Below are 72,089 nucleotides of genomic sequence, written 5' to 3' on the forward strand. Positions count from 1 at the left end.
GAGGTCAGTTAACTCCTATGTTCCGTAAGGGGGTCGACCCCCTGCCGGAACAAAAGGGGAGTCGACCCCTTGCCGGAACAACTTTTTTTTTTTTGTGGTGACTTCATTTTAAAACAACATTTTTTTGTGTAGATTTTTCAACGGAACCAGCTCGTGCTCAGCCACCTGTGGTAAGTAAGTGACAAAAATATTGCAAATCAGGTAAATACCTCTGGTGAGTAAGTGATGCAAGCGTATCACATGTTATTTAATTTATTAGATATAACACTTTATTGTTCACGCACTCACTTAGTTGTTGATATTTAGGGTTGCTTTGTTGGAGTTCGGAGATCATGTTGAGCATGATTTTAATGTATGAATATGGAAGTGTTCTTATTTTTGGAGTACGGAGTCCATGCTAGGCATGGTAGTAGTTAGTGAGATATTAAAGTGTGTTTACTGCAGGTACATGTTTGTCATTTATTTGATATGAATGATTATGATGTATTGCAATGTTTGATGTAATTGTATCCATGCTTGCATGTAGTTACTTTCAATTTGATTATGACTTCCATGTGAAATTGTATAATGAAAGCACGCTTTAAATGATTGTATCGTGTCATTAACAGTTTGCACATGAAAATATTAAGTTATCAATGCATGCATGAAAATTCTTGTTATTGTATGACATCATATATTGCATGATAAATTTGATATTTTATTCATTATAGCATTCTGATTGTTCTCTTCTAATTTGTTAGGCTATTATTCGTAACATCATAAGAAAATAACTGCAAACCGTGAATGGATGTACCGTAGGATAGTGGACAATGAGTTATCGCATGAATATATGGATGGTGTTGATAGTTTTATTGAATTTGCAATGGCAAGTGTCAGTACAGTGGATCCCACAGGTCAGATTAGGTGTCTCTGTAAGATCTATAAGAATAATCGATTTGTAGAACCTCATAGCATTAGACATCACCTATACAGGAAGGGTTTTGTGAGTGATTATCAGAACTAGATGTTTCATGGAGAAGAATTTAGAAACGATTTTGATGCACGGGTGAATGTGGTGCACGATAATCCATATACGGATTTGATATTTGATGTCGCAGGAACAAAACTTGGTTCTGCTATGAGTTCTAGTGATTTAAGAACTGCCGTAGATGAAGAATCACCAAACGATGCAGCTAGTAGATTTTATGATTTGCTTAGAGATGCTGATGAGCCACTTTGGAACGGTTGCGAGAGTCACACTATCTTGTCTGCAGTTCTTCAACTAATGAATTTGAGGTCCGAGTATAATTTAAGTCAATCATGTTTTGACCATTTTTGCATAATTGTGAAGAGTATGTTGCCCAAAGATGAGAAATTGCCACAAAATTTCTATCGTGCGAAAGTTATGGTCAACGCTCTAGGTATGGGTTACAAAAAGATTGATGCTTGTCCAAATCACTGCATGTTGTATTTCAAGGAGCAGGAAAACAACATATCATGCCCGTCATGTAGGCATCTTCGGTTCAAACCAAAGACAAGAGGCAATAGTAGTATGAGATCAAAGGAAGTTTCATACAAGTCGCTCTGCTACTTTCCTATCACTCCTAGATTGCAGCGATTGTATATGTCTTCAAGGACAGCTAAACACATGAGATGTCATGCAAATAAAGCTCGACACGATGAAAACAAGATCACGCATCCTGTTGACGCTGAAGCTTGGAAGCACTTTAATCGTACTCATCAGAACTTCGCAATGGAAGTGCGAAATGTTAGAGTCGGTCTATATACAGATGGATTTAATCCATTTGGGGGTAGATTAACTCCATACTCATGTTGGCCAGTATTTGCAACTCCATGCAACCTTCCACCAAGCTTGTGTATGAAACGTCCAAATCTTTTCTTGTCTCTGTTGATCCCTGGTCCGACCTCACCTGGCCAAAATCTTGATGTATATTTAAGGCCATTGATTGATGAACTAAAAGTACTGTGGGATGACGGCGTTACCACGTATGATGCCCACAAAAAACAAAATTTCAACATGAAGGCCGCTGTTCTATGGACAATCAGTGACTTCTCTGCATATGGTATGCTATCTTGTTGGAGCACACATGGGAGGTTGGCATGTCCGTACTGCATGGAGGATTCCAAAGCTTTTAGATTGAGGCATGGAAGGAAGCTTTGCTGGTTTGAGTGCCATCGTCGATTTCTACCCAGTGACCATCCGTTCCGATGACAAAAGAATGTGTTTAAAGCAGACACAACTGAAACGGAAGGTCCATCCTCAAGATTGTCTAGCATAGAGATTCTAAGAAGATTGCGATACTTTCCAGATGTATTAACAGATGCCCACAGTCCTACACCCTTTCATGGATTTGGGAAGGATCACAATTGGACGAAGAAATCTATTTTTTGGGAACTATTGTATTGGCCGACCCTATTGATACGACATAATTTGGATGTGATGCATGTGGAGAAAAATGTTTTTGATAATGTGTTCAATACAGTAATGAATGTTAAAGGAAAAATGAAGGATAATCCGAAGGCCCGTATGGATTTAAAATTAATATGTAAAAGATCAGAATTGGAACTCAAAGAGTATAATGGCAAAGTATTGAAACCAAAGGCAAAGTACGTGCTCGGACCTGATAAAATAAAACATGTATGTCAATGGTTGAGACAATTGAGATTTCCAGATGGATATGTCTCTAACATTGCTCGGGCTATGAAGATTGACGATGGACAGTTATATGGGTTGAAGATCCATAATTGTCATATCTTTATGCAACGATTGATACCCCTAGCGTTCCATGATATGTTAGACAAACCTATATGGGGGGTATTGTCTGAGTTGAGTAGATTTTTCAGAACATTATGCGCATCAGAGGTCGTAGTATCAGATGTAAAGAATCTCGAGGACTCTGTCATCACCACTGTTTGTCTGCTAGAAAAGATATTTCCGCCAGCATTTTTCGATGTTATGGAACATTTGATCATACATTTGCCATATGAACTAAGGGTTGGTGGCCCTGTGCAATATCGATGGATGTACCCATTTGAAAGGTATATGTTTTTTTATATTTGTCTCTTTAATGACAGATATTTAAAATTTGAAATGTATATTTTTGCCAAATGCATGTTCGACCTCAAAAAAAATGTTCGTAATAAAGCAAGAGTAGAAGGCTCTATTTGTGAGGCGTACACTTTAGAAGAGATTTCAAATTTCTCATCTATATACTTCGAACCTCATATTCCAACACGTTACACATGCCCGCCCCCGTAACGATGATGAAGAACAAGTAACTGTAGCTGACAAGCTGTCAATATTTCAACCACTTGGGCATGCATTTGGTAGTTGCCGATCAAGGCTCTTGACAGATCGAGAGCAAGACGCAACACACATCTATATTCTTTTTAATTGCTTAGCGATCAACCCATACATCGAGTAAGTATATGTAGACGCAACACAATTATAAATCCTTTTAATATGTGGATACATGGCTCGGTAATATAAGTATTTGTGGTTTGCAAACGATTTGATCTGGAGTTGCAAAGAGAAGTTTCACATCTCATTGATGCAAAAGTACAAAAAGAACGTGAAACTAAGTTTGTGGAGTGGTTGAAACAGTTGGTAAAGAAGCTAACATAAATTTTGTACTTATAAACAACACTAAGTTACTTAATTGATCGTGATCACAATCATTGTTTATGTCTGTTCGTAGGTCCGCCATAGTGATGTTAAAGATCAAGGAATATGTGATTTAGAAAATAGTCCGACCAAAGTTGTGCAATGCTACAACGGGTACATCATAAATGGTTATCGATTCCATACAAAAGATTATGGTATAAACAAATCAATGATAAATAGTGGCGTGTGTGTCAAGGGTAGCAGCTACGGTGAAAATGAACATGATTACTACGGTGTTATAGAGGAAATAATGGAGTTGACTTACTTAGGCATAAATAACAGGGTAACTTTATTCAAGTGTCATTGGTTTGATCCAACTGCAACAAGACTCGACAAAGCTTCAGGCATTGTGGAGGTGAATCATAAATCCAGGTTTGGAACATATGAACTATTCATATTAGCCTCGCAAGCTCAACAAGTTTATTATACTTCATATCCGAGTATAAAAAAGTCAGCTAGAAATGAATGATGGGCAGTTTGCAAGGTGAAGTCCAAACTATACCCTGAATATGATCAGTTACAGGAAGATGAGTTAGCTGAAGACAGCGATTACTATCAATCAGATGATGTCTATGACCGCTTATGGTCACGATGTTGCGCATGATATGCATGTCAAATCTCCATTGGCCGATGAAACATTCATAGAGGAATGTGATCCAAATGATGTACCAAGTGGATGGGTAAACAATGAAGAAGAAGAAGAAGAAGAAGAAGAAGAAGAAGAAGAAAGTCAAACAAGTGACGAGGAAGAATTCTCAAGCTAGTGAGCAAAATCTTGTAATACAAACCTCTATTTAAATGCATTGCAATACTTGATGTGAATGATTTAAATTATTTGAATGTATTGTAATACTTGATGCGAATGAATGAGTTGTATTGCAATACTTGATGTGAATGATTAAAAATTTTATTTGAATGTATTGTAATACTTGATACGAATGATTCGAATGCATTGCAATACTTGATGTGAATGATTTGAATTATTTGAATGTATTATAATTTATGCAACGAATGATTTGAATTATTGCAATACTTGATGTGAATGATTTGAATTATTTGAATGCATTGTAATACTTGATGCGAATGATTTGAATGCATTGCAATGCTTGATGTGAATGACTTGAATGCATTGCAATACCTGATATGAATGATTTGAATGTATTATAATACTTGTTGCGAATCATTTGAATGTATTGCAATACTTGATGCGAATGATTTGAATTATTGTAATACTTGATGCGAATGACTTGAATGTATTGTAATACTTGATATGAATTATTTGAATATATTGTATGACATATGTTATTTGTTAGAATATGGTTCGTGGAGGTTACAGTGGTCGCTCACCAGTAGTAGCCAGGCCCAACCTTCATCTTCATGGGCTTCTGTGATAGGTATATTATTTAACTAATTGGATGCTTGATTAGTTCAAATGCGCATTCTGAGAATTTCTAACGTATTTTTTTACAGATGATGTTTCGCCTGTACACGACCCACCTACACCAGTTGATCACACAAGTGATGAGCCAACACACGAAACAAGATCTTCTCAGTCTGGCACAAGAAGACTCATTCGAATAGTGTATATCGATAATCGACCGTAAGTATTTCGTTTTCAATTATTGCATATCTTATAAATATTTTATATTGATATTTACTGTGTACAAATTCATGTGCATCACGAGGTTTGAGCCACAAAAAGTAGTACGGGAGACTAGGAATTTACTTCTTTAACATCTACCAGGACCGGTTGCTCAATGAAAAGAGTACCCAAAGGAGGTGTTAGACAGATTATGGTCTTCATTCACGGTATACAGTTGTTCCTCATAGTTAATGTGTTTCATATTTAATTTTTTTAAGTAATGTCTACTAACTTTCTGAAAATATTTGTAGGCTTCGAATCGCTTCGCAACTACGGTGGAAGAAAATGATGCAAGGAAGGTGTGGCAGAAGGTGACTGCCAATCGATTTGCAGACATGCTGCACAATATGAAGACTGCAGCAAAAAAAGCATTTGGCGTAATAGATGATCCACTACAGTGGAAGAGCCATGGCCCTATTACTATCAGGAGAGATTATTGGGATGAAATATGCGATAAGTGAGCGGGAGATGCATTTCGAAATCGCTCTGCAAAGGCTGCACAAAATCGAGCAAAAATGCCTGAAGCCCATCTACACACAGGTGGATCTAAGACATTTGGGAGCCACCTGAAGAAAATGGTAACTCATCAATATATAATATTAATTTTATAAGTATTGTTGCAAACCTGTGAACTAAATCTTTTGTCCTTTAACTTTGCAGGAAGCAGAAAAAAGGGGGCATTGTACTATATAAGGATGTGTTTGTTGAAACACATAAACGGAAGACCACGGGAGTCTTCGTATCAGAGAAGGTGAGAACGACAACGGTATGTATTTATTCTATTAATAATCATTGCAATATACAAGTTATCATAATGTTATTATTAATTATTAATGCATACTTTAAACATTATTTTATAGGAGGCATATGAGCAACAGATGGTAGAGCAATATGGCGATGACGCTACTTAGAATCCATCATTTGATCCTGCAGCATGTGTGACTGCAGCAGGTGAACCCAAAAAAGGTCGCGTGTTCGGGTTTGGGAGTAATATGAACACTTCACCAGTTATTGCTTCTTCCAGTTACGACTCACAGACTTCTTGCACCGACATAAGCTCCAAGCAGCAACCTATTCTTTCCGATGATGATGTACGTCAGATCATTAAGGACACACTGGATGACTACTTCCCTAACACCGTCGCCCCCTTTCTCCGAGATGAGATCAACAATCTTGTACTGAACAGGGGATCTTCGATTGCAGGTCCTTCTCAGGTATAATCACATATTCAGTTTTTTGTCTGCCTTAGAACACATATGAGCATAATCGAATCACATATGTAACTTTTTGCCTACCTTAGATCACATATGAGCATGATAGAATCACATATAGAGTTTTTTGCCTGCCTTAGAGCATATATGAGCATGCTATAATCACATATAAAGTTTTTTGCCTGCCTTAGAGCACATATGAGCATGATAGAATCACATATAAAGTTTTTTTGACTGCCTTAGAACACATATGAGCATGCTATAATCACATATTCAGTTTTTTGACTGCCTGAGAACACATATGAGCATGTTATAATCACATATTCAGTTTTTTGACTACCTTAAAACACATATGAGCATGCCAAAAATCACATATAGAGTTTTTTTACTGCCTTAGAACATATATCATTCATGATAGAATCACATATAAAGTTTTTTGCTTTGCCTGCCTTAGAGCACATATGAGCATGATAGAATCACATATAAAGTTTTTTTATTGCCTTAGAACACATATGAGCACATGATAGAATCACATATAGTGTGTAATTTATTTCATTATATTTTGTTTATCAATATTAACTATTCTTTTCTTGTGTAGGCTGCTAGCGATAATCAGCGTAGCGGAGCTGAAGGGACACATAAAGGCAATGAACAAGAAGATGCACAAAATCTTGGCGATGATTAGAGAACTGTGTTGAAGAAGTTCTATTTTTTTTGTTTCCTAATTATAATTATTGAATTGTAAATAATTAAATTTGTTAATTTTAAGGTGGAACGATTAATTGTTGTAGATTCATTTTATATGAAATTTTTTGTGTAGTTTGCTTTTTATTTACAGGAAATATAAATTATACCGTTCTCGGTATTTAATTTTCAAATAAATTTTTTTATTTTTTTTTAATGTTTGCGACGGATTAGCGATGGAAACATCCGTCGCTATGCATATAAATCTAGTGACAACTTAGCGACGGACGTAAATCCGTCGCCAAGCCGAGGTCGCCGTTTAGTACCGGTGGATTGGCGACGAAATACATCGCTCGTTATTCCATCGCAATTAGCGACAGACCTAGCGACGAATTTATTCTGTCGCCAGTTAGTGTCGAAAAATTCGCGACGTAAGCATACCATCGCCTCGTCGTCGCTAAGCCGGTTAGCGACAGAATGTGGTCGTCGCTAATCCACTGCTTTGTTGTGGTGGATGGTCTATTTCAATCCACAAGTTGAACCCTCCATTCTTAAATTGTGATCTTTTCAAGAGTTCATAGGTTGAACCCCTGTCAAACCAATATGGCTCACAAGTTAAATCTCTTTGTGAACCAGAAATCCTTCTCAACCCAGTGGCTCTTTAGGTTGAACTCCTACGGATCCGCAGTCCTTAGGTTGAACCCCTTTAGGACCCTTTCCTTCAGTCGATCTTTAGGAAGAACCCCTACTGATCCGTGATCTTTAGGTTGAACTCCTACGGATCTACAATCCTTAGGTTGAACCCCTTTAGGACCATTCCTTCAGTCGATCTTTAGGTTGAACCCCTACCAATCCGCGATCTTTAGGTTGAACTCCTACTGATCCGCAGTCCTTAGGTTGAACCCCTTTAGGACCATTCCTTCAGTCGATCTTTAGGTTGAACCCCTACTGATCCGCGATCTTTAGGTTGAACTCCTACCGATCCGCAGTCCTTAGGTTGAACCCCTTTAGGACCATTCCTTCAGTTGATCTTTAGGTTGAACCCCTACTGATCCGCGATCTTTAGGTTGAACTCCTACTGATCCGCAGTCCTTAGGATGAGCCCCTTTAGGACCATTCCTTCCATCAATCTTTAGGTTGAACTCCTACTGATCAACGATCTTTAGGTTGAACTCCTACTGATTCGCAATCCTCATTTTGAACCCCTTTAGGACCATTCCTTCAGTCGATCTTTAGGTTGAACCCCTACTGATCTGCGATCTTTTAGGTTGAACTCCTACTGATCCACAGTCCTTAGGATGAGCTCCTTTAGGACCATTCCTTCCATCGATTTTTAGGTTGAACTCCTACTAATTCACAATCCTCAATTTGAACCCCTTTAGGACCAATTTTCCTTCAACAAGTCGATCTTTAGGTTGAATTCCTACTGATCATAGCCCTTAGGTTGAACTCCTTTTGGACCGATTTTCCTTCAAAAAGCCGATCTTTAGGTCAAACTCCTTCTGAACCCATCTCATTTTCAAAAATCCATCTGTAGGTTGAATTCCTACTGATCTATATTCTTTTGAGGTTCTTAGGTTGAATTCCTATTGAACCAAATTCATTCTTTAAAAATCCAATCTGTAGGTTGAATTCCTACTGATTCACATTCTTTTACAGTTCTTAGGTTGAATTCCTATTGAACCAAAATTCATTTTTTAAAATTTCAGTTTGTAGGTTGAATTCCTACCAATCAAATATTCTTTTACGGTTCTCAGGTTGAATTCTTATTGAACCAAATTCATTTAAAAAAAATCAATCTGTAGGTTGAATTCCTACTGATCCATATTTTTTTGCGGTTCTCAGTTCGAATTCTTATTTGAACCAAAATTTATTTTTCAAAATTTCAGTCTGCAGGTTGAATTCCTACCGATCAAATATTCTTTTGCGGTTCTCAGGTTGAATTCCTATTTGAACCAAATTCATTTTTTTCAAAAATTCCATCTGTAGGTTGAATTCCTACTGATCTATATTCTTTTGCGGTTCTTAGGTTAAATTCCTATTGAACCAAATTCATTCTTCAAAAATTCAGTCTGTAGGATAAATTCTTACTGGTCAAAAAATTCTTTTGCAATTCTTAGGTTGAATTCCTATTAAATTAACTTCATTTTTCAAAAATTTAGTCCGTAGGATGAATCTCTACGGATCCAATATTCTTTGTGGCTCTTAGGTTGAGTCCCTGTTGAGCCTATGTTATTTTTAATAAAACCAATGTTTTCTTCCAAAATTCAGCTCAAGGTCCTATCAAAATCTATATTAAGTGATCATTTCACAAAAGATTCTCGAAAACTTTGCCAAATTGCTAAAATATGTGTTGATTCTAATATTTTATTGCATAAAAGAATCACCTCAGATTACCTCTAGTGTTTCTTTCCAAAAAGGTGAAGCTTTTCGCGAAAAGGGGTAAATTCAAATCTTCTTCTCTGTTGATCAACCAAGAGGATGTAAGAAATATTCTTGGTATGATTAGCGAAAGAAATATTTAATGATATTGAAAAGCCAGAAGCGAATCATTATTGATCATAGCTATGGCGCATGTTTAAAGATGACTGTCTGGCAATTAGGTAGTGGAAATATCCTGAGCAATAAAAAGAATCCACTCAATCCATATCTCCTTATTCATTTAAGCTGTAATCAAATATCTGCAAAAGGGATCTCTCAATTGTCGTCAAGATGAAGATGAAGATGAATATGCGAGCTAGACCCCCAGGGCCAAAGAAGATTCAGATCACCTCCGAGATGAAGGAGTTTGTGACGGATCCTTCTAGGGAAAGTTCAAATCACCGTTAAGATGAAGGCGAATGCGATGAGCCTCCCGACAAACCCTAAAAGATATTTGATTTCTGCTATCATCTAAAGATTTTGACCAATGAGCCAATATCACCAGTATAATTCATGAGAAAAAGAAGGATCGGAGCATCTCCAAGATGAAGGAGTTTGCGACGTACCCTTCCCTGAAGAAAAAAGAAAAGTCAGGACATCTTCAAAATGAAGAATGATGTAATAAACTTCCTTCGGAACCCAAAAAAAGCTCAATGTTTTAAAAGAATGCCAGAAAGATCATTTATGGGAAAAGCCCCAGGATATCAAACTGCCAAAATTGTCAGAAATCATCTTTTCTTGTGCGAAATCCTTTCATCAATATCTTTTCACTACTTGCTTTTATGAAATTAAGAGTATTTCTTTTCTATTCATGTCAAGGAAATGAATAACTTCCTCGAAGAAACTCAACAGCATAAAAATTTGAATCTGGTGCTGGAATCCGGTTAGTTAACCTCATTTTGGAGGAAATACTCTAGATAAAAAGAGGGAATATCTTTCGCACATATGTACACGCTTTCAAGCATTTGAATCAATTACAATTCCATCTTATTGGCAAAATTTTCTAGTTATCCAAAAATGAAACAAATGCTTAATATCCATTTTTATGCAACCTAGCGTTGTGTATATTTTTTAAAGAGAATTAATTCATTCTGGTGAGATATTTCTCCCAGTCCCATCATGGTCTTCCCCATCAAGGAGTCCATGCTTTGTATATCCATTCAAATAAAGATTATACCTAAACCTCGTCTCACGAGGTATTTTTTAAAAAATGTCCCATCCAGGTTAAGGGCTAAACCTGAGTCTTTTCAAAAAAACTTATCTTTGTCTCAACCTTGAGACTCCTTTGAAAATCTCTCCTTTTTCACTTCAAGATATTCATCTCAAAAAGTCACATCACGAGGTCCTCATTTTTCTTCTGTCCAAATTACTTTCTTCTCGAGGATTTCGATTCTTCCCAAAACCTTTCGAGGTAAGGTACAAAAACCTGAAAAATAAAGCTTTTCAAAGCCAATTCTTTCACACCCAGTTCAGACGTTCTGACTGGGGCATTTTTAAAAGAAAATTTGGCGTGTCTTCTTTGTCGCTAAGCTCGACTTACAACCGGCTTAGCAGCAAAGAGGGGCATCTGTGAACACCCAAATTTTCTAAAAATCCAAAAAATTCTCTTTTTGCCCCTGACTTCCGTCTTCTGAGTAATCGGGTCAATTTTTAACCAAAAATTTCATTCATTCCTTGGATTCGCTAGAATTCGGACTCAAAGTCTTATCTCTGACCCAGTTTTGATCCGAATCATATCCAAAAACCCCTTTTCCGAGAAAAGTTTCAAAAATAAAAGCCTGAATTCTCAGAAAACCCCTCTTTTATAAATATTTCTCAAAGAAAATCCAAAAATAGTTTTTTCTCTCATTTTCCCTAGTTCTAGAGTTTTTATTTTTAAAAATACAAAAAAAAAATGTAGAAAATTTAAAGAAAAGAACAAAACAAAATAAGAAAATACAAAAAAAAAATAGGCTCTTAAAAGCCACCTTTTGAAAAAACGTCCTTTTGATAAAATCTATCTTTTTGAAAAAGCCTCGTTTTAGAAATTTCGATAAAATTGAAGGGTGTGCTTGAAAAAAGAAAAAAGAGAAAAACCCTAAATAGTTTTTCTCAGGAGATGGGGGTGTCTCTCTCGTTCGCTCGAAACCCTCTCTCTCTCTCTCTCCCTCCATCGCACCCTCTTCCTCCTCCGCCCATCTCCAACAACCTCAATCCTCCAGATCCTTCTTCTCCATCCTTAAAAGGGGCACGCAGGGTCTCTTCGACGATCCACCTTCACACCTCCATACACATTGCTCTCTCTCCTCTTCAACGATCCGTTATCACCCCTCCATCCACGCCTCTTCTTCCTTCCCTCATTACCCCTTTTTCTTCTTCTTCTTCTTCTTCCCTTTCTCTCACGATCCATCTTCACCTCAAACCCTTTGTCGTCCCTCTACTCTCTTTCCCTTTGCATGATCCTTCCTTTCCCTGTTGGCAAAGAAGTTCAATCGAATCAGTAGTAGTGGAAAACCATCTGTAGCCACAGCAGAAGACTTCCACCGTAGGAGAGGAGAGCTCTACTCCTTCATTCAGAACCTCTGCAGCACTTCGGTAAGTCCTCCCCCCCCCCCCCCCCCCTCTTCTCTCTGCTATTTCTGATTTCTTTGGTTTTCCCTTGTTCATCGCCCCATTAAAGCACTTATGTAGCGTCGACTTGCTTATAGCAAGATCGACTTACACCCGTGCAAAATCAATGGAATATTTGTATTACAACATCGTTGCTTTATTTTCATTTACCTATGATTCTTGTAATTTCCTTATTGAATTGTCATTCATTTCTTTACTTTGTTTTTCTGTTATATTGTATGGTTGTCTCATTCACGATGTATTGTCATTACGTTTTCAATTATGTATACATCTGCATTTCGTTATTTATGCAACATTCATTGATTCCTCCACATTCTCTTTATTTCTGCATTTCCCCTTTTCCCTTGCATCATCGATTATTTTGTGTTGGCATCTGCATTTCATCAACATACTCTGCATTTGTGTGCTTTCATTTAACATAGCATCATCTCATCTGCCTTATTTCATTTGCCATTCACCACAATCTTGGCTCACTGCATCCACCTCTTCGTACTTCACTTCATCCCATTTCACTAGTATAACAACTGATGAACCCTGATTCCTGAAGAGATTTGGGTTCTACTTGATGAACATAAACATTGGATTTATATTACACCCTCTGCATTTCGCCCCATCTGCACCACCGCATTGCTGGCATTCTCATTCCTGCATCCCATCTTGTTTCCTACATCCGCACATCGCAGCACAGAGGTTTCATATGTCAGTATTTGCATCTAACATTTGACAAACATCCCTGCGCCATTTTGCATATTGATCATTATGTACTATTCAACATCCACCGTCATCACATCTGACATAGAATTCATATTTCATTTGCATCCAGCATCTTCCCGATTGTTTTCTGTTTTCATTCCCTAATCATCTCCAGACATTCATATTTCACTTTTGGTATCTTGTTTTATTCATTACACCTTCGCCGGTATCTGATAAGTTCAATTGCATTCTTGCGTTCACATGGCATTGTTTTTGTAGGATGATCTAAGTTCTGGACTTGCTACACATTATAGCACCAGTACACTTTAATGTTATCCATCTACATAATATACCTTGATTTTATCTTGTTTTGACCTGATCTTCAATTTTTGTGTCTTTATCATATACGTTAGCATGCACTTACATAATGTTAATTTTATATCATCTATAGTTTAAGTTCAGTTGCATATCACATATGGCATGTGGCTCATTGCATAGATTTGTCAATATCTTCACATAGTTCTCTGATAATGGAATGAACAAGCTGGTGATTAATTGAAACCTATTCACCCCATGATATTTTCGGAAGACAAGGAAGTAGGTCATCAAGAGAATTTGGATGGAAATAAACTTGTGAAAGTCCTTTCAAAAAAAAAATTAATAACCTGTGACCTTGGCTGTGGGATACCTCTTGTCTACCATTCATGATATAAAGCTTTAGAAGGTCAGTGGTTGGAAGCCTGCGAATATAAAGGACTGAAAGACTGTGCACGAGTCTGTTCCATTTTTAGTCACACAAATCTCGTTTGCAAGCGTTTCAATGAAGTATTGATAAGACTTGATTTTGATGGTTGTGCCTTGGGGTGACTCCGTGAGATTATAAGAGATATAAGCTCCTCGAAATATTCTGCTCATTCTTCAGTGATCCAGTTATCTGGTTTTCTAAGTGAGTGTGAAATCAGATTTTAAAAAGGATGAATTAATCAGACATATAAAGCAATTTCCCCATCATGAATTGAACTTTAGAGGCATTTAAAAGTTCTGATTTGATTCTCCATCTCCTTTTACTTTTCTTTTATCCTTCATTTTTGTCCTTTAGTATACATAAATTGCCTCATATTCAATAAGATCAGCACCATTTTGAATGTTCTTCAGAAACAGTGTAGTTTTAAGCCTCGGTCTAGTTATAAGGCTAAATCCTTACAGAGGAAATACCTTCCTATCAGAGTTGACCAAGGAAGGATTCAGGGATGCCTCGATGCAGAAATTTTCTTTTAACTGGTTGTTGTGTGCAAAACCTTGAATCTGGTTATCCAGACCTCCAGCCAGTTTGATGTACCCAGTGGAGTTCAGGTCAGCTAATCTTCACAGTCCCAAGATGATTGCCTCAACAACCACCTTTACCAGTTTGTCAGCGGCTGATTCATGACCAACCATTGATTAATCTCATATTCGGATTTGAGACTGACACGTCTTTGGTTTTGCAGGAATAGTCTCACTGTCATACCCAGCATCCTCTTATCTGTATACTGCCCAGCAGTTTGAGTAAATAGGATAATCAGTGTTATCATCCTCCAGTAAGGTATGTTTTACAGCTATATCTCCACATCTGTGCTAAGGATTGTGGTAGTTGTTCATTATATTTTACATTTAAGCTTTGTATTTGAGTCATACTATGCTCTTTTAACCAAATTTCATGTTGCTCTTTCATTAAAATTTCATTATTATAGTTTTTTTTTTATTAAATGTTGTTGAGGATCTTAGAAAATAACAACTGAATGTCATTGACCAAACTGGAATCCTCATCACTGATTTCCAGCAAAAGGTTAGTCTTCAACTGAATAATATTGATCAACTGGAATTCTCGTATATTGATATTCATTCGATATTAGTTTTTAGCACTCATAATGTGTTGTTATATTGTTTGGTGATTCAGACCATTTTATTCTAGGTTGTTGTCATAAGTGCTCGTTATGTAACTTTTCCGTTAGAACCTTTCCCCACCTGAGCTTCAGGATCATGAATGTTGTTAAATCTCTTTTTCCTGCATATAGCATATAGTGGCATATCAAATCATTTGCACAGGATACTGCTAAAGGCTTTCGCAAGTATTTCCCCTGATATTGTTCCTGCATCTTTCCCTGCACTCCATTCTCAAGCATCCCACCTTCCTGCATATACATATGTACTAGTGGTTAGTTGGTTCAAGTAGGTCAGATAAAAGTAATGATTAGCAGCAAAGGTTGGGTGAGTGGTATTTTATGATTAAATAGTAGCAGTATATATGCATTAACAGTTCGTGTGGGTTTAGTCTGAAGGTTATCACATATCCTTCATTTGGATCAGAATACTACATGGTTAGACTATGTTAGCAATATATTAGATGGAGTGGGTCCATACAATCAACATTGTATTAGTATGTCAGGTAAAGTGTTATTGTAATACCCAAAATTTTTAATGATTTATAAATTCTGAAGAAAATTCAAGTTTCAATTTTGACTTATTCTGAATGTGTATTATAGTGTTAAAACCTTGATTTTTATGGTTAGTACTGTTCAAAGTAAAGATCTGAATCTATATTTAAAATCCTGACAAAATTTTGTTGAGGCTTGTTCGAAAATCAGAATTCATGGACATTCTAGTCATTAGTCAAATTGTCAAAGGGTAGCTTAGTAATTTGCCAATTCAATGGCATTTTTCGGTAAAATACCCAACTATATAAGGTCAAAATAATAATTTTTCTTTTAGGGATATTTTCAGGGAATTAATAAAATTGGCAGGGATGAAAACGGTAATTTACCATTTTCAATGGCAGGCTATGTAATTTATTGAACTACAGAAGGACAATCAAGTAATTCTAAATCCCCTTATGGCAGTTCTGAAAGATGGGATTTGAATTAGGGTATAAAAGGTATAAAAAGATTAGCAATCAAATAAAATATAATATTTTATATTAAAATATTCAAGAGACCATGGTTTTGGAAAACCACTGGCCCAAAACCAAGGAGGTGACACTCATCCCTCTTCTCTCTCTGACACATGTCAAAAATAATAATAAAATAATTTAAAATTGACAAGTGTCAAAAGTAAAATAATATTTTAATTAAAAAAAGGTGACAAATGTCACCAAAATGGACCCATAGGGGGGGGCGACACCTCCTTTCTCTCCTATAAATACCCCCTCACCCCCTCTCTCTCTACCCAAGTTCCAAGACCCCTTCTCTCTCTAAGCTCTCTCTCTCCCCTACTTTCTCTCTCTACCTTGGATTTTCTCTCTCTAACTTTTAAACCTAAACCTCCGTAGAATCTCAGATTTTTTCTGAGAAACCTCTTCTAGCCCTTTTCTTCTTTCTTTAAGCGAAGTCCGTTCTTCTGCAAGAAGCTCCGTCAGATCAGAAACAGCCTCGGAAGCACTGCCTGCAGGAGTTCTGCTAAACTTAGCAGAAAAGTCAGATTTGGATAGCAGAAGCGCTGCTCAAATCAACTAAACAAGATTAGTATTCAAAAACCCTCTTCTAAATTCGAATCCATACTTTCTGAGCTTCCCTATTCTCTTTCTGAACCCCAACTCTATTTCTTTTGGATTTAAATTTTGACAATTTTGCCAAAATTTTATCCAAGCCTGCCTCTACGCAGGGGAAGCTCTGTTTAAATCTTTTTAAATGTTTTTAAGTATTCAAAACTATTTTAGCAGTAGTTCTGGCAAAATTTTCTAAAAGATTTTTAAAAAATTGAGTTTTTATAGCAAGAGTTCTGCCAAAATAATTTAAAGATTTTTGAAAAAAATAGAATTAGTATAGCAATAATTCTGACCAAATTTTTAAATGATTTCTTAAAAAAAATCAGTTATTTTAATTAGAATTCTTTCAGATATTTTAGAAATTTCGAGTTTATTTAGTAGGAGTTATATCAAAATTTTTATAACTATTTAAAAAAAAAAATCGATTTTTATAAAGGAAATTCTGTTAAAATTTTCAAAAATCAGTTTTAATATTTGAATCAATTTTTTTGAAAAACCTTTATAAAAATATTTGTGACGTAAAGTCATGTTTGAATTTTTACAACTCGAATTCAAGTTCAAACTTTTTTTCAAACATTTGAGTTATTACAGAGGAAACTCTGTGAAAATTCTTATAAAAGTTTTAAAGTCAATTATAAATAAATTTTTAGATTTTTAATAATTTCTTCAAAAGATACTTCTTTAAATTATAGGGTAAATACTACCCGAAATTTGATATAAAAATATTAACTTATATAATGAATTTTATCAGATTAAATCAAAGCACGTGCGCTTTATCCTGTTCTCCTTAAGTTCTATCGAAATCCAAGTAAGTTATTCTATCAAAATCTTATAATTTTATATTAGACATGCTTTTGATTCATGTTTTTGATTCGTGCATGATTATCTAAATTTGATTTATGATCAAATGCATATTTCAATATCTGCATATTTCGATTTCAAATCTTATGATTTTAAATCAAATAATATGGTTAAGACATTGATGATATTGATAAAAAGAAGAATTTTGTATAGCATATTGATTTTTGAAAAATTTTATTGCTGCATGAGTCATGTCTACACAAACTTAATTCTCGCCTTCATAGGCGAATGCTCGTTGTGATAGAGCAAAATTCTGGATGGGTTGGATACATATGGCCCGTGTTTATTTAAAAGAAATAATTTAGCTATTGAGCCTAGTTTTGAAAAGATGAAAAGTCCTATAAAAGAATCCTTCAAGCCCATCTAGGTTTAGCCTACCCTGGAAGGGGTAGTGGTACAACCGGGAGTGACATTGTGAAGATGATGATTGTTGGGAGCAATAGATTCCCTGGACCTCCTGTCACTCGGGTTGAGGAGGTCGAGACAACGGGTCTCAAGGCTGCCGCATGCCAGTGGATGTATCCAACTCTCCTTGTTTACTCGCCAATGCTGAAAATCTTCCCGATCGTTGACCGCTCGCTTGGGAGCTCGTTTCACTCAGGTATCCGGGTAATCCACAATAGAATAATATACCCCCGGAATACTTAGTTTGAGATCAGAGTACCCTCTACCGTACCAGGAGGGCGTTAATATCGAAACAATGACCTTTTTCTTTCACAGATTTTGATTTAAAATTTTGCATTGTTTTAAATTGTTTTTAATTGTCATATTTTTAATTGCATAATTGTTCTTGAATGTATGCATTTTGATTTGTAAATTATTGAAATCATGCTTAATATTTGAATTGTATGGTTTTGATTAATGACTTACTTGGCTATCATAAGTCTAACCCCGTTTTATGGGGATTTCAGGTTCAGATATGAAATAGGAGATATTACAGTGGATGTTGGACAAGTACGGCATCGAAGAATCCGGATTCCCAAGATCCTGAGATTAATTTAGGATTTATTTTAAATTTAATCCTAAATGTTTTCATTTTTTAACCTTGTAAAAAGACTATATATATATATAATGTTGATATAAATTATTATTGTTTTTGTTGTTAATTGGAATGTGACGTGCCTGAGGTTTAGGAAACCGAAAATCAAAAATCATTTCCGCTGTTTAAAAAAAAAATCTGCATTTTTAAAGGTTTTAAAACCCCGGGGTGTTACAGTTGGTATCAGAGCAGAGTTTTGGGAAATCTGGTTCGAGATCCACCTTGCCCATACATTACACTGTAAGTATTTACTTTAGTTTTTATTTTATTATTATTGTTAAATCATTATTTTTCTTATAGATGACTCCTCAAGATTTGGTCAATATCATTAAAGAACTTGTCAAGGATGTTCAAAAGCTAGAAGAATCGCATACAGTACAAAAAATTGTAGTGGATAATTTAGAAAATCAAGTTCGATGTCTCATAAAAGAAAAAGAAAACTTAGAAAAATGTCATAGGTGTTTACAGACACATTTATCACAACCTTGCCCACTGGAATTGGAAGAATGTTTATTCTGTGGAGAAGTTGGGCATATAGAAAAAGAATATCAAGTGAAGATGGGTTGTATTAAAAGACAGCGAGCCGCTGAAAACCTACCAGATCAACAATCCCGTGTGGTTATTCTTGCTCCTCCTCCTCCAATGAAACCTATTGTCATTTCATCCGACTCACCCATAGTACCTGCTCCTGCACCCACTTTAACTGCTTTGAACTTTGTATTTTCAGTCCAACCCCCTAATCCTATATATACCCCAAGGAAACCTACGGATGACCTTAGCCTATATTTAGGAAACCCAGATAAACAAGTTTATAATATAAATCCAAATGTTGCAGGACCTTCTCATCCACCAGGGCGGATTAGGAACAAGAGAAATTATATGGGAAAATTTCTCAAACTTCCACAGGGTATCTTTTGTTAAATATGTAAATTCTTGTAAATATGGGTACCAAATAACCCTGAATTGAGAAATGAAATCGTTAAAGAAGCTCATAAAAGCAAGTATACTATCCACCCAGGAAGTACAAAGATGTTCAAAGATTTGCAAAGAAAGTACTGGTGGACTGGTACGAAGAGAGATGTGGCAAATTATGTTTCAAAGTGTTTGATTTGCCAACAAGTAAAGGCAGAACATTAGAAGCCAGGTGGAATGATGCAACAAATTGAAATTCCATAATGGAAATGGGAAGAAATTACTATGGATTTCATAGTGGGTTTACATAAGACTCGAAAACAGCATGATGCAATTTGGGTTATTATTGATCGATTAACTAAATCAGCTCACTTTCTACCTATTCGTATAAGTCAATCTTTGGAAAGTCTGGCAGATTTATACATTCGAGAGATTGTAAGACTACATGGAATACCATTTTCGATTATCTCTGATCGTGATCCCAGGTTTACTTCTCGATTCTGGAACCAACTTCAGCAGGCTTTGGGAACAAAATTAAAGTTCAGTTCTGCATTTCATCCCCAAACTGATGGACAATCAGAGCGTACTACTCAAACTCTAGAAGATATGTTACGCGCCTGTATGCTAGAATGGAAAGGAGATTGGGATATGCATATTATGCTAGCTGAATTCGCTTATAATAATAGTTATCATGCCATTATTGGAATGGCGCCATACGAAGCTTTATATGGAAGACCTTGTCGATCGCCACTCTATTGGAATGAAATTGGTGAACGAAAGTTAGAGTCACCAATGATACTACAACATTACACTCGGCAAGTAAATTTGATCCGAGACAGACTACGCGCTGCCCAGAGCCGACAAAAAGGATATGCTGATCAAAGACGAAAGGAACTCGCTTTTGAAGTTGATGATATGGTCTTTGTCAAAGTATCTCCAACTAAAAGTGTGTTCAGATTTGAAAAGAAAGGAAAGTTAAGTCCTAGATTTATAGGAGCTTTTAAGATTATAGAACGAATCGGTGAAACTGCTTATAGAATCGAATTGCCTCCTCAGTATGCACAGGTTCATAATGTATTTCATGTTTCAATGCTGCGAAAATACGTTTATGATCCATCTCATATTATCCAGCATCAAGATATAGCAATTCGAGAAGACATGACTGTTGAGGAAAAGCCTATAGAAATTATGGATAGAAGGGATCAAATTTTGAGAACAAAGACTATTCATCTGGTTAAAGTCAGATGGCAGCATCACAGAATTGAAGAATGTACTTGGGAACCTGAAAACAGCATCAGAGAGAAGTATCCAGAACTGTTTGATTAAGTTGTACAAAGAATTTCGAGGACGAAATTTTTCTTTTAGGGGGGTAGAATGTAATACCCAAAAATTTTAATGATTTATAAATTCTGAAGAAAATTCAAGTTTCAATTTTGACTTATTCTGAATGTGTATTATAGTGTTAAAACCTTGATTTTTATGGTTAGTACTGTTCAAAGTAAAGATCTGAATCTATATTTAAAATCCTGACAAAATTTTGTTGAGGCTTGTTCGAAAATCAGAATTCAGGGACATTCTAGTCATTAGTCAAATTGTCAAAGGGTAGCTTAGTAATTTGCCAATTCAATGGCATTTTTCGATAAAATACCCAACTATATAAGGTCAAAATAGTAATTTTTCTTTTAGGGATATTTTCAGGGAATTAATAAAATTGGTAGGGATGAAAACGGTAATTTACCATTTTCAATGGCAGGCTATGTAATTTATTGAACTACAGAAGGACAATCAAGTAATTCTAAATCTCCTTATGGCAGTTCTGAAAGATGGGATTTGAATTAGGGTATAAAAGGTATAAAAAGATTAGCAATCAAATAAAATATAATATTTTATATTAAAATATTCAAGAGACCATGGTTTTGGAAAACCACTGGCAGGAGTTCTGCCAAAATAATTTAAAGATTTATTGCTATACTAATTCTTTTTTTTTCAAAAATCTTTAAATTATTTTGGCAGAACTCCTGCCAGTGGTTTTCCAAAACCATGGTCTCTTGAATATTTTAATATAAAATATTATATTTTATTTGATTGCTAATCTTTTTATACCTTTTATACCCTAATTCAAATCCCATCTTTCAGAACTGCCATAAGGGGATTTAGAATTACTTGATTGTCATTCTGTAGTTCAATAAATTACATAGCCTGCCATTGAAAATGGTAAATTACCATTTTTGTCCCTACCAATTTTATTAATTCCCTGAAAATATCCCTAAAAGAAAAATTACTATTTTGACCTTATATGGTTGGGTATTTTACCGAAAAATGCCATTGAATTGGCAAATTACTAAGCTACCCTTTGACAATTTGACTAATGACTAGAATGTCCCTGAATTCTGATTTTCGAACAAGCCTCAACAAAATTTTGTCAGGATATTAAAAATAGATTCAGATCTTTACTTTGAACAGTACTAACCATAAAAATCAAGGTTTTAACACTATAATACACATTCAGAATAAGTCAAAATTGAAACTTGAATTTTCTTCAGAATTTATAAATCATTAAAATTTTTGGGTATTACAGTTATAGTTGTTGTTTCACCTTGGGTTTTTATACCTGAGTCTTGTAGCTGAGTTGGCTGCTTGGTACATCTGAATATTGTTGTGTGTTGCTTACGGTGGAATAGTAGTTTTCAATTCCCTTTTGATTGCTGACCATCATAATAGATATTTTATCAGTCCTTAACATTTTCTTAATGTTTTCCCATCAAGCATACACATTAGCAGTTTCAGCATGTTGTAACATATGTTAGCATCAGCCTTAGCATACATTTAGTCCTTTGCATTTGCCTAATATGCTTTAGCATTACCATGCATATCATAATATACACCAGTTTAACATATCACATGCATATTTTAATATCCATCCCTTCATTAAACATTCAGATATCATCACTTATATTCTAGTTCTAACATGACCTCTGAATTTTTCTTTATGCCTTGCATTTTACTGACTCTGTTTCACAGGAATATATAAAGAATTTAGAGTTTTCTTTCTCAAGTTAGATTTTCTTTTATCTTTTCAAAATCCATTCAAATTTGTAATAACTAGACATCAACAAGAATTTTATATTTCCAGCATAGAATAGAATGTATGAGCATGCATTTTTTTTCTAGAATTACCTGTTTCATCTTATTTTCTTTATTTCAAAAATTCACGAATGGAGACATGAATGGCACGTGCACCATTCTAATGAGAGGTAATTAATCCTAAGCAAATGACTCACATTGATGACCATAGTCAAAATGTGGGCAATGCTTAGGATTCTTATCTTTTATGGAATAACACCGGATCTACACTGGATCCCCTTCTAAAAATCATTATATTTTCTGAATTTTTCCTACTTTATTAGAGTTTAACTTGAAATTAACTCAAAATATATCAATGGTCATAGTCAGGATATATTGAGAGTTAACTATAAAGGCACCAAAATATGTTTTATTCTTCACTTGAATTTAAATATAGATTATTATATAATACATTTTATGACCATAGTCAGAAATGAATTATATCTTCAATCTTATTTCAATTCACTTAAAGAATGAAATATGCTTTTCAAATCCAATTTCAAAAATTCTTTAAATTCATTCATCATTTAGGATAGAATTGCATCATATTTTCAAAATCCTTCTTAAAAATCCAAGTGATCTTGAATATCTTTCTTCAAATTCTATTTCAATTCATCAATTCTATCTCATCTCAAGATTCAAAATTCAATTTCAAAAGTCCAAGTTGACTTTGAAATTTCAAAATTCATTCTTATATGCAAAGTTCCATTTCCAATTCAAATCAAATTTCAGAGTTCAATTCAAACTTTGAAATTCCAAATTCATTTTGTTTAGGATTCAATTTCAAAATCCACCTCAAAATTCAATTTCAAAATTCAAAATTAACTTTGAAATTTCTGATTCATCTTCTGATTCCAAATTCAAACTTCAAATACAAAATCCAAATTGACTTTGAAATTCATTTGTATATTCAAAAACTCAATTTCTAATCAAAGTTCAATTCAACTTTGAAATGCCAAATTCATTTTTAGGATTCAAATTCAAGTTCAATTCAAATATCTCAAATTCAATTTCAAAAGTGCAATTTAAAGTTTCTGATTCATCTTTTGATTCCAAATCCAATCTTCATTTTGGATCCCAGACTTCGGATCCAATTCCATTTAGGATCCTAGGATTCAACTTCATTTTGGATTCCAGACTTCGGATCCAAATTCTTTTAGGATTCCAGATTTCGGATCCAATTCCATTTTGGATTTCAGACTTCTAAAACCAATTCCATTTTTCAAATCATATCTGGATCTCTTAAATCCAATTCTATTTTCAAACTCCATTTAGATTTCTCAAATCCAAATTCCATCCTGATTTCAAACTTCGAATTTGGAATTCAATCTCATTTCAAATTTCATCTCCTCTCCTAAATCTAGGTTCAAAATTCAAATTCAAAGTCCATTTCTGACTCTGAAACTTCATTTCTTTTTCTCTCAGCTTCAAATCATTCTTTTCAATTCAGAGTTTTATTTTTCCAACTCTGATTATTTCAAAGACTTAGAACTTCAAAACATCTTTTTTTAGATCTATCTCAAGTTCTAAGTTAAATTCAACTATTCAAAAAAATTATTTCTTCATTCCCTTATCACATTTTCTTCAGAATCACTTGGAAAATTTCAGATTTCCAAAAGTGTTTTCTCAGAAGCATACATTTCTGCATTTACATTGCACAAGCATGATTCTCTGTGCATTTTAGACTTAAAATAAATTCTTAGATAATATTTTAGCAAAGCAAAAAGGCATAAATCCGATCCTTGGTTCGATTACCCCTGGTAAAGGCGCCAGGAACGGTTGAATCTCGTACCGATGAGCGAATCCCGTCTCTCCATTTTTCCCGCAAATATTTTCAAAACGGAAGCGAGTAATTTCCTAAAATATTTTCAAAATTAAGGTCAAGTGAGACCTTCGCAAAAGAATTTCTCTCTCTTCTTTCTTTTCTTTTCTCTTCTCTCTTCTTTTCTATCTTTTCATTTCTCCCTTCAAAAAGGAGAAATAGAGGTTGGAAAGGAAAAGAGAGAAGGAATACAGAGAGGAAAAATTTTGCGATGATCACATCAGGCAGAGGCCACCAACAAGATTCTGATCCGCATTCTGCAGAGAACTGTGGAAACAGACCGTGATTGGCACGAGAAGATGCACGATGCACTTTGGGTGTACCGAACTACCGTTCGGACTTCGACCAATGCTACTCTTTCAGAACTTGTTTATGGGACCAAGGTAGTATTACCTCCTCACGTTCAAAAGCCTGCATTTAAGTTTGCATTGCTTATAGAACTCTCGCTTGATCAGTACTAGCAACATAGGTTGGTACAACTTGACCTGTTGGATGAGAAAAGACTCAAGGCAGCAGAGCATGCTCAAGCTTATCGTGAAAGGATAGCTTGACACTATGCCAAGTCCGTCATTGAGAGAAGATTTTGGGTTAATGATCTAGTACTCAGATCGATAGCTCATCTCAAGCATCGACCACGGGGCAAGTAGTCACCCAATTGAGAAGGCCCTTATGTGGTTAAGGAAGTGTTGCCTCGCAATTCGTATCGCCTGATCAATGCGGATGGGGTGAAACTGCCGAATCCTATCAATGCTCTACACTTGAAGAAATTTTATACTTAAATTAATCATTCTAGCCTTTGTACTCTTCAAAGAACCTTTTTTAATGAACAATGATCTTCTGTCATTTCAATATTATTCTCCGTAAATACTGGGGCAGTTTATTTTGTACATACATTTATCTTCTCCTCAATACATTTAGGCAGGATCAGACAAACTCTTTTCCTCAATTTTATCGATTTTCATTAATCTTTTTGTCAATCTTTATCAGTTTTGGCAATTTTATACATCTTTATCAATTTTTCATCAATTTTTTATTTATCTTATCAGTTTTTATCAAATTTTTTTGATTTTTCATCAATTTTATCAATTTTTGTCAATGTTTATTCCCCCCCTTCAGGTTAAGGGATAAACCTGAACCTTGTTGTCTGAGGTATTCTTTTTCCCTTTCAGGTTAAGGGATAAACCTGAACCTCGACCTTCGAAGTATTCTTTCCCCTTTTAGGTTAAGGGATAAACCTGAACCTCATCCTGCGAGGTCCTTTTTCCTTCAGGATAAAGGATAATCCAGAAGTCTCTCATCATCTTTCAAGTATCATCAAATTTCCACCAATTTTACTAATTTTCACCAGACTTTCGTCAATCTTTATCAATTTTTATTCAATTTCTATCAATTTTATTGATTCTTTATCAACTTTTCTTAATTTTTTTATTCTTTGTCAAATTTCATTAATCCTTTATCAATTTTTATCAATTTGTCAATTCTTATCAATTTTATTCTTTGTCAATTTTTATCAATTTTATTAATTCTTCATCAACTTTTTATCAGTTTTTGACATTTTTTATCTTCTCTCTTCAAGTTAACGGTTAAACCTGAATCTCGTTCTCAGAGGTATGTCCCTTTCAGGTTAAGGGATAAACTTGAATTATTTCCCATAAATTCCTTAATTTTTATCAATCTCTATTCTATTCTCCTTCAGAATAAGGGATAATCCTGAAGCCATCATAAATAATTCAAATCTTAGACCATCTTGGGTCAAGAATCTTGAATAAATCCCCCATCTTTGTCGTGATCGTCAGAGTCAATTCATAACCTTTTGTCGATCCCTCCAAGATCCGACTTCCGGGTTAGAATTATTTCTTTCCCATTTGAGTTCCGACTCAGACTTTTGTTTTCCCCTTTTTTTCTTTTTCTTTTTAAAAGATCCGGGTTCCGACTCGGGTTTTCCCCTTTTATATTTTGTTTGAAGTTTCGGGTTTCGACTCGGACTCCCTTTTGGATCTTACACTCGTGTTGGAACCAATCGTTGCTTTGAAGATTCGAGTTTTCAAACTCGAGTTTTCCATTTTATCTTTTATTTTTAAGATTCGGGTTCCGACTCGGGTTCTTCCCTTTTATCTTTCATTTGAAGTTTCGGGTTCCGACTCGAACTTCCTTTTGGATCCAACACTCATGTTGGAACCAATCATTGCTTTGAAGATTCAAGTTTTCAAACTCGGATTTTCCATTTTATCTTTTTTTTTAAGATCCCGATTTCGACGTGGGTTTTTCTCTTTTATTTTTCGTTTGAAGTTCCGAGTTCCAACTCGGACTTCCTTTTGGATCCAACGCTCATGTTTGAACCAATCATTGCTTTGAAGATTCGAGTTTTCAAACTCAGGTTTACCATTTTATCTTTAATTTTTAAGATCCGGGTTCCGACTTGGGTTTTTCCCTTTTATCTTTCGTTTGAAGTTTCGGGTTCTGACTCAAACTTCCTTTTGGATACAACGCTCGTGTTGGAACCAATCGTTGCTTTGAAGATTCGAGTTCTCAAAATCAAGTTTTCCATTTTATCTTTTATTTTTAAGATACGGGTTCCGACTCATATTTTTCCCTTTTATCTTTCGTTTAAAGTTTCAAGTTCCGACTCGAACTTCCTTTTGGATCCAACGCTCGTGTTGGAACCAATCGTTGCTTCAAAGATTCGAGTTTTCAAACTCGAGTTTTTCATTTTATCTTTTGTTTTTAAGATCCAGGTTCTGACTCAGGTTTTTCCCTTTTATCTTTTGTTTGAAATTTCGGGTTCTGACTCGAACTTCATTTTGGATCCAACGCCCATGTTGGAACCAATCATTGCTTTGAAGATTTGAGTTTTCAAACACGGGTTTTCCATTTTATCTTTTATTTTTAAGATTCGGGTTCCGACTCGGGTTTTCCCCTTTTATCTTTCGTTTAAAGTCTCGGGTTCCGACTCAGACTTCCTTTTGGATCCAACGCTCATGTTGGAACCAATCGTTGCTTTGAAGATTCGAGTTTTCAAACTCATGTTTTCCATTTTATCTTTTATTTTTAAAGATCTGGGTTTCGACTCGGGTTTTTCCCTTTTATATTTCATTTGAAGTTCCGAGTTCTGACTTGGACTTCCTTTTGGATCCAATCGTTTCGTTGGAACCAATTGTTTAGTTGAAAATTCAAGTTCCAAACTTGGGTTTTCCTTTTAAATCCCTTTTGTTGGAGTTTCGGGTTCCGACTCAGACTGCCCTCTCAGATCAAATGCTCGAGTTGGACTATCCTTCTGTTGAAAATCCGGGTTTCGACTAGAATCTTTGTTCCCTCTCAGGTTAAGGGACAAACCTAAACCTCGTTCATCGAGGTATTTTCTTTTCCCCTTCAAGATAAGGGATAATCCTGAAACATTGGCAATCATTCCCGCTTCGATTTCCAAATATCTTGAGAGTGTTGGCCTCTTTTTCAAAATCTAGTGCTCATACTGGTTCATTTTTCAAAAATCCAACGCTCGTTGAATTTGAAATTGAATTCAAATTTTGAAATGAATTTCAATATGAATTTGAAAATATAATTGGATTCAAGAAATCTAGAATTCAACATGGAATTAGAAGATGGATCTGGATTTTGGAAATTTGGATAGAGCTTAGAATTGGATTTGAGGGATCTAGATGGGATTTGAAAAGTAGAATTGGATCTAAAAATCTAGAGTCCTAGATGGAGTTGGATCCGAAGTCTGGAATCTAGTATGAGATTAGAAGATGGATCTGGATTTTGGAAATCCAGATGAGATTTGAAGATGGATCTAGATTTTGGGAATCCAGATGAGATCCGAAGATGGGTCTGGGCCTTGGAAATATAGATGGGATTTGAGAAATCCTAGAATAATTTTCAAAATTTGGGAAGAAGGATAGAGAATGAAACTTGATTTTCAAACTTGAATTTTGAAATCAGGAGATGAATCTAGAAATTTCAAAGTTGAATTTAAACTTTGAAATTTTGATTTTGAACTGGAAATTGAATCCAGAATATGGAAATGAATTTGAATTTTCAAAGTCAAATGGGACATTGAAATTGAATTTTTGAATATAAAATGAATCTGAAATTTCAAAGTCAAATTGGACTTTGAAATTGAAGTTTTGAATTTTCGAAGTAAGATAGAATTTTGAGAATAGAAAGAATATTTTGAATTTACAAATGAGAATTGATCTGAGAGGTGAAGAAGATATTTGAAGAATATATCTCAAAATCACTTGATCTTTGGAAAAGAATTTTGAAAATACGATATAGTTCTATTCTAAATGATGAAATGAATAAAAGAATTTGAAATTTGGTTTTGAAAATCATATTTCATTCTTTAAATGAATTAAAATAAGATTGAAAATGTAATACATCTCTGACTATGGTCATAAGATGTATTATATAATAATCGTATTTAAATTCAAGTGAAGAATAAAACACATTTTTGGTGCCTTTATAGAGTTTAAAATGAAATTAACTCTCAATATATCCTGACTATGGTCATTGATATATATTTTGAGTTAATTTTAAGTTAAACTCTACTAAAGAAAGAAAATATTTGAAAATATGATAATTTTTTAAAAGAGACCCAGGCTGGATTCAATGTTATTCCATAAAAAATGAAAACCATAAGTTTTGTTCACACATTGACTATGGCCATTGATGCAAATCATCAACTTAGGATTTAATCACCTTTTATAAAATGGTGTATGTGCCATTCGTGTTCCCATTCATGAATTTTTGAAATAAAAGAAAAAATGAAAACAGGCAATTTGAGATCTATATGCACATACATTCTAATCTAGAGCTGAAAGTGTAAAATTCTCACCATAGCCTAGCTATTACAATGTTGATCTTGAATGAGAATTGAAATCCCAAAGCTAAGAAGGAAAAAAACAAGCTTTCAATATGATTCCTGCAAAAACCTTAAGTTAGCACAAGGTAAAAGAAGCTCAAAGAAGGAAAATCTGCAAAATTTGTGTTGAATCCAAAAAATGTGAATGATAAAAGGGTTCATATATACACCTATATGATATGCATGCGAGGATGCCTATATGACTTAATACTTATGTCCAAAGAATGCATATGATCATGCATGCATAAAGCTAATCCTAAGTGGATGATGAGGATACTGATGCATCATATGGACAATGATAACATATATATATATATATATATTATATGACACGGAAATGAGAAGAGTATAATATAGAAAAATGTAGGGAGGTGCTGACATACAGATGATCAGCTTATGGTAAGAGAGTGTAGCTATGGACAATGTATGACAACAATGGTGAATGGGCTAGCTAAGGGGAAGGTAAATGAATGGGTATATTGCTGAAGAAGTGTCAGTGGTGTTGCGTGATTGTTGTTGCAGCAGGTGGGTGAATTGGGTTTTGAAGGTACCATACAATAGGCTAAAAGGCATATATATGAGTGAAAGGGACCAGATAGCAAAGGTGAGGCAAATACATGCTGCTGCAATGAGGGGTGATGCTATAATGATATAACAAGTATGCAGGGGATTAAAGTGGAGATATGTTGTAGGTAAGCTATAGGAGATAAAATATATACAGATGATGGTGGGCATAGGTTGTAGTTTAGTGGATGGCAAGGGTGTATGCAAGTAGATGCATATATTGCAGAGAATAAAACACACATGTTACAGAAAAAGGGAATGTAAATGTTGTATGTAGCAGGCACAGAGATAGTGACAGAAACAGGGGCTGCTGAGATTTCAGCGTGTGACTATGAAGAAGGTGCGGGGTGGATATCATCTCCTAATGATGCATTGATTCCAATGAAGCATGTGCATTACTAAATGAATTGCAAGAGAGAAGGTTTAGCAGACATTAACATAACATCAGCTTCAGATTCAAACATTAAAATGAATGCTATATCAATATAAAAAAAAATGAAGATGGTGTAAATTTGTGATTCTTACCTAGGAATGCTCTTCTCTTGAAACCTGAGAAAACTGGCCACAAGACCAGCCCTGTGAACGACTTTCTTAAGCTTGAACCTTTTCATGCATATGGCTCAACCCTGTTTGTATATGATTATCCCAGATTAACCAAACAAAAAGACTTTTGAGCAGAAATTCAATGCTACCAGGTATTAGAGATCTCACGAATTTGCTGGACTGATTCCAGGAGGCTTGTTGATGGCCGAGATCAAATATATCCTGCAATTGGGTTGCCAAGAAATGCAGTTATGAGTGATGAGATCCCTTTCTTTGGTGGTACCAGGAAATGATAACGAGAATGCATAACGTTTACAGATGTTTACAGAGATGGCGTTATCCAAACATAGTGCCGAAGAATCGATGAATTGATATAGAAATGTTAATACGTGAAACCAGATAATAAAAGATAGTAAAAGAAAGAAACAGGAACTTCATACATAACAGGTAATCATAGCCACAAAAGAGTAAAACAAAGAGTTGAAAAGGTTCGTAAAAGAAAAAAAAAAGAAAGTAAAACACACCAGTCGACTATCAAAATGAGACCAAAAATCTGATGTCAACCAGAAATTGATGTGGTGGGTGTGTTGATGCCATGGTAACAGTATAACGAATGAATGGTGAGGAGACGATGTAAACGTGTTACGCCTGCTGAGTCACTCTGATTCTTTCTACATGCCCACCAGGATATTGATGCTGGTTGGAACCAAGAAATGCACCAAAGGGGCTCTCTCATTCTGGAGCCGGTTCTTGGCTGTACACTTCTACCCTGATGAATCTCCACGCCCAGATACGCAGATTAGGCAACCAGAAGATTTCCCTTTCTTTTTTTACTTTAGTGGGAAATAAGCTCAACCAATCTTTGGTTCATGATGAAAATTCCTTCTCCGCTTCATTATATGTTGATGCGTGCAAACAGGTTTCGATGTATGAGACTCTCAAACCAATTTGATAAGAATGCTTGTTTGAACCATGGTAGCTATGGATGCTTGTAATGTGCAGGTGACGATCAGTGAATTAGCCAAGATTGCAGATGATTTTGCAGAGAACAGAAGATTTATGGGCAAAATGCCACCATTCGGCCATAAAAGAAACTGGCTCATCCAGAGCTATCACAGAGAACATGGAAGATATTATGAGAAACCCTTACTGAAACCAAAGCCTATGTTCATGCTGTAGCAAAGCATGAACATATGTTTGTATTGAGGTTTCAATGAATAGGGGTATACACTATGATTCTGTATAGGGAAGTAACCTGGAGCATAGCCATAAATTAGTGTAGTATGCACCCATGGTGAGGACAGAGGGGATAGAAGCGAGAAATCGGACACATGAACAAGAAGTCAAGATCAAAAGGGGTAATAAAGATAGGAAAACAGAGACCAGGGTAAATTACAAACAGAAAATCAAAGGCGGAAGAAAAGAAAAATGATAAAAAGACAAGAAAAAAAAGGAAAAAAAAAATCAATCATCACGATAGAGATCAAAATGTAAACGAGAGAGCAAAATCAAAGGGGAAATTAAACTACAAACAGAGGATTAAAAATTGAAAGAGAAGAGGGAATATGTTGGAATACAAGTATTCCATTGTTGTAGCATTTGCATAGATCGACACTACTACAAGCAGGTCGATTCTACGAATGATGCTAAAAACGAAACCCCCAAGAAAGGAATGAAATAAAAAGGACTGTAAATGGAAATCTTACTGAAGAGGGAAGAAGGGAGAACGGTTACTTACCTACAGTTGCAGATGCTTCAGAATGGTCGACTCCCTTCAGTCAAGTGGAAGAACCAGGATAATAAGAAAGGGGGAGGAGAGAATGAAGAAGAAGATCGGGTGGAGGGGTGAAGATGGATGAGGAAGAGGAAAGCCCTGTGCTCATTCTTAGAGAGGGGAAGGAAGGATCTGGAGAGAGGAAGCATCAAGAAGGTGGAGAGCGATGACCTCCATCGCCTCTCTCTCGGTTATCCTCGCAACGGATGGCCGTTGAGTTTTTGCAAATGGAGTATAAAAGTTTTTAAAAAATTCCAGAAGAACGGCTCTCTCTTTCAAAGGTTATAAAAGGGGTTTAGCAAAAGGGTTTTAAGCTAATATATATTTTTATTAAAAACTTTTTTTATGTTTTTGAGAGAAATTCTAAAGACACGAGAAAATACGAGGAAAAACCTGAGGATTTTCAAAAGATGGGATCCAGACGAGGTCTTGAAGTATTTTTACAAAATATTTGTTTTGAAATTGTAAGATTTTCTGCAAAATGAGGTTTTTGGAAAATATCGGGTTAGATTTGAAAATTGGGATTTCAGAATAGATCCGGGTCTGATTTGGATCAAAAATTGGGTAAGAAATGAAAATTGAGTCTGGATTCCCGCGAATCCAAGAAATGAAAAGAATTTTGGTTAAAAATTGACTCGATTATTTAGAGAATGTCAGTTAGGGACAAAAAGGGAATTTTTGGAAAATTTGGGGTGTTCACAGATACCCCTCTTTGCTGCTAAGCCGGTATAAGCCGAGCTTAGCGATAAAGAAGACACTTCAAATTTTCTTTAAAAATGCCCAGTCAGAAGGTCTGAACTGGGTGTGGAAGAATTTGTTTTGCAAAGCTTTATTTTTCAGGTTTTGTACCTTATCCTGAAAGGTTTTGGGAAGAAAACAAAATCCTCGAGAAGAAAGTAATTTGGACAGAAGAAAATGAGGAAATCGAGATGAGACTTTGGGATGAATATCCCGAAATGGTAAAAAGGAGAGATTTTGAAGAAGTCTCGTGGCCGAGACAAAAATAAGAGTTTTGAAAAGACTCAGGTTTTAGCCCTTAACCTGGATGGGATGAAAATATTTTGAAAGACCACGATGGGACATTTTTTGAAAAATACCTCGTGAGACGAGGTTCAAGTATAATTCTTATTTGAATGGATATACAAATCATGGATTCCTTGATGGGAAAAACCATGATGGGACTGGGAGAAATACCTCACTAGAATGAGGCAACTCTCTTTGAAAAATTTAAACAATGCTAGGTTACATCAATATAGATTTTGAGCATTTATTTCATTTTTGGATAACTAGAAAATTTTGCCAATAAGATGAAATTGCAATTGATTCAAATGCTTGAAAGTGTGCACGTATGTGCAAAAGATATTCCCTCTTTTTACTTAGAGTATTTCCTCCAAAAATAAGATTAACTCCTTGGATTCCAGAGTCAGATTCAAATTTTAAAGCTATTGAGTTTCTTCAAGGAAGCTATCCATTTCCTTGATATGAACAGAGAAGAAATACTGTTAATTTCATAAAAGCGAGTAGTGAAAGGACATTGATGAAAGGATTTCGCATAAGAAAAGATGATTTCTGGCAATTTTGGCAATTTGATATCCTGAGGCTTTTCCCATAAAGATCTTTCTGGCACTCTTTTTGAGACATTGAGCTTTCTTGGGTTTTGGGTAGAAGTTTATTACATCATCCTTCATTTTGGAGATGTCCTGGCTTTTCTTTTTTCTTCAGGGAGGAGTACTTCACAAGCTCCTTCATCTTGGAGATGCTTTGATCCTTCTTTTTCTCAGGAATTATACTGGTGATATTGGCTCATTGGTCAAAAGTTTTTTGATGATAGCAGCAATCAAATATCTTTTAGGGTTTTTCGGGATGTTCAACGCAGTCGCCTTCATCTTGACAGTGATCTGAACGTTCCCTGGAAGGATCCGTCACAAACTCTTTCATCTCGGAGATGATCAGAATCTTCTTTGCCCCCGGGGGTCTAGCTCGCATATTCGCCTTCAACTTAACGACAATTGAGAGATCCCCTTTGCGGATATTTGATTGTAGCTTAAATAAATGAGGAGATATGGATTGAGTGGATTCTTTTTATCGCTTAGGATATTTCCACTGTCTGATTGCCAGAAAGTCATCTTTAAACATGCGTCATAGCTATGATCAATATCGATTCGCTTCCGGCTTTTCAACATCATTGAATATTTCTTTCGCTAATCATACCAAGGACATTTCTTACATCCTCTTGGTTGATCAATAGAGAGAAGATTTGAATTTTACCCCTTTTCGCGAAAAGCTTCACCTTTTTGGAAGAAATACTAGAGGTAATCTGAGGTGATTCTTTTGTGCAATAAGATATTGGAATCAACACATATTTTTAGTGAATTGGCAAAGTTTTCAAGAGTCCTTTGTAAAATAATCACTCAATATGGATTTTGATAGGACCTTTAGCTGAATTTTTGGAAGAAATAACATGAAAACATTGGCTCAATAGGGACTCAACCTAAGAGCCGCAAAGAATATTGGGTCTGTAGGGATTCATCCTACAGACTGAATTTTTGAAAAATGAAGTTAATTTAATAGGAATTCAACCTAAGAATTGCAAAAGAATTTTTTGACCAGTAAGAATTTATCGTACAGATTGAATTTTTGAAGAATGAATTTGGTTCAATAGGAATTTAACCTAAGAATCGCAAAAAAATATAGATCAATAGGGATTCATCCTACAAATTGAATTTTTGAAAAAGGAATTTGGTTCAATAGGAATTTAACCTGAGAACCGCAAAAGAATATGGATCAGTAGGAATTCAACCTACAAATTGACTTTTTGAGAAATGAATTGGTTCGTAAAAGAATATGGACCAGTAGGAATTCAACCTACGGATTGGATTTTTGAAGAATGAATTTGGTTCAATAGGAATTCAACCTAAGAACCGCAAAAGAATATGGATCAGTAGGAATTCAACCTACAGATGAGAATTTTGGAAAAAATGAATTTGGTTCAATAGGAATTCAACCTAAGAACCGCCAAAGAATATTGATCGGTATGAATTCAACCTACAGACTGAAATTTTAGAAGAGTGAATTTGGTTCAAATAGGAATTCAGCCTGAGAACCGCAAAAGAATATTTGATTGGTAGGAATTCAACCTACAGACTGGAATTTTGAAAAATGAATTTTGGTTCAATAGGAATTCAACCTAAGAACCTCAAAAGAGTATAGATCAGTAGGAATTCAACCTACAGTTTGATTTTTTGAAGAATGAATTTGGTTCAATAGGAATTCAACCTAAGAACCACAAAAGAATATAGATCAGTAGGAATTCAACCTACAGTTTGATTTTTTGAAGAATGAATTTGGTTCAATGGGAATTCAACCTGAGAACCGCAAAAGAATATGGATCAGTAGGAATTCAACCTATAGATTGGATTTTTGAAGAAATGAATTTGGTTTGATAGGAATTCAACCTAAGAACTGCAAAAGAATATGGATTAGTAGGAATTCAACCTACAGATTGGATTTTTGAAGAAATGAATTTGGTTCGATAGGAATTCAACCTGAGAACTGCAAAAAAATATAGATTAGTAGGAATTCAACCTACAGATCGACTTTTAGAAGGGAAATTGGTCCAAGAAGGAGTTCAACCTAAGGGTCTTGATCAGTAGGACTTCAACCTAAAGATCAGCTTTTTGAAGGAAAATGGGTCCAAAAAGGGGTTCAAAATGAGGATTACGAATAAGTAGGAGTTCAACCTAAAGATCGATAGAAGGAATGGTCCTAAAGGGGTTCAACCTAAGGACTACAGATCAGTAGGAGTTCAACCTAAAGATCGCAGAATGAATGGTCCTAAAGGGGTTCAACCTAAGGACTATAGATCAATAGGAGTTCAACCTAAAGATCGTGGATCCGTAGGGGTTCAACCTAAAGATCGACTGAAGGAATGGTCCTAAAGGGGTTCAACCTAAGGACTACGGATCAGTAGGAGTTCAACCTAAAGATCGCAGATCAGTAGGGGTTCAACCTAAAGATCTTCTGAAGGAAATGGTCCTAAAGGGGTTCAACCTAAGGATTGTGGATCCGTAGGAGTTCAACCTAAAGATCGCGGATCAGTAGAGGTTCAACCCAAAGATCGACTGAAGGAAAGGGTCCTAAAGGGGTTCAACCTAAGGACTGTGGATTCGTAGGAGTTCAACCTAAAGATCGCGGATCAGTAGGGGTTCAACTAAAGATCGACTGAAGGAAAGGGTCCTAAATGGGTTCAACATAAGGGCTGTGGATCCGTAGTAGTTCAACCTAAAGATCGCGGATCAGTAGGGGTTCAACCTAAAGATCGACTGAAGGAAAGGGTCCTAAGGGGGTTCAACCTAAAGATCGCAGATCAGTAGGGGTTCAACCTAAAGATCGACTGAAGGAAAGGGTCCTAAAAGGGTTCAACCTAAGGACTGTGGATTCGTAGGAGTTCAACCTAAAGATCGTGGATCAATAGGGGTTCAACCTAAAGATCGACTGAAGGAAAGGGTCCTAAAGGGGTTCAACCTAAGGACTGTTGATCCGTAGGAGTTCAACCTAAAGATCGCGGATTAGTAGGGGTTCAACCTAAAGATCGACTGAAGGAAAGGGTCCTAAAGGGGTTCAACCTAAGGATTGTGGATTCGTAGGAGTTCAACCTAAAGATCGCGGATCAGTAGAGGTTCAACCTAAAGATCGTCTGAAGGAAAGGGTCCTAATAGGGTTCAACCTAAGGACTGTGGATCTGTAGGAGTTCAACCTAAAGATCGTGGAACAGTAAGGGTTCAACCTAAAGATCGACTGAAGGAAAGGGTCCTAAAGGGGTTCAACCTAAGGACTACGGATCCGTAGGAGTTCAACCTAAAGAGCCACTAGGTTAAGAAGAAATTCTGGTTCACAAAGGGATTCAACCGGTGAGCCATATTAGTTTGACAGGGGTTCCACCTACGGGCTATTCATTCTATAGGGGTTCAACCTAAAGATCACAATTTAAGAAGGGAGGGTTCAACTCGTGGGATGAGTGGACCATCATAATTAGTTGTATATGGTCCAATTTTCAAGATTAACCCCTTATTCTGAATGGGGACAGAAGGAAATAAATACCTCATTAGAAGGAGGCATCAGGTTTATCCCTTAACTTGAAGGGGAAAATAAAGAATAAAATTTAAGAAGATAGAAAGAGTTCGAATTCGATGGAAGATTGATAAGAATAGAGAAAAATTGAGGAAATTGATGAAGATTTATTTTGTAAAAGAATTCTCACGGGTAGCATTGTTGCTCCTATGAGTGGTCTCAGGATTATCCCTTATCCTGAATGGGAAAAGAAAAATAGAATTGACAAATTTGACAAAATTGGTAAAAGATTGATAAAGAATGAAAATAATTGACTAAAAATGATAAAAAATCCATAAAATTGATAAAGAATAAAATTGATAAAAGAATTGACAAAGATCTGGTAAAAATTGGTAAAATTTGATGGGAAAATTGAGGATACTTGAATGACGATGAAAGACTTCAGGATTATCCCTTATCCTGAAGGAAGAAGGACCTCGCAGGACGAGGTTCAGGTTTATCCCTTAACCTGAGTGGGAAAAAAAGAAAGGAATACCTCATAAGAAAGAGGCATCAGGTTTATCCCTTAACTTGAAAGGGTAGTTGACATAAGAATTGACAAGAAAAATTAATAAATTTGATGAAAAATCAATAAAATTGATAATATTGATAAAGGTGAATAAAATTGATAAGACTGATAAAGATTGACGAATGAAAAGAATTGATAAAAATTGAGAAAAGAGCTTGCTTGATCATGCCTGCACATGGGATCTTTGAAGTGAGATGAGAATATTCATGAGAAAATCATGTTTTGGAAGGAGGATCAACCGTGAGGTTGATTTTGGAGAATGATCAACACGAGAGCTGATCTTTTGAAGAAGAATCAACACGATGGTTGATTTTGAAGGGAGATCAACATGAGAGTTGATTCTTTTGAAAACAATGGTTTGAAACTGATTTTGAAAAGGAGGATCAACACGCTGGTTGATTTTGAAAAAGATTGGACCAAAATTTTAAACTTTTGGTGACCATGACGAAGATTTTGCAAAAGTTTTCACAATTTTGAAAAACCCTTATAGGAAATATCATTTCTCTCATGGATGATGTCGGGATTTTCCCTCATCCTTAAAAGAATGGGAATTTGATGGCAAAAGAATATTTTGAAGTGTAAATATAATTTTAACAATAAAAGATGCCCCAATATGGCGAAAGAAATAAGAATTGAACATCAAAGATAGGAAGGAGATTGACATTTCATTTATAAGCAAAACCGATAACAAAGACTGAAATATTTACAAGCATCTTGATAGAAAGGTCACAAAAGACTCGAGCTAACTTGCCCTTACAAGGTGGTTGCTAAAGAGAATGGAGGAAAGCAGAAAGACTCTAGCATCATCAGTTTTTTGAATGATCTGGGAAAGGCTTGGTCAGGACGGCGGGTTGTTCTTTGTCTTTGTCCTCTATCAGAAGGTTTTTATCGATGCAGTCCTGGATTATATTTTTGAGGATGACGCAGTGCTTGGTATCATGCCTCACTGCCCGATGAAACTTGCAGAACTGTTCCTTGAATTTGCCCAAGATTACTGGAGGATCGGCAACTTTTGGCAGACAGATCATATTCTTCGTGAGCATATATTCCAGAACCTCCTCGAGTGTCTGTTTCAAAGGGGTGAACTCGCGGTCAGGACTCCAGTCCTTGCGCTTTGGTTTTTCCTGATCTTTTTCCCGTTGCTGAGGATTGGATTGGGAAGGTTTATTGTTGTTAAAAAACTTCCCCTTTTGACCTCTGAATCCTTCTGAATTATTGTCGTGATCATTCTTGTTACCCTTGTTGTCAGATGAGGAACTAGCAGAAAGAGTGAAATGGGCTTTCTTCTTCGCATCTTGATTGCTCCTTGCCAGAGTGATACCGTCATAGACTCTGTTATCCATTCCCATCTCGAGCCATTCAGCCCGTTCAATGAGTTCGATAAACGATTTTGATGGGAAGGTGGAAATAAGGCTCCTGAGAGGTTGAGAGAAGTTGTTCAGGATAACTTGGAGCACATGCTCCTCTAAGATGGGGGTTCTCATTTTGTTGCATGTGTCTCTCCACCTCCGAATGAAATATATGGCTTTTTCTTTGTCCTCTTGCTTCAGATTATATAAGTGATTGAGGGTTTGCAGTGCCTCAGTGTTGAACATGAATTACTCCACAAACAGATTAACAACCTTGTCAAAATCTCGCAGCTCAATGGGGTTGACGTGCTCTGCATAGCACTTTGCTGATACGCCTTCGAGACTGCACGGGAAGCACAAGAAAAGAGCACGATTGTCTTCGCTGAATCTGACACATTCTGCGAAAAACATTGCAAGATGGCCTTTGGGTTGCCGGATCTATCAAATTTAATGAATTTTCTGGGGAGATCTTCTAAGCTGATGTCCCCATCTAAACCAAGGTAGAAGTCTTGCCTGGTATATACTTTCTTTCCCTTGTCTCGGATTTGCAGATCCTTGACCATCTTAGTCAGTGCTTGGAGTGAATCTTCTGCCGGGACCCCATCTGTAGGCTTGTTTACTGATTCAGACTCTTCTGCCATCTTCTTGGGCTGTCGTAGATGTCGTGGGACGAACACAAACTGCTCTTCCTCGGAGGCCTCTTCTGTCGATTTTGTACCCTCAGTGGTGCTGTCCTGTTGGACCCTCTTCTTGCTAATCCTGACATGCTTCTTCACTGGCTTTCTCTTGATCTTGTTCTTAGAGGATGTTTTCTTTGAACCTGCCCCAGCTTGTTTGGACATCATTTTTGCCATCATCTTTTGGAATATTTTGTACATTGCTGGGTCAACATTATCCTCTTCCGAATCATGTCTTTGGGACAATCTGGAAGAGTTTGCTTCCTCCACCTCACTATCATCATGCTGCTGAGCTGCTCTCCTTCCTGCTCTCGTTTGAACTATGATGAAATGTCTATGTTTTCTGTAAAATAAAGGAAGGATTTAAACTCGAGGAGTTTTGGGGAAAAAGAGAGACAAAGAAAGAGATACTAAAAGATTTGAAGAGATCTCTCTCGATAAAAAGAGCTTGGATGAGAAAATAAAATTTTTGAAGACATATTTGATGATGGATGACAAGACTTGAATATTTTGAAAAATTGCAGGCAGGATCGAAAGAATTGAATAAATCAGAAGAAAAGAAGAAAATACGCCTGGACTTTTTGAAAGATAGAGGAAAAACTTAAAAGAATGTCCAGGGTTTAAGAAAATTATGAAAGAATAAATAAATGAGAAATATACAATCCTATTTTTTTTGAGAAAATAAAAGATTTTTTTTGTGAAATAAACATCCAGGGTTTTGAAAAATAAGAATTTTCAAGATAATATCTACAAAAGAATCAAATTATACAAGCAATGATGCATAGAATAGCACTCCCTAGACGCTGACTCTAAATGCAATATTTGAAAAGGCTCGTAGGACCTTAATCCTAACTCTAAGTTTCAGATCATCTGATTCTAATCAAGATACGCCGATATACTCAAGCTGAAGCTCGAAGTACGTGGCATAAGAATATTTCTCCGGTTCTAATAAAATGGCTTCCCAACATCATTGAGCAGCTATCGATATACCTCGGACTATGGCCCTTAGGTACGTGGTAAGGGGGCACGAACCCAAATAAGTGATCCAGTTGTGAGGCTCTCTCCCAAACTATGGTTCAGTGAGACAACCCAGCAACGTGAAGACCGGGACAATATAGGTAGGGATGTTTTTAAAAACATGTTCAACATGCAAGAAATCATATGGCTCTAATGCACGTCCTAAAGAGATAGATTTAAAATGAAGAGAAGCATACACTTGCATACATTGTTTACATTCAATCCCTAGAATTGAGGAGAGTTGTATTTCAGACCTATGTCTAATGTGGACATGGAATAATCTCCTCAATATGGTCCTACCAAACCATACTTAGATCATATATGCATTATGTCTGCTAGGACAGAGTCTAGGCTCCTAAGGTTTGCATGAAAATGAAGTTGACATTTGAAGAATAAAGATTTAGATAATATCAAAGCAAAGCAAAAGGAAAAAATTCGACCGGACGAAGACGGGTCCCATCACGGTCGCCAAATTTGTGATCATCGCAAAATTTTACCTTTTGTATCATCTTTGTTCCTTCTCTTTTCCTTTCTAACCTCTATTTCTCCTTTTTAAAGGGGAAAATAAAAGACAAAAAAGAAAAGAGAAGAAAAAAGAAAAGAAGAGAGAGAGGTACTCTTTTGCGAAGGTCTCACATGACCTTAATTTTGAAAAGATTTAAAAGATTACTCACCTCCGTTTTTGAAATATTTGCGGGAAAAAGGGAGATGGGGCTCGCTCGTCGGTACGAGGTTCAACCGTTCGTGGCGCCTTTACCAGGGGTAATCGAACCAATGATCGAATTTATGCCTTTTGCTTTGCTAAGATATTATTTAAGAATTTATTCTAAGTCTAAAATGCACAAAGAATCATGCTTGTGTAAATGCAAAAGATGTATGCTCTTTTGAGAAGAATTTGGAAATTTTATCCAAGTGATTTTTGAATTTATGAATAATATAATGAGGAAATTGTTTTTAAAAGTTGAAGTTGATTTGAAATGGATGTAAACTCAAAGTTTAGAATCAACTTGAGTTTTGAGAAAGACAACTTCGGAATTCTGAAGTTGGAATCATATTTGAGATCAGAGATTTGGAAATTAATTTGAGTTTAATTCGAAGAAGGAAGATTTGAAACAAAAATAAGAATGAAATTTGAATTTGAAATTGAATTCAAATTTTGAAATGAATTTCAATATGAATTTGAAAATAGAATAGGATTCAAGAAATTTAGAATTCAACATGGAATAAGAAGATGGATTTGGATTTTGGAAATCTGGATATAGCTTGGAATTGGATTTGAGAGATCCAGATGGGATTTAAAAAGTAGATATAGATCTAAAAATCTAGAGTCCTAGATGGAGTTGGATCCGAAGTCTGGAATCTAGTATGGGATTAGAAGATGGATCTGGATTTTAGAAATCCAGATGAGATTTGAAGATGGATCTGGATTTTGGGAATCCAGATGAGATCCGAAAATGGGTCTGGGCCTTGGAAATATAGATGGGATTTGGATTTTGGGAACCCAGATATAACTTAAAATGGGATTTGAGAAATCCTAGATCAATTTTTAAAATTTGGGAAGAAGAATAGAGAATGAAACTTGATTTTCAAACTTGAATTTTGAAATCAGGAGATGAATCTGAAAATTTCAAAGTTGAATTTAAACTTTGAAATTTTGATTTTGAACTGGAAATTGAATCCAGAATATGGAAATGAATTTGAATTTTCAAAGTCAAATGGAACTTTCAAATTGAATTTTTGAATATAAAATGAATCTGAAATTTCAAAGTCAAATTGGACTTTGAAATTAAAGTATTGAATTTTCGAAGTAAGATAGAATTTTGAGAATAGAAAGAAGATTTTGAATTTACAAATGAGAATTGATCTGAGAGGTGAAGAAGATTTTGAAGAATATATCTCAAAATCACTTGATCTTTGGAAAAGAATTTTGAAAATACGATATAATTCTATCCTAAATGAATGAAAGAATTTGAAATTTGGTTTTGAAAATCATATTTCATTCTTTAAATGAATTAAAATAAGATTGAAAATATAATACATCTCTGACTATGGTCATAAGATGTATTATATAATAATCGTATTTAAATTCAAGTGAAGAATAAAACACATTTTTGGTGCCTTTATAGAGTTTAAAATGAAATTAACTCTCAATATATCCTGACTATGGCCATTGATATATATTTTGAGTTAATTTTAAGTTAAACACTACTAAAGAAAGAAAATATTTGAAAATATGATGATTTTTGAAAAGAGACCCAGGCTGGATTCAATGTTATTCCATAAAAGATGAAAACCATAAGTTTTGTTCACACATTGACTATGGCCATTGATGCAAATCATCAACTTAGGATTTAATCACCTTTTATAAAATGGTGTACGTGCCATTCGTGTTCCCATTCAAGATTTTTTGAAATAAAAGAAAAAATGAAAACAGGCAATTTGAGATCTATATGCACATACATTCTAATCTAGAGCTGAAAGTGTAAAATTCTCACCATAGCCTAGCTATTACAATGTTGATCTTGAATGAGAATTGAAATCCCTAAGCTAAGAAGGAAAAAAACAAGGTTTCTATATGATTCCTGCAAAAACCTTAAGTTAGCACAAGGTAAAAGAAGCTCAAAGAAGGAAAATCTGCAAAATTTGTGTTGAATCCAAAAAATGTGAATGATAAAAGGGTTCATATATACACCTATATGCTATGCATGTGAGGATGCCTATATGACTTAATACTTATGTCCAAATAATGCATATGATCATGCATGCATAAAGCTAATCCTAAGTGGATGATGAGGATACTGATGCATCATATGGACAATGAGGGAAGAACTACTATGGATGGAAAATAACATATATATATACATATATAACTTAATACTTATGTCCAAAGAATGCATATGATCATGCATGCATAAAGCTAATCCTAAGTAGATGATAAGGATACTGATGCATCATATGGACAATGAGGGAAGAACTACTATGGAAGGAAAATAATATGTATATATATATATGCACATTATATTGTATATGACACGAAAATAAGAAGAGTATAATATAGAAAAATGTAGGGAGGTGCTGACATACAGGTGATCAGCTTATGGTAAGAGGGTGTAGCTATGGACAATGTATGACAGCAATGGTGAATGGGCTAGCAAAGGGAAAGGTAAATGAATGGGTATATTGCTGAAGAAGTGTCAGTGGTGCTGCGTGATTGTTGTTGCAGCAGGTGGGTGAATTGGGTTTTGAAGGTGCCATACACTGGGCTAAAAGGCATATATATGAGTGAAAGGGACCAGACAACAAAGGTGAAGCATATACATGCTGCTGTAATGAGGGGTGATGCTATAATGATATAACAAGTATGCAGGGGATTAAAGTGGAGATATGTTATGGGTAAGCTATAGGAGATAAAATATATACAAATGATGGTGGGCATAGGTTGTAGTTTAGTGGATGGCAAGGGTGTATGCAGGTAGATGCATATATTGCAGAGAATAAAACACACATGTTACAGAAAAAGGGAATGTAAATGTTGTATGTAGCAAGCACAGAGGCAGCGACAGAAACTGGGGCTGCTGAGATTTCAGCGTGACTATGAAGAAGGTGCGGGGTGGATATCATCTCCTGATGATGCATTGATTCCAATGAAGCATGTGCATTACTAAATGAATTGCAAGAGAGAAGGTTTAGTAGACATTAACATAACATCAGCTTCAGATTCAAACATTAAAATGAATGCTATATCAATATAAAAAAAAATGAAGATGGTGTAAATTTGTGATTCTTACCTGGGAATGATCTTCTCTTGAAACCTGAGAAAACTGGCCACAAGACTAGCCCTGTGAACGACTTTCTTAAGCTTGAACCTTTTCAAGCATATGGCTCAGCCCTGTTTATACATGATTATCCCAGATTAACCAAACAAAAAGACTTTTGAGCAGAAATTCAATGCTACCAGGTATTAGAGATCTCTCGAATTTGCTGAAATGATTCCAGGAGGCTTGTTGATGGTCAAGATCAAATATATCCAACAATTGGGTTGTCAAGAAATGCAGTTATGAGTGATGAGATCACTTTCTTTGGTGGTACCAGGAAATGATAACGAGAATGCATAACATTTACAGATGTTTACAGAGATGGCGTTATCCAAACATAGTGCCGAAGAATCGATGAATTGATATAGAAATGTTAATACGTGAAACCAGATAATAAAAGATAGTAAAAGAAAGAAACAGGAACTTCATACATAACAGGTAATCATAGCCACAAAAGAGTAAAACAAAGAGTTGAAAAGGTTCGTAAAAGACAAAAAAAAAGAAAGTAAAACACACCAGTCGACTATCAAAATGAGACCAAAAATCTGATGTCAACCAGAAATTGATGTGGTGGGTGTGTTGATGCCATGGTAACAGTATAACGAATGAATGGTGAGGAGACGATGTAAATGTGTTACGCCTGCTGAGTCGCTCTGATTCTTTCGACATGCCCACTAGGATATTGATGCTGGTTGGAACCAAGAAATGCACCAAAGGGGCTCTCTCATTCTGGAGCCGGTTCTTGGCTGTACGCTTCTGCCCTGATGAATCTCCACGCCCGGATACGCAGATCAGGCAACCAGGAGATTTCCCTTTTTTGTTTTTACATTAGTGGGAAATAAGCTCAACCAATCTTCGGTTCATGATGAAAATTCCTTCTCCGCTTCATTATATGTTGACGCGTGCAAACAGGTTTCGATGTGTGAGATTCTCAAACCAATTTGATAAGAATGCTTGTTTGAACCATGGTAGCTATGGATGCTTGTAATGTGCAGGTGACGATCAGTGAATTAGCCAAGATTGCAGATGATTTTGCAGAGAACAAAAGATTTATGGGCAAAATGCCACCATTCGGCCATAAAAGAAACTGGCTCATCCAGAGCTATCACAGAGAACATGGAAGATATTACGAGAAACCCTTACTGAAGCCAAAGCCTATGTTCATGCTGTAGCAAAGCATGAACATATGCTTGTATTGAGGTTTCAATGAATAGGGGTATACTCTATGATTCTGTATAGGGAAGTAACCTGGAGCATAGCCATAAATTAGTGTAGTATGCACCCATGGTGAGGACAGAGGGGATAGAAGCGAGAAATTGGACACATGAACAAGAAGTCAAGATAAAAAGGGGTAATGAAGATAGGAAAACAGAGACCAGGGGAAATTACAAACAGAAAATCAAAGGTGAAAGAAAAGAAAAATGATAAAAAGACAAGAAAAAAAAGGAAAAAAAAAATCAATAATCACGATAGAGATCAAAATGTAAACGAGAGAGCAAAATCAAAGGGGAAATTAAACTACAAACAGAGGATTAAAAATTGAAAGAGAAGAGGGAATATGTTGGAATACAAGTATTCCATTGCTGTAGCATTTGCATAGATCGACACTACTACAAGCAGGTCGATTCTACGAATGATGCTAAAAACGAAACCCCCAAGAAAGGAATGAAATAAAAAGGACTGTAAATGGAAATCTTACTGAAGAGGGAAGAAGGGAGAACAGTTACTTACCTGCAGTTGCAGATGCTTCAGAATGGTCAACTCCCTTCAGTCAAGTGGAAGAACCAGGATAATAAGAAAGGGGGAGGAGAGAATGAAGAAGAAAATCGAGTGGAGGGGTGAAGATGGATGAGGAAGAGGAAAGCCCTGTGCTCATTCTTAGAGAGGGGAAGGAAGGATCTGGAGAGAGGAAGCATCAAGAAGGTGGAGAGCGATGGCCTCCATCGCCCCTCTTGCGGTTATCCTCGCAACGGATGGCCGTTGAGTTTTTGCAAATGGAGTATAAAAGTTTTAAAAAAATTCCAGAAGAACGGCTCTCTCTTTCAAAGGTTATAAAAGGGGTTTAGCAAAAGGGTTTTAAGCTAATATATATTTTTATTGAACACTGTTTTTATGTTTTTTAGAGAAATTCTAAAGACACGAGAAAATACGAGGAAAAACCTAAGGATTTTCAAAAGATGGGATCCAGACGAGGTCTTAAAGTATTTTTACAAAATATTTGTTTTGAAATTGTAAGATCTTCTGAAAAATGAGGTTTTCAGAAAATATTGGGTTAAATTTGAAAATTGGGATTTCAGAATGGATCCAGGTCCGATTTGGATCAGAAATGAAAATTGAGTCTGGATTCCCGTGAATCCGAGAAATGAATGGAATTTTGGTTAAAAATTGACCCGATTATTTAGAGATTGTGAGTTAGGGACAAAAATGAAAATTTTGGATTTTTTGGAAAATTTGGGGTATTCACACTATCGTCACAAATGCACATTCATTGCTGTTATCATCGCAAAATTTTTACTTTTGCAAATCAAACTGACCTTTGAAAAAGTTTTTGTTTTTTTTTTAAATAACTCGCCTCCGTTTTTAAAATGCGAGATAATTCCGAAGAATGGGACTCGTTTGTCGGTACGAGGTTCAACCGTTCCTGGCACCTTTACCAGGGGTAATCGAACCAAGGATCAAAAGTGTGCTTAGCTTTGCTCAACTTGTCTAAATCGTGTTCTATTTCCTAAATGTACAAAGAATCAAGCATGTGCTATGAATTTTCTGAAAAATGTAGATTTGAAAATATGATGTTTGCTTCTGAGATTTGAAATACTTAGAAAAGATGTCACTTGGAAAATCGTGAATCATGGTGAAAGTATTTCTGAGGAAAATGAAAATCGATTTCCGAAGAAATTCAAGTGTTTTGTGAAAATCAATTTTTGAGGAATTTCAAATAACTTTGGAAAAACTTGATTTCTATGAATTCAGACTTTGAAATTGAATATATAACTTGGAAAATCATGATTTGAAGTTGATAAATACTTGAAATATCATTTGAAAGCTCAAAGTGTTGAGAAAATCGATTTCTGAGAAAGATTTAGAAAATTTTAAGAAAATTGATTTCTCTGAGTTGGAATTGGAATATGCAAATGAATGAATATGGATTTGAAAGACTTGATTTTGAGGAATTGAGAAAATCCTTTTATATTTTTGAGAAATGCAGTGCATTTTGAAGTTAGCCTAAGAGTGTAGGCTGAATGTGGCTAATACGAAGATCACAAATCTGGGTTTCATTCGTTTCTTGACTATGGCCATAAATACGAATTCCACCGAGTTTGTCAACTCCATAAGAGCTTGTGCACGTGCCATTCATGTAGACCATAGTGAATTTGTAAAGATATGCATGAATAATGCATTCATCAGATATTAAAATTTGCAGAATTAGGCTATATACAATGCAAATCCTAATCTAAGCAGGAATTGAAATTCTTATTCCAAAGTTTACATTTAATTTACATCACTAATTGAATTTAAATACAGAAAAATAAAGTCTTCAATATCCCTACAAAACTAGAAAACTTGTTAGTGAAGATATGTTGGCTTTTCTAGATTTATCTAGTAATGTCTAGAAATTGCTGGATTTTGCTAGATATAAGTCTTTTTCCATGCTTTCTTGAGATAAACATAATAAAATATGAAATAAAATTGAAGAAATAATAAAAATAAGATTTAAAAATTCAAAATTAGGGTCAAAATGACCAAAATACCCCTGATAGCAAGACTATGGCCTTGAAACCAGGGTTTTCAGAAAGATATTTTGTAAAAATGAGGTTTTGGAATTTGAATAAAAATAAATCAAGCATAAGGTGATGTGGTATGATTGAAAATATGAAAATTAGGGTTTAGAATTTCGAAATTGAGGTCAAATAACCAAAATGCCCCTGATGGCAAGACTATGGCCTTGAAATCAGGGTTTTTTGAAATAAATTTTGGTAAAAACTTTGGATTTAGGATTGAAATAAACATAAAATCAACCATGAAGCACCCTAATATGATTCTAAATATGAACAAATCCTAAAAACATGAACTTATACATGAAAATCAAGAAATATCATGAAAATCATGATTTTGGCAGTGTTTCAGGATCCTGCGGGCACCCTGTTTTGCAATTTGGCTCATCTAAGCATCAAATGGATTTCAAAATTGATAAAAATAGGAACTTGCACTTGTTATCACCCTAAAATCAGATTTGAACCATAAAAATATATTTTTGACACTATTTCAATTCGAAAAGTGCATTAAAACACTAAAATATGTTATTTTTACCCATGGTCACGTACCAGTTTTAGTGTTAGACCCGAATCAGGGGTCAATTCACCATGGAAATTTCTGACAGTTTATAGAGACCAACTAGACAGAAAAACAAAGAATCTCTTATTTACAGATTGGAAAAATCATCTTTGGTTAGGGAGATATCATTCTGGCAATATGTACTTAAATTTAATGAATATAAAATTGATAAAAACAGATACTTTCGGTTATAAATACAGAAATAAATATCAGACCTTATCAAAATTTTTTAAAATTTTAGCAGTGAATAGTAGATATAAAAAAAATGAACTGCCCTTTTTATAGATTATGAATCGGATCTACGGTTTGATATCTATGATCACTACAAGTCGGATTAGGGTTTTTATAAAACATAACGAGTTTTAAAATATGGATCCAATTTTCTGACAGAGGAAAAATACCAAACAAAGGCAAAAAACTATGAAAATTTTACAGTAAATAGCCTACATCAACGCAAAGCCACTGCATTTTATGGATCTCAAATCGAATATAGGATGAAAGAAATAACGCATCTGCAAGTTATGCTTGAAATTAAACAACGATTTTAATCAACAGAAATCCTGATTTGAATTTGTATTTTATTAATAAGGTTCCCGAATCTCAAAACGTCTGATTTTTTTAAAGTAGTTTACTGACATATCCTTGAACGACATATAAAAAAATTAGGAATTTCCAATAAAGATTTCAATACAAACTAACATGCTTTCTACTAATTTGAAATTAAAATCTACAGAAATCTAAGAAACACCAATAAAACATGATTCATTTAATGAAAACAATGAAAAAAATATCTAAACAGTAAAACGAAATTGATTTCAATGATGGAACACATGTAATAAACACTAATATGCTAAAAATAAAAATAAAACAGGGAATCCATGTTTAGATTTTGATTTACCCATTAAAAGATGGATTCGACCCATTAAACGGGTGAATCGTAATCTTTTTCGGGCGTTTAGCATAATAAATAAAAAAATAAAACATTGTTAATGGATCAAAACGTGTAAGTCACCATCAAACATCAGCTTAACATCATCTTGAGGTCCTCACATGATTTTTTTGAAATAAAAGAAAAGAAAAAACATGCTAAAAGAGGCGATAATGGTCATTTTAATGAAATAAAGTAATAAAAATGATGAAAATAATAAAATATATTGAATAAAACCTTACCTTGGGGCTGCAACAATGGAGGAAGAAGAGGAGGAGCCTAAGGAGAGAGAGAACCATGAATTTGAAGAGGGAGAAAAGAGAAAAAAAAACCCTTTGATCCCTCCTTTAGGTCCCCTTTTATAGGTTTTTCAAAATCCCTTTAATTAGAGCCTAATTAATACTTAACTTTGACTTTTTCAAACTCTATCTAAAACCACCAAGGGAGGAAGATTTTGATGAAGACTCCTAACCTAAATGGACTCTAGTTAACCATCTTAATTGACCTAATAAAACTCTAAATGACTTAGGAGACCCCAAATGTGATGCCACTTGACATTTTTCAAAAACCCTAATTTAAAACTTTAAAATCAAGGTTAAAATCTAAAGTAAAAAAAAATATGATTTTTTAAAATCAAGTTTGGACTCTTATAGATTCCTAACCTCTAAACTAACTAGAACTATGACTAACCCTAGTCTAACCCAGACTTCCGCAAATGTGGCGCCACCTCGAGTGGGCCCTACTTGAGTTTTTCAAAAACAATTTTAAAACTTGAAATTGAGAGGTTTTTCAAAAGTAGATTTTTGATATTGAAAGATTTAAAATGACACAGAGTTCTGAATGGGTCAGAACTCTTCTAGATATGGCGCCAACTGAGTGGGCCCCACATCGAAGTTTTGAAAAACTTGAAACAAAGACTGAAAATGATTTTGAAAAGGGGTTAAAATCATAGTTGAAATTCAAAGTTTTGAAAATAGAGTTCTAAGCAAACTAGAACTCTGGACTAGAGTCCTGATTTTTTAGGACTTTAAGAATTTGGATTTTAAAAGCCAAATGAAAGAGTTTTTGAAAGATTTTATAAAAAAAATGATAAAATAAGGCAGAAAATGCAGTCAAGGTTAGAGTCCTTACTCAACTGAAACTCTGAAATAGAGTTCTGAATCAACTGCGACTCTACAAAATAACCTAATTTTTGAAAAAAAAATGAAAAAGAGTAAAAATGAAAGCAAAAACAGACTCTAGAACAGACTCCTGACTGGATTAGGACTCTGGGACGGAGTCCTGATCGAACTGAAACTCTAGATTTTTTAGGTATTTTCTGAAAAATAGATGAAAGAACTTGTGAAAACAGTAAAAACAATAACAAATATTGAAATAAAGCAGAGTTCTGATTCAATTGAGACTCTAGAGACAGAGTCTTAATTGAACTAGGACTCTCAGATTTTTGGATTTTCTGAGAAAACAAATGAGAGAATTTTGAAAAATAGTTAAAAACAGGACAAAATTGAAGTTTTGGTTCAGAGTCCTGATTTAATTAGGACTCTAAGAAAGAGTCCTGATTCGATCAGAACTCTAAAAATTTTTGGTTTTCTGATAAGCAAATAATGAAATTTAAACAAAATTTTTGAAAATCAGTGAAAATGGAGTGAGAAAACAAACTTTGTATAGAGTCCTGATTTGATCAGGACTCTGGGGCAGAGTCCTGATTCTATCAGGACTCTAGGATAAAATCCCAGAATTTTAAAATTCTTTGATAAAAGTGTAATAGTTTTGATAGATGGAAAGATTTTTGAAAGATTCTCTCAAAATTAAAATTAAGATCAGAGTCCTAATCCAACTAGGACTCTCTGAATAGAGTCCTGTTTTGACTGAAACTCTGAGTTTTGACTCATTTTGAAAGCTTTGGTTAAAAACAGGTAAAAATAGTGACAAAAGACAGAGTCCTAATTCGACTGAAACTCTGAAGAAGAGTCCTAATTCGACTGGGATTCTTGAAGAAGAGTCCTAATTCAACTAGGACTCTAAGATTTTGGCCAAAACGGAAGATTTTGAAAGGTTTTCTCCAAAAACAGGTAGCAAAGGTAATAAAAAGTAGAGTTCTGATCCAACTGGGACTCTGAAAAAAAGAGTCCTGATCCAACTAGGACTCTAAGATTTTGGCCAAAACGAAGGAAATGGACAAGGAATATGACCATAACTGGTTTAAAATCAGAATGGTGTTTTAAAAAGGTTTAAAAAGATTCAAACAGATGAAAATATAGAGTCCTGATCCAACTAGGACTCTAAAAGTTTTGAGATTTTTGATAAATGAAAGAATCTAGAAGCGACACCACCTAAATGGGTCTCATCTGAGAATTAAAATCAGTTGAAAATTGAGTTTAAAATGAATCCAGATTGTTTTCTGAGAAAATATTTTAAAATATAAGATCCTGGGGGTTGGCAAATGACAAAATGTTGTTTAAAAACCCAGGTTTTAAAATTGATTTTGAAAGAAAAAAATTTTAAAACTCGAATCTGGATTAAATATTTTGAAAACAGGAGTGCTGGATCTCGAAAATGAGATATAATGACATACAATGTTATGCAATGCAATGAAATGGTATGTTGAATGCATGCAATGATATGCAATGACACATGAAATATATAAACACTGGATGAGGATGAAAATTTGGGGTGTTTACAAGTGCCACTTCAGCGCCTTTTACCTCACCAGTCTGTACACTTAACTCACCTGTCACACACCGATATATATTCTGCTACACTCACATAACCTCACTTAGCATCACTTTCTGCACCTTCTATTGCCATAACAGTACACTGCTATAACCCGTCCCCATTCCACTTGTTGTCAACCACCATACAACGTCTATGGCAATGTATGATTCACTTGTTGTCATTCACAGCAGTGTATATCATCAACACCTTCCTGCTATACCCATTGTCTTCCTACATTTTTTTCTACTTATCAGTACCCAGCCTCACATTTGCCTTCATTACTTATGACCCCTGTTTTTACCCATAACAAGTAACCACCGCTTATATCCTACATTCACAACCACCCCACACCTCCACTTCACAACCTCCAACCCATTTACACTATTCACCCCATTCGAATCCCTATGCTCATGTGAGCACAGCAGCCTAATGGCTGCTGTAATTTACCAATAGTAACACCATATCCTGTGCATTGCCACACCTCCCTGTTTCCTTACTTCCAGCCTATGCACAGTTTTCATTCATACCTTCCTCTCTTGCAAAATACACTTGCAATCATCACTATATGCACCTCTGTCATCTTCTATATCATTGCTATATGGGTATTCAAAGATGTTTTTTTGAATGTTGTGTTCATTGTGTGTCATATATTGCTCTCCTTATCATCACCCATTTGTTGGAATATTTCCAGAATAGTATGCCCCTTCTTGAATATAGGTGCCTTATGCTCACATGAGCCTCTTTCACTTGCATAAGGCATTACACCTTAGACAAATGTATACAAAGTCATATTTCATCTAAAGCATCACATATTTCTCTTTTTCATATGAATGCTCATGTACATTTTGAACGTTCATCTTGTTAATAGTTTAATGTGCATGTTATCATTTAGTGTATAAAGCATATTCCAAACCTATGTTTTCTCACTAGTTCAACGCTTTACACATATATTTTTACAATCATTTCTTGATTAACTCAGGATATCATACATACTTTCCCATATATACATTTTATACATCTATTAGGGGTTTTATATAACATCCTTCATATGCTTTTTCCTGTATTTTGGGTTGTCTACATCCTGTTAGGGGTTTTGCAGGAATACATGGAAGATGTTTTTCCTTCTTAGTTTAAAGAATTTTAACTTTAATTCCCCGTACAATGATGTAATAGCTAGATATCAATGATAATATTTACTTTCGAGCATAGATTAGAATGTATGAGCATGCATATTTTATAGAAATACTTGTTTAATGCTATTTTTCTCTTTTCTTTCAAAAATTCATGAATGGGAACACGAATGGCATGTGCACCATTCTAATAAAAGGTAATTAAATCCTAAGTTGATGATTTACATTTATGGCCATAGTCAAAATGTAAACAAAACTTAGGGTTTTCATCTTTTATAAAATAACATTGGATCCACACTGGATCTCTTTTCAAAAATCATCATATTTTTCTAAGTATTTTCTTCCTTTATCAGAGTTTAACTTAAAATTAACTCAACATATATATCAATGAAAATAGTCAGGATATATTGAGAGTTAATTTCATTTTCATACTCTATAAAGGCAACAAAATATGTTTTATTCTTCATTTGAATTTAAATATAATTATTATATAATACATTTTATGACCATGGTCTGAAATGTATTATATCTTCAATCTTATTTCAATTCATTTAAAGAATGAAATATGCTTTTCAAAAACCCAATTTCAAATTCTTTTAATTCATTCATCATTTAAGATAGAATTACATTATATTTTTCAAAATTCTTTTCATATTATTTCAAAATCTAAGTGATTTGGGATATGTTTTCAAATAACTTCTTCATTTCTCAAATCAATCTTCAATTTTTATTCAAATTCATTCTCTCTCATTTCAGAATTCAAACTTCAATTTCAAAGTCCAATTTGACTTTGAAATTTCGAATTCACTTCTATATTCAAAATTCAATTTTCAATTCAAATCCAATTTCATAGTTCAATTCAACTTTGAAAATTCAAATTCATTTCCATCAAATTCATTTCCATTTTCAGGCTTCAATTTTAAATTCAATTCAATATCCCAGATCATATTTCAAAATTCAATTTAAACTTAGGAATTTCCAGATTCATCTCCTGATTTCAAGATTCAAGTTTAAAATCAAGTTCATTCTTTATTTTTCAAAATCTCCAAAGTTCTATCTAAAGATTAAGTCTTGATTCAATTGATTTATCCAAAATCAAGGTTTTGAGATTGATTCTGAATCTCAAAATTTGATTTTTCCTAAATTTAAGCCCACTTTCAAATTCAATCTGGATTTCCAAAATCCAGATCCATCTTCAAAGTCTTATTTGGATTTTCGAAATCCAATTCCATCTTGGATTCTAGATTTAGAACCCAATTCCACTTTGGATTCAGATTTTCAAATCCAATCTCATCTTTCCAGATTGCAAGATCCAATTCTATCTTGGATTCCAAATTTCGGATCCAAGTCCATCTAGGATTCCAGATTTCAAAACCAATTCCATCTAGGATTCCAGATTTCAAACCCCATTCCATCTAGGACTCCAGACTTCAAATCAAATTCCATATCGGATTCTAGATTTAAAACCCAATTCCATCTTAGATTCCAGATTTCGGATCCAAGTCCATCTAGGATTCTAGATTTCAAAATCCAATTCCATCTAGGATTCCAGATTTCAAATCCGATTCCATCTTGGATTCAGATTTTCAAATCCAATCCCATTTCCCAATTTGATTTCCAATTCCAAACTCAATTCCAATTAGAAATCTCGCATTGATTTTCAAATCCGGAGTTCAATTTTGTTTCGAAATTCCATTTCAATTTTGAAATCTAGATTCAAACTCAAATTCAAAGTTTAACTTAACTTTGAAATTTCATTCTTACTTCAAAATTCTAATTTCGAATTCCAATTCTCCTTTTCTCTTCATCCAAGATTTATTTTTCCAAACTCTGATTATTCCAAGACTTGAAATTTCAAGTCTCTTCTTCCAGATCTATTTCAAGTTTTAAGTTAGATTAAAAAATCTAACTTTTTCCAAGTCAATTTCAAAACCCTTTGAATTATTTCTTCACTGCATTATCAAATTTATTTCAAAATCACTTGGAAAATCTCAAAATTTCTAAGTTATCTTCTCAAAAGCATACATATCTACATTTGCATTGCACAAACATGATTCTTTGTGCATTCTAGACATAGAATAAATTCTTAGACAATATTTAGGCAAAGCAAAAGGCATAAGTTCAATCCTTGGTTCGATTACCCTTGGTAAAGGCGCCAGGAACGGTTGAACCTCGTATCGACAAGCGAATTCCGTCTCTCCATTTTTCATAAATTTTCAAAAAAATGGAGGCGAGTAATTTCAAAATATTTACAAAATTAAGGTCAAGTGAGAACTTTGCAAAAGAGTTACTCTCTTTTCTCTTCTTTCTTTTTCTCATTCTCTCTTCTTTTCTATCTTTTTTTCCCCTTCAAAAAGGGAATAGAGGTTAGAAAGGGAAAGAGAAGAAGAAGAGGAACACAAGAGGAAAAATTTTGCAATGATCACACTTTCCCAGAGATCATGTCTCCTATCAGATAAGGGACGGATTCCCAGATCATCGGGCTATCCAGACTCATTCCTTCTTCCCTCGGTGGTATTATTCTTGGTTCGCCACCTTCTCGCGTATGTTCCCAGATTACTTGGATGACTGTGGATTGGAGATGGCATCGGTAGTGGGCAAGCGAACCATCAACGGAAGTCTGCTTCAGGCTATGGCAGAACGGTGGAATCCATGTACCTACACTTTTTGGTTTTCATGGGGAGAGATGACTCTACTGATGGATGAATTCAATGACATCATGGGATTGCCCGAACCAGCTGATCAATTAGAGGATCCTGTCGAGCAGCAGTTTCTGATCAACATCAAAGGAGTAGATGTTCAAGAAGCTTTAGTCGGAGCAACAGGAAGCAGATATTGGCCTCTCACTGAGATCATTGGAAATCAATTCATTGACCTATTTGGACTCTATCATAAGTATGGGGCTTATAAGGAAGTTGACACACTGTCCCAAGCAGCGAAAGACAGAATTCAACATGCCATGGTCCTATGCACAGTGGGACTAGCATTCTTCTAGGACGGTCAGAATTTTGTCGATGTCAAAATTGTCTAACTCTTTTGAAGATGGGGAAACAAGCAGACCCGTCATCTTTCAGTTTCTATGGCCGAGGCTTGGCTCGCTTTGCTCTTGGAGAGACCATCTTAGTAGAAGGATGAACCTATGCCTTGCAGTCATGGTTTCTGCGACATATACCATCAAAGGCCAATTCCTTCAGGTTCAACAGCAAGAAGTCAAAGTTCGCCCTTCAGTGTCGAGCCTTGATCGAGAGTCTGCATCAGGAGGAGATTGTTTGGGACTACTTCAACCAGCAAGAGTCAGTTCCTCGCTACACTTATGCACGTGACAAGCATTATAGATTGTTAAAGGCCTTCTTCTGTGTCGATTATCAGCCCGAGCGATGTCTCAGACAGATTTCGCAGTGGCAAGTTCGTGTTAACACTCATTTTCTGAGGGGTAACATGCTAGAATTCAATCTGCAGTCGGATCAGTGGTCTGGAGCATACCATGCAGCCAAATACACTTGGGACTCTTTCATTTCTCTCTTTGTATTTTTTGGACCCAATGTATCCTTTGAATATCGAGAGTGGTGGCAAACTATGTGTCCACCCTCTCTTTGTCTTTGAATCTATTATCAATAAAATTTACTTTTTGTTCTACTAAAAAGATTTTTTGGGCAAAATTTTATTCTTTTATTCATTTTATAAAATAAATGGTCACGATTCTTATGACGACCTCAACCCTGATAATGGGACATTCTTTTAATATCTCTCTTATTCTTCTTCAATATCTCTTATCATGGTTGACGACCTTGCCTAGGTAACAAGGCACATTTTTCAGTTATCATGAAAAATGGTAACGTAATTGTCATAAGTCTTGTGACGACCCAATCTTTGGTAATGGGATAATCTCTTCAAATTGTCTACCAAATCCTCCATTCTTCCCTTACCCCAATTTTTTTTCTTAAAAGTTTCTTCCATATTCTAACCATCCCTTATTTTGTAGAAAACATTGGCATTATAAAAATGGTTCAGACAAGGAGCGGAAAGCAGACTGTTTCACCTCAACCTAGTGACAACAAAATAGAAAGAATGGACTCTCCCAGGTTGTCTAGAGGACAGAGACAAGACAAAGGGGATGATGTTGATCCCGTCATCTACGGTTTGTTTCAGAAAATGATGGCCAAAATGGTGTCAGAGCAAGCCAAGGCCAGTCTGAAAAAGGCAACTCCCAAGAAACTGAGGAAGAAGCTCGTGAAGAAGCAAATCAGGATCATCAGAAAGAAGGTCCAACCAAACAATACCTCTAAGGGCACAGAGTCAGTAGAAGAAGAAGAATCAGAGGAAGAACAGTTCATGTTCAGTCAGAATCCTCCACGACAGTTGATGAAGGTAATTGAAGAGCCTGAATTAGTAAACAGGCCCAAGTATGGGATCCCAGCAGAGTATCCAATGCGCGAACAACTGAGGGAAGTAACTCGAGCAGTAAAAGACATTCAAGCCAAGAGTAAGGGCAAGCAGACCTATACTGGTGAAGACTTCTACGATGGCCTAGACGGGGACGATAATCTAGAGAATCTCCCCTATAAATTTATCAAGTTTGATGAAACGGGCAATCCAAAAGCCCACTTGACCACGTTCTCTGCAGAATGCAATCGCTTTAGGAAAGAAAACAAGACTCTCTTCATCTGCTTCCCGCGCAGCTTAGAAGATACTGCAGCAAGGTGGTATGCAAACCACATAAATCCTATCGAACTACGAGAGTTTGATAAGGGAGTAAACTTGTTCATCGAGCACTTCATGTTCAATGTCGAGGCCTCACCCACTCTCAACCATTTGTACAACCTGAAACAGAATGAGAATAAGAAAGCATGAGAGTTCATTCACAGAGGGAGAAGCATCTGTAACAAGATGAAGATCCCCATTCCAGAGGTGCATGCGCTGTAGATAATCCTCAATAACTTTTCCCAACCTCTAAGGAGTCTCGTCTCCACTTCTCCAGCAAAATCCTTTATTAAGTTGATTGAACGAGCAGAATGGCTTGAGACAGGGATGGAAAATGGCCTTTATGAGGGTTTCTCTCTTATTTGAGGTAACCCCAAGCAGAAGAAAAAGGTGCATTTTACCTACTCCGCGGGCATCTCAGGTAGCAGTAGAGGTGTAAACAGTAAGAAAAACAGAAAGAAGCACAACAAGAGTTCAGGAAGCTCTAAAACTAAAAAAGCAAACTCTGCAGCCCAGAAAGAGAAGTTTGTCAAGTCGTAGCCTGCTCAGCCAGTGCCACAACTGGAAGTAAAACCACAGATGAAGCCAAAGCATGATGGCTGGGGTTACGATAGAGAATTCACTTCTCTAGAACAATCCCGTGAAGATGTTTTGGAATATATGCTTTCCAAAGGGATGGTCAAACTCTCTAAAGTGGTTGATCTTCCAGTTATCATGGGCAAGTGAAAGGAGAAATTCTGCAAATTTCATCGTACAGTAGGACATGACACGGAAAATTGTTTTATCTTCAAGAACATAATCCAGGACTGCATTGACAAGAATTTGTTGATCAAGGATGACGAGAAATAACAACCTGAGATCTTGTCCAAGCCATTCCCGAAACATTCAGCATCAGTTCTTTCAGAGCAAGTATCTTTTCTTCAGGGCAGTATTCAGCCATGCTCCAGCCAGGACATTCAGGATCAACATTACGTCCTAGTACTGCGCCAAGCTCAATCCTCCACCAAGAGGGTGGACATCATTTTAGTCTTTAGCAAAATGAAGTCAGTGAGTGAACCAACAAAAGCAACAACAGAAGTTGCCAGGCAGACTCTTAGATTCTCGAAGCGTTTTATCAAGTCAGCTGCAAAGAGGGGTGAAGATGATAAGTCAGTTCAGAGACCTATCACAGCTTTGTCAAACATTTTCATCCTGGATTTAGCCCATGCTTCCCCTAAACATCAGCAAGTTCTGGATGACTTGTTAAAAAAAATCAAGGTAAAGCTAAGCACGACTCCATAGGACATGGCTCAGATAGTCAATCAATCCATGACAAACGCACCAATAACCTTCTCAGATGAGGACTTGCCAAAGCCTCATACATTCTATAATAATGCTCTCTACATAGTGGTGCGGACCAAGAGCATGACTGACCCTTATGTGCTTGTAGATGGAGGCAGCAACCTCAACATCTGCCCGGAGATGACAGCTAAGGCCTTGGGCCTAAAGGAAGAGGAATATGTGCCAGATCCTATAACGATCTACGACTTTGACAATCATAAGCAGACTGCCAAGGGGAAGATCTTCATCGAAATCTTTAGCAACTATTCAGTGCATACAGTTCTGTTTCATGTGGTTAATGTGCCACCTACGTATAATCTTCTGCTAGGGTGCACATGGATTCATAACGCTAATGTTGTTCTCTCCACCCTTCATCAATGCATCAAATGGTCGAAGGGAGGAATGATTACCACAGTCTTGAGAGAAGATCCGGAGGAGAGACTCCTGCAGCCCATGATTCCTCGTCCAACCTTCATTGCCGACATCCCAAGTATCCGAGAAGTTGATGAAATCAATCTTAGTGAAAGTCTGGATATACTCAAGCTAAAAGAAGTTCAGCCTACAGAAAATGTTGCAGCAGTGGTCCAATGGCAAGGACCACATTTCTTCAAACTGGGAGGGTGCCTCAATTGTGTTTCTCTCAAGGATCATCCTCTGTTCCCCCAGTTTTCAAAGACAAAGAAGGGATTCGATCTGTTGATGAAGCATGGCTATAAGCCCTTCAAGGGCCTTGGTAAGAATGAGGACGGCGTACTGGAGCCTATCATTCTTATTCGACATATCACTGGTGTAGGATTGGGTTTTACTGGTTAGATTTCCAGTAGAGGAACTACCTTCATCAAAGGGGCAGAATGAAGATAATGTCTTTGTTTTCTGTTTTTCTCTTTCTTGCTTTTCTAGTCATCTTGTAGGGACAACATAGTCCCAGTTTTCCTTCCTTTGTCAGAAACATCTGTAAATATCAAGTTGTTGTCTTCAGCTTTAGTCTATCAATAAAATTTTGATCTTTTCTTCATATCTTGGTGTCTAATCATTCTTTTGCTTATATTTTGTCTATATCATTATTCTTCATTTCTATACAAAAGGCTATTTCGAATTTCTCATTTTCCTCAAACAAACCTCTCTTTGCATTTTTCAGGATTGCCAAAATCATGGCTCCTAAACCACTCAAAAGGCTCGTTATCAATACCAATTTTTCTCAAAGTAATTTCAAACCGGCCAGAATCTGCAAGACAAAGGCAGGGGCAGGGGACAGCAAGGTGATAGGGCATATTGAAGGGTTAGCAGAGTTTGACTCAACGATTCAAGAATTGTCAGTATTCAGAAACAAGATGAACCATCACCTTTGGTTCAGGATCCGACAGAAGATGTAAATATTGGTTCAGAAGATGATCCGAAAATCCTCAAAATTGGTTCCAGCTTAAGTTCAGACGAGAAGAAAAGGCTCATCCATTTTCTCAAGCAACATCAAGAAGTCTTCGCTTGGACTTATGAGGATATGCTAGACTTGGATCCCAAACTGGTCGAGCATCGTCTTATTCTAAAACCAGACTTCAATCCGATCAAGCAGAAACTAAGGAAAATGGATCCCCAAGTGGCACTGCAAGTTAAAGAAGGACTTGAGGAGTTGTTAAAGGCAGGATTCATCCAGACTGGTTGGCGAATATCATAGCAGTTCCCAAAAAGAATGACAAAGTTCAAATTTGTATTGATTTCAAGGATCTCCATAAAGCCACTCCAAAAGATGATTATCCACTCCCCAACATCGATATTTTGATCGATAGCATGGTGGACCACACCATGTTTTCCTTTATGTATGGATATTCAGGCTACAATCAAATCAAACTAGCCACTTGTGACCAATCAAAAACTTCTTTTACCATGTCTTAGGGTATATTTTGCTACACAGTCATGCTGTTTGGGCTCAAGAATGCTGGGGCAACCTATCAAAGAGTGATGGTAGTTATTTCTCATGATCAGATGCATAAGAACATGGATGCCTATGTGGATGACATCCTGGTCAAGTCCAAAGAAGGAGAGGATCATCTCGATGTTTTTGGCTAAGTCTTTGAAAGACTCATTTTGTACAAGCTGAGACTTAACCCGCAGAAATGTGTCTTCAGAGTAGAGTCAGGAAAATTGCTTGGCTTTATGATCAGCAAGAGAGGAATAGAGGTGGATGATATGCCACCTCCAACTAATCTTAGAGAACTATGAAGCCTTCAAGGGCACATCCAGTCGATTCGGCGCTTCATCTCCAATTTGGTCATGAGATGTGAGCCCTTCAATCACTTGTTGAGAAATGAAGTGAAATTTGAATGGGGATCAGAATGTCAACTTTTGTTTGAGCGCATCAAACAATATCTCCTCAATCCACCCATTCTGAAGTCACCAGAACTTGGAAAACCACTTCTCTTGTACATTTATACTTATATAAAAAATATTTCCTCTTTTCTACCTGAAGTATTACCTCCAAATGGACTTAACTTCGTAGAATCAAGATTCAAATTCAAATTACTTGCAATTGACTTTCTTTCATGGAGGCTAGCAATTTCCTTGATATGAACAAAAAAGAAAAGATTCTCATTGTGAAAGCAATTGGTGAAAGGATATTGATAAAAGAATTTCACAAAATTAAAGAAGGTTCTTGGCAGATTCGGCAGTTTGATATCCTGGGATTCTTTTCTCAGAATGGTCTTTCTGCCTGTACTCTTTTTTTTTCGATAGAATTGGAGCTTTTTGGGTTTCTAGGTAATTCCTTACATCATCCTTCATTTTGGAGATGTCCTAGCTTTTTCTCCCTTTTTAGAAGGGTACGTCACAAACTCCTTCATCTTAGAGATGTTCGGATCCTTCTTTGCCTCAGGGAATTCCCATCTCGGTCGCCAAACCTGTTATCATCGCAAAATTTTTACTTTTGCAAGTCAAACTGACCTTTGAAAAAGATTTTGAAAATAACTCACCTCTGTTTTAAAATGCGGGATAATTTCGAAGAATGAGACTAGCCTGTCGGTATGAGGATCAACCATTCCTGGCGCCTTTACCAGGGGTAATTGAACCAAGGATCAATTGTGTGCTTAGCTTTGCTCAACTTGTCTAAATCGTGTTTTATTTCCTAAATGCACAAAGAATCAGGCATGTGCTATGATTTTATGAAAATGCAAATTTGAAAACATGATGTTTGCTTCTGAGATTTGAAATAATTGAAAAATTCTTGAAAAAGATATCATTTGGAAAATCGTGAGCCTTGTTGAGAGAATATTTCTAAGAAAAATGAAAATTGATTTCTGAAATATCCAAGTGTTTTGTGAAAATGGATTTCTGAGGAATTTATTACATCATCCTTCATTTTGAAGATGTCCTAGCTTTTTCTCTCTTTTTAGAAGGGTACGTCACAAACTCTTTTATCTTGGAGATGTTTGGATCCTCCTTTGCCTCGGGGATTATATTAACGATATTGGCTCATTGGCTGATGGTCTCTTGATGATAGCTAAAATTAAATATCTTTTAGGGTTTGTCAGGAGGCTCATCGCAGTCGCCTTCATCTTGACGGTGATCTGAACTTTCCCTGGAAGGATCCGTCACAAACTCCTTCATCTCGGAGATGATCCAAATCTTCTTTGGCCCCGGGGGTCTAACTCGCATAATTCGTCTTCATCTTGACGACAATTGAGAGATCCCTTTTACAGATATTTAATTGCAGCTTAAATGATTGAGAATATATGGGAATTGAGTGGTTTTTTCTGTATCACCCAGGATATTTTGACTACCTTATTTTCGCAAGAATGATCTTTAAAAATGTGCCATAGCTTCGATCAATATCAATCACTTATGGCTTTGCGACAACATTGAATTTTCTTTGCTGGCCATATCGAGGATTTATTCTTCATCCCTTTGGTTGGCCAATAGAAAGAATTTGGATTTTGAATCCTTCTTCGCAAAAGCTTCACTCTTTTTGGAAGTAATACTGAAGGTAATCTGAGGTAATTCTTTTTGTGCAATAAAAGGCTTTTTGGAATCAACAACTATTTTTTATGACAAATTGACAAAATATTCTTGGAATCCTTGGTGAAAGAAATCACTTAAGGTCTAAACGACACATCCGTGACTAGATTCTCCTCTCCTTTCCCTAAAGGAGAGACTCACACTTGACCCTTACCTGAACGGATAATAAACAAATACTCCTCTCTTCCCTAAAGAGGAGGTGTTTGCAAAACAAACTTTCGAAGAGAAATAAAGTTTTCGTCAAAACTCCCTACTTCTAGGCTTCTCTTATGGAAAGGGGGCCGCTAACAAAAGTTAGAAGGATATCATAGAGGAGCGAGTCCATCACACTCTCCCTAGAAAAAGGGTCCTCGATGATGGGGGTAGCCTAATAAAAGACATTTTAGGGTTACAAGGAGAACGAGCTTCCGTCGAAACTCTCCCTGGAAAAAGGGTTCCTTGTGTGACAATAAAGATTGTTTTGCAAACTGTTCGTGAAGCACGAGTCCTTTCAAACTCTCCCTAGAAAAATGGGTTCAACAAACAAACAATAAAGACATGCGAAAAGAAAGAACTCCCTCGAACTCTCCCTAGAAAAAGGGTCCCTCGCAAGAGAAAATGATTGATAATTGATTTGAACTAATTGGCAGATGAATTCGACATAAAGGTCGAATCTTGAAAGACTATGATTGCAGGATACGACTCGAAGGTCGGACAAACATGATCAACTTTGATAGAATTTGATAACCTAAAAGTTTGCTTGATAACACGAATGATCAGAGGTCTGACAAGATTGGTGACCTGAAGATCAAATTAACAGAATGGAGTGACCCAAAGGTCTGATAAAGATTATTTGGTTCACAGATCTGAAGATTAACATTGGGTCTGAACCCCAATGTGAGATTTATGTTGCGACCAGTATGAAGACTGAACTTTGACAAAGTACCAGTACGAGCACTGGATTTTAAAAGATTACCAGTGCGAGCACTGGATTTTTAAAGGATACCAGTACGAGCACTGGATTTTAAAAGACTACTAGTACAAGCACTGGATTTGGAAAGATTACCAGTATGAGCATTGGTTTTTTGAAAGACTATCAGTATAAATACAGGATTTGGTAGAGCAATCAAGACGATGTTGGATTTCATAAAAGGACCAATTTGAAAATTGGATTTAACCGGACCGGTGGAAAACTAGGTTCGGTTGGAAGCTTTGAATTAGAATTCAAATCTTTAAGGAAAGACTAGATGAATTGGATTTTGAAAGAGAATTCGGGTCGGAACTCGAATTTTCTAGACCAATTTATAGGATAGTTTGAGTAGAAGTTCAAACCTTTAAAGAAAATCTAAACAAATTGGATTTGAGAGAAAACTTGAGTCAGAACTCTAATCTTCTGGACCGATTCTAGACATTTGAATTGGATTTGGAAGAAAATTTGAGTCGAAACTCTAATTTTCTAGACCAATTCATAAGAAAAAGAAAACTCGGGTCGGAACTTGAATCTTTGAAGGAAAACTAGATCCATTGTGGAAGAAAAAAAAATTCGAGTCGGAAATCGAATCCTGAAGGAAAAGTAGATAAATTTGGAAGAAAAAGAAACCCGAGTCGGAACTCAAATTTTGAAGAAAAAAAAAATAGATCAATTTGGAAGGAAAAGAAATTCGAGTCGGAACTCGAATCCTGAAGGAAAGGAAATTCGAGTCAGAACTCGAATCCCGAAGGAAAACTAGATTAATTAGAAGGAAAGAAAATTCGAGTCGGAACTCGAATCTTCGAAGGGAAACTAGACTGGTTAGAAGAAAAGGAAATTCGAGTCAAAACTCGAATCTTCTAAACCAATTCTAGAATCTGGAGGAAAGAAAATTAGATGAACTGGATTTGGAAGAAAATTCGAGTCGGAACTCAGATTTTCTAGACCAATTTTGAATTGGATTTGAAAGAAAATTCGAGTCGGAACTCGGATCTTCTAGACCAATTCAAGACATTTGAGGGGAAGAAAATTAGATGAATTGGATTTGGAAGAAAATTCGAGTCATAAATCAGATTTTCTAGACCAATTCTGAATTGGATTCGGAAGAAAATTCGAGTCGGAACTCGGATCTTCTAGACCAATTCAAGACATTTGAAGGAAAGAAAATTAGATGAATATAATCTGGTTTTGGAAACATTGATTAGGAAGAAATCAGATTTAAGAGTTTCAACCAGTAAAACAGGATTTAGCAAAGTACCAGCACGTGCACCGGATTTTGGAAGGACACCAGTACGAACACTGGATTTTAAAAGATTTGCCAGTACGAGCACTGGGTTTTGAAAGATTGCTGATTGATTGTAATAGGGGATTTTCAATCTTCACCCTCACAATGACTTGGACAAATGCCACTGGTCTCAGAATTTATCCCTTATCCTGAATGGGAATTTGATACAGATGCAAAATGGATGCATGCAGATGCAAATTGATGCAAAATGATGTAAATGGATGCATATGTATGCAAAATGAGAGATTTGTTTGACCCTGCCTACACACAAGGTATTTTGAATGGAAGATGAGTTTATAACAAAAATGCCCCAGTATATTCTGGGGGGAAAAAGAATATTCAGATGAAAACATAATCGGTCATTTATTGGAGAAATTTTATTGAAGAATACAGAGGATAGAACAAAAGTTTTCTAAGTGTAGAATTTTTTCAAATGTCGGGCATTGATAGGATCGGGTAATTCTACCCCGTCTGCATTAATCAGACGATATGAATTACGTGGTAGTGCTTCTTTCACCACGTAGGGACCTTCCCAGTTTGGTGACCATTTGCCACGCAGACGATGCTTAAGATGAGTCGTTGATCTAAGGACCAGGTCATTAACTTGGAATCTTCTTTCGATAACTGACTTGACATATTGCCTTGCTATCCTTTGACGATAAGATTGGGCATGCTCTGCTGCTTTAAGTCTTTTCTCATCGAGTAGATCCAGCTGTACTAATCTCTCTTGCTGATACTGATCAAGTGGTAGCTCTAGAAGAGATGCAAATTTAAGAGCGGGTTTTTGAACATGAAGAGATAGCACCACCTCAGTCCCATAAACAAGTTCTGAAGGAGTTGCATTGGTCGGGGTTCAAATGGTGGTTCGATATGCCTAGAGTGCATCATGGATTTTCTCGTGCCAATCATGACCCATCTCAACGGTTCTTTCCAAGATGCAGATCAAACTTTTATTTGTTGCTTCTACTTGACTGTTCTCTTGAGGATAATAGGGAGCCAAAAAATGATGATGGATTCTGAATTTCGAACAAAAGATCTCCATTCTCTCATTCTTGAAATGAGTACTATTATCTGATACGATATTGTGCGGTATACCGAAACGACAAAGAATGTTCTTATGAATGAACGAGACTACATGTTGACCTTCCACCGTACGCAGAGTGACGGCTTCAACCCATTTAGTAAAGTACTTTGTTGCGGCAATGAAATATTTATGACCATTGGAAGCAGAAGGAGTGATGGGACCCACGACATCGAAGGCCCACATGGAGACACGATCGATTGCAAGTACGTAGCCAGCGCATGAATGGAAGGTGCGTACATCTGGCACGGAACACACTTCTTTACAAAGCGACAGCAATCTTGCTGCATGGTTTTTCAATAATATCTTGCTCGAATTATCTGCTTAACAAGGGTTTGGTAGCCAACATGACCACCGCAGATGCCTTCATGCTCTTCTCGCACGACCTCTTTGGCTTCTTCTTCATCTAAGCACCTGGAATACTCAGAACTGAACCCACAACGATAAAGAACATTGGCAAGGATAAAATAACGGACGGACATATGCTGAATCGCTTTTTGCTCCCTCTTTGATAATTGTGGTGGAAGCTCACCAGTTTCAATGAAATTTTTAATATCTTGGTACCAAGGCTTCTTTTTCTATTCCGCCTGATTAACTTGCATTACTGGAATGAAGGTAGGTTGATCAAGTCTGCCAATTTCAAAAGAACGACAAAATTCTCCACTTCTGAAAGACATAATGGAGCCTGCCAATTTCAAAAGAACGACAGAATTCTCCACTTCTGAAAGACATAATGGAGCCTAGGCTGGCCAAACCGTCAGCTATTTGATTAAACTCTCTTTTGACATGGAAAAGCTAAAATTCTTCAAAATTGTTGATGAGGGCTAGAACGATCTTTTGATAAGGAAGCAACTTCTGGTCTTTTACCTGCCATTCAGCTTTGACTTAGCTGACGACGAGCAATGAATCACCGAAAGCGTGTACTCTCTTAACATTGAAGTCTTGTAGAATTCTCATACCTTGTATTAAAGCTTCATACTCAGCCATATTATGGGTACATTGAAAATCCAGTTTCAGAGAAAAGGGGATCATCTCTTTCTCTAGTGTGATCAGTAAGATTCTGATTCCTATGCCGGCCATATTCTTGGAACCATCGAAAAACAAATTCCAAATTGGAGACTGCTGAATATTGTAGATCCGCTCATCGGGGAAATCATCCTCGGCTTTAACATCTTCTGCCAAAGGGAAATCTGCCAATTGGTCTGCAATTGCTTGGCCTTTGATAGATTGCTGAGAAACATATTTCAAGTCATACTGCATCAAGAGGACTTGCCACTTGGCAATTCGTCCACTCAGAAATGGTTGTTCGAGAATGTACTTGAGAGGATTAAGTTTTGAGAGAATCTTGACTTCTAATGCTAACAGGTAATGCCTCAACTTCAGACACATCCAAACCAGTGCTAGACATGTCTTCTCTATCTGAGAGTACTTCTTCTCGTAGTCAATAAAAGTCTTGCTTACATAGTAGATGTCATGCTCAATCAGACTGCCTTCCTCATACTGTGCCAAGAATCCGCAACAAGCGACTTGGTTAACTGAAACATACAGCAAAAGAGGGTTTCCCAATTCTGGTGGCTTCAGAACGGGTGGGTTAAGAAGATATTTCTTGATACAATCAAACGATTGCTGACATTCTGGCCCCCATTCAAACTTCACTCCTTTTCTGAGTAAATGATTGAAAGGCTCACATCTCATGGCAAGATTAGATATGAATCTTCGAATTAATTGCATACGTCCCTGAAGACTATGCAATTCTTTGAGAGTGGTTCGAGGTGACATATCAATGATGGTCTTTGCTTTAGCGGGATCCACTTTTATCCCTTTTTTGCTGACCAAGAAGCCTAATAACTTGTCAGATTCAACTCCGAAGACACACTTCTGAGGATTAAGTCTTAACTTATAAAGAATAAGTCACTTGAAGACCTGACTTAAAGCATTGATATGGTTTTCTTCTTCCTTGGATTTGACTAGGATATCATCAATGTATGCATCCATGGTCTTGTGCATATGGTCATGGAATATGGCGGTCATCGCGCGTTGATAGGTTGCTCCGGCATTCTTGAGCCCAAACGGCATGACTGTATAACAGAAAGTGCCCCATGGCATAATGAAGGATATTTTGGATTGGTCACGAGCGACCAGTTTGATTTGATTATATCTGGAGTATCCATCCATAAAAGAGAACATGGCATGACCGGCCGTACTATCAACCAAGAGATCAATATTTGGGAGCGGATAATCATCCTTAGGAGTAGCCTTATTGAGATCACGGAAGTCGATACAGATTCGAACTTTACCATTCTTCTTGGGAACAGCTACGATATTTGCCAACCAATCCGGATAATTTATTGCTCGAATGAACCCTGCTTTAAGTAAATCCTCAAGTCCTTCCTTGACCTGCTGCTCGATTCGAGGATCCATCTTCCTTAACTTTTGCTTAACTAGTTTTGCATCAGGCTTCAAAACGAGGCGATATTTCACCAATTTAGGATCTAACCCTGGCATATCCTCATAAGTCCATGCGAACACTTCCTGATACTGCTTGAGAAAATCGGTGAGCTTTTCCTTCTCATCTGTGCTTAGACTGGTACTGATCTTGAGAATTTTAGGATTATCCTCTGAACCAACATTGATGTCTTCAGTTGGATCCTGAACTAAGGTCGATGGATCATCTTGTTTCTGAATTGCTACAAATTCTGGCAACTTTGGAAGCGCTGAAATCCCTGGCTTTCTCATTTTCTTTCTTCTTCAGACTGCAGAGGTGGCTGAGAGTCGGGAGGGCTTCGACATTGAATAAAAAGTGCTAAAAAACAAATTAACCACTTTGTCAAACTCTTTCAGCTGTATGGGGTTAATGTGTTTCGAATACCATTTCGCTGTAATACCCTCCAAACTGCGAGGAAAACAAAGGAACAAGGCTCGATTATTCCTTTTGAACTTGGAACACTCTGCAAAGAATAGGGCGAGGTGCACCTTTGGGTCACCCGAGCCATCAAAATTGATAAATTTCTTGGGGAGATTGTCAAGATCATCATCCCCATCCAGTCCGTCATAGAAATCTTTACTTGTGAAGACCCTTTTGCCCTTGTCATGGGCCTGCAGATCCTTGCCCATTTTCACCACGTCTTTGAGCTGTGGCTGAGTAGGTCATTGACAGATTGATTCCTGGATTTATAGGCCGACCCCTGCCCTTGAATCGATTTTTTAAATGCTTGCTGAGTTTCATATTCTTCGTCAGTATCTCCCGCTGATTCTGCCTCATTAGAAGTTTCTTCATGACAACTCTGCTTTTTAGTGATCTTCACATTCTTTTTCACTGTTCGGCCTTTGACCTTTTTCTTACTGTGGGCCTTTCCTGAGCTGGCCTCTGTTTCCTCAGTCAATAACTTACTCAGCATTCTCTGGAACAATGAATACATCTGTGGGTCAATGTCATCATTAGCTTGCTGACTTCCATTTCCGGCAGATTGTGAAGAGACCATTTCTTGCACTGAAGCTGATGGACAACTGATAAGCTAGGCTGGCACAGTCTTCTTTCCGGACCTCGTTTGAACCATGTAAGGATGTAGGTGCTCTCTGCAGAGCAAAACTGAGGGTTAGCTACTGAAAATAGTTTTTAAATAGGAAACATTTGCTGGATATTTGGTAGACAATCTAAAGGATGTCCCATTACTAGGAACTGAGTCGTCGCTGGAGTCACGACAATTGCGATGCTATTCTTTGCAAAATAAACAACTGGAAATATGCCTTGTTACCTAGGCGAGGTCGTCAAACCAAGATAGGATGAAAATTAAAGGAATTTTATTGAAGGAAAAAGACATGATTTTATTAATAATAAACCAAGAGGGAGCGGGTCGAACAATTTTCCACCACTTCTGATAATCATTGGACACTCGAGGACCAGGAAAAATAGTGAAAGTAACAAAAGAATCCCAGCCATGTCTGGCAGAATGGTATGCTCCGGACCACTGATCTGATGTGAGATCGAACTCTGGCAAGATCCCTGATAGTAGACGAATTTCTATGCGCTTATGTCTCTGAGAGAACTGCCTGACACACCGCTCTGGATGGTAGTATGCGCAGAAGAATGGGCCAAGTAGCCTAAAGTGTTTGTCGTATGCATAAGTATATCTGGGAGGTGATTCCTGACAATCAAAGTAGTCCCATACGACCTCTTCCTCCTGAAGGTTATCGATCAAGAACCGGTATCGCGCAACTGAAATAAGCTTTTCACCATTGTATCTGAATGAACTGGTTCGGGCTGGCACGTGTCGAAGGAACCAAGATTGCAATGCATAAGTGCACCCTTCGACTAGGATTGATTCTCCGAGTGTGAAACGGGTCAACTCTCGGTATAGAAAAGCGAGTGCAGCCATGTCTATAGAGAGGCGGCTGGTCTGTCGACTTCCCCACCTTCGCAGAAGTTGAACTATCCTGATATCAATGTAATTTCGTCCATCTAGAAAGAGAGCTAATCCCACAGTGCATAAGACCATCGCATGCTGGATTCTTTCTCGAGCTGTTCGAGATAAGGAACTGACTTCCACAAATGCCCCATATTGTCTGTAGATTTCGAGCAGGTTCACATATTCGTTTCCATTCTCCTCGATCAATGGCCAAGACTTGCGTCTTGTCATGCAGGCTAAAGCATCTCGGGGATCCAAACCCTTGACATTGATCAAAAATTGCTTCTCCAATGGGTCTTCAGGCTGACCAGCTGGTTCAGGTAATCCCATAATCTCCGAGAATTCATCCATCAATAAAGTCATTTCCCCCCATGGAAACCAGAAGGTACTAGTGCTCGGGTTCCACCGCTCTGCCAGTGCATAGATCAAATTGTCGTTAACTGTCTGCTTTCCCGCTGCGGATACCAGTTCCAATCCACAATGATCCAAATGGTCCGGAAACATATGATAGAAGTTCTTGAGCCATGAATAGTACCACCAGAGAATGAAGGATCAGGTGTTGTGGACTCGATGTTCGGGAAGACCTTGTCGCACCTCGTAGGAGATGTGACCCTCAGGAAAAACTGAATCGAGTTGACTGGATGCCATCAGACTGAAAAACATAGAGAATTGGAATAAGACTTAGAAAAATACAGGAATTTTGAAAATTTGCAGGCAGGATAAAAATGAAGCAGAAAATTCAAGATCCATAAGAACGAAAGGATGGAAAATCACCTGGAGTTTTGAAGAAAATAAAG

This window comes from Nuphar pumila, chromosome 1 (genome assembly GCF_984573655.1).
Source record: "Nuphar pumila chromosome 1, dmNupPumi1.hap1.1, whole genome shotgun sequence".
NCBI lineage: Eukaryota > Viridiplantae > Streptophyta > Magnoliopsida > Nymphaeales > Nymphaeaceae > Nuphar > Nuphar pumila.